The following is a 72,089-nucleotide window of genomic DNA, read 5'->3' on the forward strand; positions in this document are numbered from 1 at the left end:
CTGAATCCTGAAAGTATTATCAAATGACATTTACTCAAACTGCCATGCCTTGTGTGATACAATTAACTAAGAGCCTGATCTTCCAAGGTGTTGAGCACCCTCAAGTCTTACCATGATTAGAGACTTGAGCACCTTGGCAGGACAGGGCTACAAAAATAATTCATTACACGGCATGGATCAAATCTATGTGTGACAGTAATGTGTAGCATTTCCCCATTACAATTCAGTTGGTTCTGCTACTAAAGTATTTCTACCCTAAACTATGGGAACTATGCCGTGTGCCAAGTGCCCATGTACTGCTATTTTTGATACATTATTTTACAGGAGTACCAGAAAAACAAAATGAAAACACTAAAATTGAGACGGAAAAGGAGGAGGGGTTACTTGGTATCAAAGTTTTGCCTGATAGGCTTGTTCCAGGAAGTGTCTGTGGAAAGAATAAGCTAAAGTAATAAGGGCTGTAGATGGGACCTAGGCTCTAAAAAACCCCAAGGAATCTGATATTCACACCATAATATACACTAAAGGGGTTACAGATAATACTTCTCTGCTGGAAAACAAACAGGAAGGATCAGGTATGTTTTTAATTTCTTATCTATTCGATTCAGTTTCTGCTCTACTGAATTATTAGCTTTTTAATAGAAATGCTTTGTAAAATCTAGCATATCATGTTCAGACTAAAGTTGTTCCACGTGCATAAAACACTTCAGGATAGACTTGATCTCATTTATGACAAAGCAAGTCCAAGTAACCTCTGACTAAATAAATTTGCAGTAAAGTCAAATCAGGCCTTTGGATTTGAGCTTCATGAGTGCAGACGGGAAGGTAGGAGTAGCTGGAAAAGCAAACAGGAGGATAGAAGATAAAGTGCAGTAAGGGGAGTTTGCTTTATCTGTAAAAGTTTCTGTTAGCTGTTTTTCTGTCTTCAGCTCCCTTAGTGTGCTAACAAGTGTAACTTAGTGTGCACTGTGTATACCAAATTGGTGCAAGTTGCACTACTCTGCCATGTAAACGAGCTCACTGGTCTACTTGTACTTGGTGTGTATTTTACACTGCCACTTATATGGCTGCTGAATTTGGCCTGGAGACTTACATGGAAGGAGCACCTGTTAATATTGTCTCTGAACTTGGCACATACATTTTTAGATTAGAGGTTGGCTATGAATGTTGGACAAAAGCAAGACCATAGTTAAGGATGAGTCAGGGTTTTCAGTTTCACAGAGTAAAAATTATGTTCCAATTCTTTTAAAAACGAGAATCTGAACTATAGATTATAGTTTTGAAGAAGCTCTACATTGTTATACATTTGTTTTATACCATTGACTTCTATTTTTAAGCATAAATATTAGGGCTGTCAAGCGATTAAAAAATTAATCCCTATTAAACAATAGAATACCATTTATTTAAATATTTTTGCATATTGTCCTGTAGTGCAATCTCTTTATCATGAAAGTTGAACTTACAAATGTAGAATTATGTACAAAAAAACCCTGCATTCAAAAACAAAACAGTGTAAAACTTTAGAGCCTACAAGTCCACTCAGTCCTACTTCTTGGTCAGCCAATCACTCAAACAAACAAGGCTGGTTACAATTTGCAGGAGATAATGCTGCCTGCCTCTTGTTTACAACATCACCTGAAAGTGAGAACAGGTATTTGCATGGCACTGTTGTAGCTGGCATTGCAAGATATTTACATGCCAGAGGCACTAAAGATTCATATGTCCCTTCATGCTTCAACCACCATTCCAGAGGACATGCTTCCATGCTGATCATGGTTCTGCTTGATAACAATCCAAAGCAGTGCAGACTGACACATTCATTTTCATCATCTGAGTCAGATGCCACCAGCAGACCATTGATTGTCTTTTTTGATGGTTTGGGTGCTGTAGTTTCCGCATCAGAGTGTTGCTCTCTTAAGACTTCTAAAGCATGCTCCACACCTCATGCCTCTTAGATTTTGGAAGGCACTGCACATTCTTAAACCTTGGGTCGAATGCTGTAGCTATTTTTAGAAATCTCACATCAGTACCGTCTTTGCATTTTGTCAAATCTGCTGTGAAAATGTTCTTAAAATGAACATGTGATGTGTCATTATCTGAAACTGCTATAACATTAAATGTGTGGCAGAATGCCGGTAAAACAGAGCAAGAGACATACAATTTCCCCCCGCCCCCCAAGGAGTACAATCAAATTTAATTGACACATTATTTTTTTAATAAGTATCATCAGCATGGAAGCATGTCCTCTGGAATGGTGACCAAAGCATGAAGGGGCATACGAATATTTAGCAAACCAGGCACGTAAATACCTTGCAATGCTGGCTACAAAAGTGACATGCAAATGCCTGTTCTCACTTTCAGGTGACGTTGTAAAGAAGAAGCAGGCAGCAGTATCTCCTGTCAATGTAAACAATCTTGTAAGTAGGACTGAGTGGACTTGTAGGCGCTAAAGTTTTACACAGTTTTGTTTTTGAGTGCAGTTATGTAACCAAAAAAAATCGGCATTTTTAAGTTACTTTCACGATAAAGAGACTGTACTTCAGTACTTGTATGAGGAATTGAAAAATATTAATTCTTTTGTTTATTTTTACAGTGCACATATTTGTAATAAAAAAATATAAAGTGAGCACTGTGCACTTTGTATTCTGTGTTGTAACTGAACTCAATATTGAAAATGTAGAAAAACATCCAAAAATATTTAATGAGTTTCAATTGGTATTCTATTGTAATAAGTGCGATTAATGTTTTTGAGTTAATGGTGTGAGTTAACTGCGATTAATTGACAGCCCTAATAAATACGTCACAAAACTGGTCAGAATATAGATTTGGCTCCATGGTATCCCTTTTTGGGAATCTGTGACAATTTGGGGAATTTATGTACAACTTATGAACTCTGGTTGATCTTAGGAAATTGTTCATCACTGTATGTGAAATTTGCTATCACGGCAAACTCTTCCAGACTTGGTGCAAGGGTGGGTCATTAGACCTTTAAGGGTCACCTATTCAAATAGAAGCACCTTGGAATAATAGGACTGTTAAGCTTAGGAAAACCAGTTCAACCAAGTTTGTCTGAAGAGGCTGGAGTTTAGAGAGTGAAAAATCCCAATACAGTAGAATGAAAACATCACATGTTAAGCCTGGGTCTTAGAGCCTGAGAGGAGGGTAGAACTCAGAGCAGACTCACAGAAAACTTGGGCAGGAGAGTGCAACTTGTTTTCATCATGCAGGAGACCAGTTTAACTGTGGGACCAGGCAAGGAAGAAGGAAACTGGCTGCCTAGGGAAGAAAAAGACTAGACAATTCAGAGTGGAAGCTATGTGTGGTGGGGAAAATCATGGATTCATACCTATACTGATGAGTGCTCAGGAGTGTGAGGAAACCGAGGCAGGGAAATATGTACAGTTATGCTTATTGTCTAGATCAGTATATTTCTTGTGCTAGCTAAAGTAAAGAGATTGTTTTCTGAGAACCCTTACAAAGCCTGCAAGTCTATTTGCTTTTCAACTCTCATGTCCATGAAGAGGTAACAGTAAACCCAGAGTGTCAATGAGGTTGCAGCACTGGAAAAGGGTGTGGTTAAGCTACTGGGAAATCTGGCAGGTCAGCATTGGTCCTGGGGGCCCAGGGCTGCTGAGCCATATGGTCCCATTTCCAGGAAGGGGTAACACACAGAGCCCACCTCTAGGTCAAGGAAGTGAGCCAGAGAATCCCCACAAAGAGTCAGGGCTGCACCCTACAAGTTCAAGAAGCATCAGCTTGGAACGCAAAGAGAGCAGCCTGGTGAGCAGCCAGCAGAGGAAGCCTCACGAGGGCTGTGACACAATTTATTTGTAAACATGCAATAGGGAGTTGGGCCTACCCTTAGGTACCTAATTCTCATTGAAATCAATGGCAGTTATTAGGTACCCCCAGGGCCACCCAGAGGATTCCGGGGGCCCCGGGTTTTCGGCGGCGGGGGGCCCTTCCGTTCCGGGACCTGCTGCCAAAGTGCCCTGAAGACCCGTGGCGGGGGTCCCCCCAACGCCGAATTACCGCCGAAGTGCAGCCCGGTCTTCGGCGGTAAATCAGCGGCGGGGGTCCCCGCCGCGGGTCTTCGGGGCACTTCGGTGGCGGGTCCCGGAACGGAAGGGCCCCCCACCGCCGAATTACCGCCGAAGACCGAGCTGAACTTCGGCGGCGGGTCCCACTCCGTCTTCGGCGGTAATTCACCAGCGGGGGGTCCTTCCGCCCCGGAGCGGAAGGACCCCCCGCCGGCGAAGACCGGGAGCGAAGAAGCTCCTGCGCCCGGCCCCGCAAGAGTTTTCCGGGCCCCCCGGAGCGAGTGAGGGACCCCGCTCCAGGGGCCCCGAAAAACTCTCGTGGGGGCCCCTGTGGGGCTCGGGGCCTGGGGCAAATTGCCCCTCTTGCCCCCCCCCGGGCTGCCCTGGGTACCCCCACTAGGGCTGCCAAAATTGCATTTCAAAAATATGGGAGAGAGCTCACATACTGCCAGCGACAGGGGAGTGTCTCTCAGTGGGGGGAAAGGACAGAGGGGGGGAATGGTTTGGGGTGGGGGTGCTCTTAGCCCATCTGACACCAGGACCCAGAAACCCGCCCAGCTGGCCTTTGCTCCTTCCCACTGGACAGCAGCTCCAGCACTTTGCAGCCTGATCCCATGGCTGACTCAGCCCAGGCACCATCAGCTATAGAAAGGGCGCTCCCGATTGGTTGCATCCCCTATAGCCCTGCCTCCTATGAGGACAGGGTGACCACTAAGAACTTCAAGGAATGAAGCAGCAAATGAACTCCAGCTGCTTCATCCTTCAAGATGTGTAGAGCTACCTGCAAAAGGGGAAGGAGGAGGTAGAAGAGGGGATACCAGATAAAATACAGCCATATGGATTTATAGTAATAAGGGACAGGCATTTTTTTTTATTTAAATAAGGGACATCTTATAGTACAGAACTGGTGCCTAAATACCTTTGAGGAGCTGAGCCCTGTAGCCAAATTTCATCCCCTAATGAGTATGTGTAAAGAATTAGTTCCAGTGTGTATTTGGTGATTGTATGCTTTTATGCTTGGGGGGGGGGTGTGAACAACAGAGAGATCTAAAAGATGCCTGACATGTTTTGTAACTGTGATGCCATGAAATCGTAAGGGAGAAAAATAGATGCCCTTTGAATAGATGGTGATCTAATGATTTCTAAACCATGAAGAATTTAACAGGAGAGAGAGATCAAAAACTATAATCTGTTTGGGGATTTAAGGGAGATGTCCTTTTTATTATGAAATTTAACAGATAGATGTCAGTTTCACACTGTCGCTCTACCAATGTTGGTTACAAGTGCATTTTAAGAGAGGCTGCTGTTAGAATTTAAATAACTTGTAAAACAACAAGACCACTGATTTTATTCAGAAAATATTTTGTTTCTGAATAAATTCCATTATTGGAGGTTGTGTGTTTCCCTTTTAATAACATACTAAAAAAGGGATTTGTAACACCATGTTTTTCCTGTGCACACCATAATTTCTTATGTACATTTTTATAATAATCCAGTCATGTTTTAAGAGGTGAGACACCTGTACATGCAATATCTTTAATTGGACCAACTTCTTTTAGTGAGAGAGAAGTTTTCAAGCTATACAGAGACCTGAAGAAAAACCTCTCTGTAGCTTGAAAGCTTGTCTCCCAAAGATATTACTGTGACTGTGTACCCCATAAGGCTTCATGGGAATATGCTTATGAATGTATATGATTAACTGGAATATGTTTTATGCTACATATGCTATGTAACATATCTATCTAATATCTTTTTCTTTGTATGCATGTATCATTTTTGTACTTGAAATTTGGAATATTGGCTATAAACTTGCTTGATTTCTAATTAGCCTTAGGTCAGCTTCTCGAGAAAGGAATGTGCAAATCAAGTGTCCCCAACAAGAATCACTTAAGCCAATGAACTCCAAGATGCCAATCCACATCAGAGCTTTCCCAGAAATGTTGCTTGGCTGGTAAGAAACTCAGTCATGCATGGACATGTGACTTGCCCATGTGACTCCAAAACTCCATCTTGGAGCTGGACTTTGCATAGGAGAGAGGAGGGGGTCGCCCCCCACAAGAGAAAGTCTACTTAAACCGCTGGGAGACCCCTGAATTTGGGCTTCAGCTGGCTAAAAAGATAGCCTCTCCACCCTCAAGGATACCTAAAAGAAACTGGAACAAAGGACAGTAACTACAGGGGGTGAGAGTGATTACTGGACCCAGACTAGGAGTCATCTAGTCTGTAAAAGGAAGCTTACTGGGTGAGGTTTTTATCTGTATTCAGTTTTCTTAGGGCTTGGTTACACTTACAAATTTGCAGTTGCAGCAGCAGCACACAACACAACCTCTCCAGCACTGCAGCGCAAAAGCGCGCCAAAAAGCGTGCAGTGCAAAGCCCCAGCCGGGCAGGGCCCCCCAGCTTCCCCCATCAGAGGTGGAGAGGAGGTGGAGGGAGAGGAGCTGGGAGAGTTGCTGGCGCTTTGACTACACTTAGCGCTTCGCAGCGCTGCCGCGGCAGCGCTTTAAAGTGCAAGTGTAGCCAAAGCCTTAGACAAACTTGTGTGTTCTATTTTATTTTGCTTGGTAATTTGCTTTGTTCTGTCTGTCACTACTTGGAACCACTTAAATCCTAAATTCTGTATTTAATGTCACTTTTTACTTATTAAAAAATCCAAAGTATGTATTAATAACTTGTGGGGGGGTAAACAGCTGTGCATCTCTCTATCAGTGTTAGAGAGAGTGAACAGTTTATGAGTTTACCCTGTATAAGCTTTATACAGGGTAAAATGGATTTGGGGTTTACACCCCATTGGGAGTTGGGCATCTGAGTGTTAAAGACAGGAACACTTCTGAAAGTTGCTTTCAGTTAAGTCTGCAGCTTTGGGGCACATGGTTCAGAGCATGGGTCTATGTTGGAGCAGACTGGCCTGTCTGGCTCAACAAGACAGGGTGCTGAACTCCCAAGCTGGCAGGGAAAGCAGGGGCAGAAATAGTCTTGGCACAGCAGTTCGCAGTTCCCAAGGGGGGTTCTGTGAGCCAACCCATCACAATCAACTAATAGTATAAATAGTGAGTGAGGTAATTCATTAAATTTAAATAAAACCTTTTGTCTTACTGATACCATTTTGAACCTCTTTAGTGTTACATCCTTATAAGAGGTGGATCATTTATTTATCCCTAAAGATAGGTTCCAGGTTGTCCTATATATTATGTAATTAAGGGTTTTAAGAGGTTAATGATGAAATTACTACTTTTCCTGTGTCATGCTTTGTTGTCAGTAATTATCTTCTTTACTGAATCAGCTTATTAAATTATTATTTGTAGCTTCTTTTTCCATGTCTCTCACCTCTTAAAACTTCAAAGCTGCCATGATCTCTTAGAATATTTCAAAGCCATGGATAAGGACTATTGTCTTATTGACCAAAATTTGCCTTCATTTCCTGCTGAAATGTGAACATTTCACAGAGGAAAAAAAATTGCATTTATAATGGACCCTATGATTTACACTTATATTTTCTCTCTCTGAGAACTCTGTTCCTCACCAAAACCTTGTTAACCTGTACTGTATTCTGCAGCTTCTATATCTTTTTCTGTACACATGCTGTACTGTTCTGTTTTCACTGCATGTGAAGAGTTTCTACAGCTGCTTTATGTTCCTCCTTTTGGGTCTGTGATATCGTTATATTGAGCTTTTCTTACCCTGCAAGTGAATTTTCTCCAAAAAAAAGTGTTTAAGTAAATTTGTACATAAATGCCAAGATCTCATTGTTTATTTTTAGAAGTTATAAATTCATGTTTATCCCTTATTATAAACAGTTATTGATTTAAAAATAATTGAAGCTGAACATTATTTGACAAATGAGCACATTGTTTAATGGGGATTAGCAAACAACTTGTTTCTGCTGTAGTCCAGAAGAGTTATCATCTTTTAGACCCTTACATGGTGCAGTTTCTGCCCTCTTAATCTAACCCAGAGTTGAAGATGATTAGAAAGCTTCTTTTCACTGCACACAAGAAAATGGTTTTTGAGTTGACCAGTCACAAAAAGTGTTAGGCCCTTGTGGGCCTGGCATGAGTCCAGCATGTAAATATGACTTCACTACTTTATAGTGCCTTCAACTGATAAGTTATTTACTCTGCACTTGAGCTGGAAAAAAAAAAAAAGACGCAAAGGATCAATTGTACTGAGAGCATACTCTGCTCAAATAAGGTCCAGCTGTGCTGCTTTGGGTTTGTATTGTGGCAAGTGTCATTATTTGTTCCTATATCCAAAAAAAAAAAAATTGCACAAAAAGTTACAGCTCTCATGTGTATTGTATGTGCGCACTTCTTACAAATTGGAGGAGATGACTTTCTGAATGTTTACTTTTTATTTTAAAAAAGGAAAATAGAATAGGGACTCATCTACAGTCTCCTGTTGCAAAAATATGCCATTTAGAAAGTGGAGCCAAATCTATCTATTTTGGCATTGTTGGTTTTTAAACTAATCTGAAACACCGGTTTTCATTACAATTTTTGATTCTCATGACAAACTTTTCTCCAAAATAGAAGGGTATACATTAGGGCTATTGATTAATCACAGTTAACTCATGCAATTAACTCAAAAAATAAATAGTGTATCAATTGAAATTAAATATTTGATGTTTTTCTACATTCAGTTATATCGATTTCCATTACAAACAGAATACAAAGTGTATTGTGCTCACTATTTATTACAAATATTTGTACTGTAAAAACAGATAGTATTTTTCAATTCACCTCATACAAGTAATGTAGTGCAATCTCTATCATGAGGTGCAACTTACAAATGTAGGGAGTTTCTTGGTTACATAACTGCACTCAAACAAAACAAAGTCCACTCAGTCCTACTTCTTGGTCAGCCAATTGCAAAGACCAACAAGTTTGTTTACATTTATAGGAGATGATGCTGCCCACTTCTTAACTACGTCACCTGAAAGTGAGGACAGGCATTTGCATGGTACTGTTGTAGCTGGCATTGCAAGATATTTGCATGCAAGAAGTGCTAAAGATTCATATACCTCTTCAGGTTTTGGCCATCATTTCCAGGGGACATGTTTCCATGCTGATGACTCTTGTTAAAAAACAGTGCATTAATTAAATTTGTGCCTGAGCTCCATGAGAGAGAATTGTATGTTGCCTGCTGTTTTACCCACATTCTGCCATATATTTCATGTTATAGCATCATAGTCGGATGACCCAGCACATGTTGTTCCTTTTAAAAACACTCACTGCAAATTTGACAAATGCAAAGAAGATACCAATGAGAAATTTCTAAAGATAGCTACAGAACTTGATCCAAGACTCTGAAGGAATACCTTCACAAACTTGAGAGGGATGAGGTGTGTAGCCTGCTTTTAGAAGTCTTAAAAGACCAACACACTGATGTTGAAACTACAGACCCCAAGCCACCAAAAAAGAAAATCAACCTTCTGCTGATGGCATCTGAGTCAGATGCCGAAAATGAACATGTCAGTCTACACGGCTTTGGATTGTTATCAAGCCAAACCCGTCATCAGCATGGATGCATGTCCTCTGGAATGGTGGTTGAAGCATGAAGGGACATATGAATCTTTAGTGCATCTGACATGTAAATATCTTGCAATGTCAGCTACAACAGTGCCATGTGAACACATGTTCTCACTTTCAGATGACATTGTAAACAAGAAGCAGGCAGCGTTATCTCCTGCAAATGTAAACAAACTTGTCTGTCTGAGCGATTGGCTGAACAAGACATAGGAGTGAGTGGACTTGTAGGCTCCAAAGATTTACATTGTTTTGTTTTCAAATGAAGGTTTTTTGTTTTTGTTTTTTTTTAAAAAAAAACATAATTCTACATTAAGTTAAACTTTCATGATAAAGTACTGTAGTGCAATCTCTATTAGGTGAATTGAAATATTTATTTTGTTTACAGTGCAAATATTTGTAATCAAAAATATAAAGTGAACACTGTACACTTTGTATTCGGTGTTGTAACTGAAATCAATTTGAAAACTGTAGAAAATATCCAAAAATATTTAAATGGTATATTAATAGCGCAGTTAGTCACACGATTAAAAAAATGTAATAGCAATTAAAAAGATTAATATATACTAGGGCTGTCAAGTGATTAATGTTGATTTGAACAATATTGCTGCAGTTTTAGTGTTGCATAATAAAGCCTAAATATTGTTATTATATTTTGTAACATACACCCAGTATACTTAAATAGAGCCATAACATTTCTGTTTTCCACAGTCTGAAGAACTGCTTTTCATATACCATACCTAGACAAGATGCTGCCAAGGAAAAAATTTCAGATAAAAAATATTCTCAAAATAGAGCGGGGTGGGAGGAAAGATGGAGACACATGAACAACCTGAAGGGAAGTAGGTTCAGTTATAGAAAGTTAAAGCGGTAACTGAGTACTTCTTCATACTTGGGATACCTGGCAAAGCATACTTTAAGCCTTTGGAAGTTTGGATACAAACATTTTTTTAGGCAGACTCCCAATTTAAATGATCTTGAATGTTTTCAGTTTCTATTTTGACTGGAATTAAGGACGGGGAGATGTGATTCTGTAAAGATTAAAAAAAATGAGCCACAGGGCTACAGTGGCCGTCTAACTCTCTCTGGCCCAATGAATATTTATTTATACACAATGAAACAGCTCCAACATGAGAGATTGTGTGAGCACTACTCCAGAATACCCCCATCACAGTGGGTAGGGCACTCTTCTGGGAGGTGAAGAGACCCAACTTCTAGTTCCCGCTCTATAGCGGGCAGGGTGAGGATTTGAACCCAGGTCTCACACATCCTGGGTGAGTGCTCTAACTTCTGGGTTAAGGGTTTAAGGGATGGACACACTTAAGCATCTAACTCCAGGAGAGGGTTCACATCTGTGACTGCTGAGTGGGGAGCGGTGTTTTCCTCCAGCCAGTGCCTAACTCCTTTTGCCTAACTCCTGGACAAGGCTTAGGCCACACTTCTCACCAACATTTCCTATTGGCTAGTTTAGATAGCTCCCAGTATCAATATACTGGCATCTGTAAATCCTTTTGTAGGCATTTAACTCTTCCCCATCCATTGTATAGGGAGCTCAAGATTGTTAATTCCAGTAAGTGGCAGGTTGCTTAAATCCCCTTTGTCATTTGCCCAGGGTCACACAGGACATGAGTGATGGAGCAGGAAATTAAACCTACATCTCCCAAGTCCCAGGCAAGCATCCTAACCACTACTGCATCCTTCCTCTCATTGGTGAGAAGTTCCTTTGAAAAATCTGGCTATTTGTGCCAGAAGAGCTGCTGTATACAGAGTGCTTTTGAAGATCTATAAACAAACAAAAAAAAAAGTCACAAGACTGTCCTAGAAGAGCATTTCAATAAAGCATACATTCCAGCTAATTCATTGTGGGAAATCCCTAATTTTTTTAAAAAGCATTTCCTTTCTTAGTAATTTGAGGGTCAAACCCTTCAGAATTATTGATTCTGACATTTGTTGATGGAGAGAGAAACTTGCCGGACTAATTTGCATGAAATTTCAGTTCTGCAGAACATAGTACAGTATATTAAACAAACAAACAATGCCCCTTTAGAATGCATGTATAATTTGTATGTTCTTTTCAGCCAAAAATGCAAACTTTGCCACCAGCACCTGGTCATTATTTTAGTTGATCAGCACAGAACTCCAACAAGCTAAGAAACAACAAAACAGAAGTGCTGCAATTGTAACTTAAGTTGCAGAGCGCTTTGGTATAAGAAATTCAATACAATCAAACTCAGTGGCATAAACAAGAAAATTCAGAGTGAAAGCTGGAATCTTACCCTGTATGAAGTCAGACTATATTATCTATCCATCTTGGTATTTATCACGCTACTCACTCTGGTGAGTAAATGCCTCAGTTTTTGACATGGTATACTGCATTATGGACAACTTTAATTCATCCCCTGTACAAAGGGGATGTCATTAGCACCATATTAGGCCAAGTCTGATATCAATTGGCCATTTTGATCATCTCAAGGTGAAATGCAGGGAGGGATTGGCAACACAAAATCCACTTTCCTTGATAAGAGCAGGCAACACTGAAGTCATAGAAGGTAAAACAGTAAACCCATGACCTTATATTATATTGTTGTTACTAAATCTGTGTATGTGCCTGATTTGTCACTGATATTTACTTTCTGGCCAAGAGACCGTCTGTCTCTCTCTCAGATCTTAAGCAGCCTCTGTACCAGTTGCCTGTGGGATGGATTTATAGCTTCATGGAAGATGGAGAACATTCCTGGCTTCCAGGTGGTGAAATCATTTGAGCCAGAGCTAATCATGTGACATAGGAATCACTGGATACGATATTTCCAGCATTAGAAGAAAGTGGCAAGTTTCCATGTGAAAGATTCTCCTAAGGCTTTGGTCTAGTGTCTCAGTCTCCATAAGACAGAGTTTATGTCTGTAGTTTTCTGACATAAGTTCAGTGTTAATGGTTATTCTAACAAACATCATAGTAGTATATTTTACTACAGCTGGAATTTCTCTTCTTGCATACACCTGAAAAGCATTCCTCTCATGCACGTGCACTGAAACTCATCAAGAAGTTTACTGAAAACCCTAGGAACTGAAACTCATGAGTTTCCCACCACACTAAGCAGAAGATTTCAGATGGGTATATTTAATCAGAGACAATATTGTTTTGCATTTACAGCGGAGGACGGGGAATCAGATTTCCTTAGTTCTGTTTCCACCAACCTCTGCTAGAGGCTCATGCACACCTTGGACAAGTCACCAGAAGCAAAATTTAAAAATATAAAATTAAAAAAAGGCCACACACAATTAGATGGTGCCTCATTTTTTAGGTGCCCAACCTGAGATGTATTGGACCTAATTTTCAGAGGTGCGAGTACCTGCAGCTCCCACTGACTTCAGTTGGAGCTGTGGGTGCTTAGTGTCTCTGAAAGTTAGGCCCAAAATGTCTCTGGTACCCAAACACCAGTTTTTAATATATATATATATATACACACACACCTCTATCTGTGCAGTCCCTCCTCTAGTGCAACAAATATTTTGTCCCATCCTTTCCTACAACAAAAAGAGTTAGCTGGGTATCATTGACAAATGTGTTCCTCTAACCCGAATGCTTCTCAGCACCTGTTCCCCAGCTCTAGCTTAAACAATCCCACCTCCTGGTAATGCTAAACTGTAATATCCTGCTCATCCAGTAGGTGGCAGTGTATGTAAACTCTTATTTAAAGAAACGTCAGCCACACTTGCAGCTGGAGCATTAAAAGATCTTATGACATCTGGGGTAGACAAACAAGCTCAATAGCTGTATCTGGTACAGAAGTACATGACCCCCCACTCCCCCAAACCCTGTTAGTTTTATACAACCAGCTCTCCTGACTCCCAGTCTTCTCTCAAACCATAGACCTCAATCCCTCCCTTACACCACTGCCTGTAACAACTATGGTAGCAGATCAAAGCCTGCTCCTGTGAATGCTTCCTGCAACATGCCGTGTCAGGTTTGCCTTCAACAGGATCAAATGAATCATCTGCTGCTGGGCTCACACTCCAAGGCTACCCCACAACACCTGCAGTTTTATTTAATTCCACCCACTCACACTCAGATAAAAGCAGGTATGGGACCCTGCCTTGACTGTTGACTCTGGATAACTTAATTTCAAACCATCCAGCCTTCCAGGAAATGGTACAAAGATATTGCTCCTGTAATTATCTGGTCTTGACTTGCACAGTTGGCTGTACATTTGGAAAGAGGCTACATGTTCTATGGTAATTTAGGTCTTTCTTACAAATCCATGTATTCAACCTCAGAATCTAAGTCATCTTCATGTGACTTGTGACATTACAGAGCATTGTTACCTACCAGAACACAGACAGTTCCGGGGGGGGCTGGAACAGAACTTCCTCTTCCAACATACACAGAAGAGTGTAAAATTATGCCTTTAGTTTGCTGACTGAACCAATCGTAATGCTTTTGCTCTACCTGTTGTTCAGTTGCATTTCTGCAAGGCAATGTGGTTGCAAAGTTTCAGAACCAAATAGTGAATCACAGTCTCAGTTCTGGTAACAGTGGTCACAGTATTTTTAGAGATTATCTGCTACATCTTCCACCTAGCTTACCCACTCCTCCCGCAGCAGGCATGCTGCAACCTGAAGAGCATGCAGTGGGCAGAGAGAACCACACATTAGAATAGCAGTGGCATCTGAACCTTAATTACAGTGCTGCTTAAGGGGCACCATAAAAGCTGTTGGAGCATGACAAACATCTGTCAGGCAAGCATGCTTTTTTGTTTAACTGCTTTCCATTTTACCCAGTGATCTCATGCATATTGAGCAGCCTTGTATTCAGGGCCGGCTCCAGACCCCAGCGCGCCAAGCGCGCGCATGGGGCGGCATTTTAACTGGAGGGCGGCAGGCAGGTCCGGCGGACCTTCCGCAGGCATGACTGCGGCAGGTGCGCTGGTCCCGCGGCTCGTGTGGACCTCCCGCAGGCATGCCTGCGGAAGCTCCACCGTAGGCACGGGACCAGTGGCACGTCTGCGGGAGGTCCCGCGGAGGCGCAGGACCGGCGCCCGGCAGCGTGAGCAGCGCAGCGCGCCGCCCTGCTTGGGGCAGTGGAATTCGTAGAGCCGCCCCTGCTTGTATTTGTAAGGGTTGTCCAGCACCGGCAGAGGATGGGTGTTGTTTGAGAACCCCCGATTTAAAACTTCATTGCACTGCGATCCCCTTCTGACAACAAAAATTGCTACACGACCCCAGGAGGGGACCAAAGCCTGAGACCTGCCACCATGTGGGGGCAAAGCCAAAACCCAAGCCCTGTCCCCTGGGTGGAGGGACCAAAGCCAAAAAGCTTCAGCCCCATGCAGGGGGCCTGTAACCTGAGCCCCACAACCAGACCTGGGGACCTCAGGCTTCAGCTTTGGTCCCAAGCAACAGGTCTCAGGCTTCAGCAAGTCTAACACCAACCCCTGTGACCCCATTAAAGAGGGCTCACAACCCACAGTTTGAGAACCACCATTTTAAATTAATAGCCTTTATTTTATTAACACGAGAGCACATCCATTTTAGCTCTATTAGGAGTAGGAATCTCAGCATTGTCTATTTAGAGTCAGGGGTGGGCAAACTTTTTGGCTTGAGGGCCACATTGGGTTTTGTAAATTTTATGGAGGGCCAGTTAGGGGAGATGGTTGTGGCCCAGCCCCCACCTCCTATCTGCCCCCAGGACCCCTGCCCCATCCACACACACCCACTCCCTGTCCCCAGAACTCCTGCCCCCCATCCAACCCCCCCTCCTTCCTGACTGCCCCCATCCACCCCCCAAACTCCCCTGCCTTCTATCCAACCCCCTCCACTCCCTGCCCCCTTACTGTGCTGCCTGGAGCACCACTGCCCAGTGGTGCTGGAGCCAGGCCACGCCACCACCACCACACAGCACAGAGACCAGGTCAGGCCAGGCTCTGCAGCTGCCCCAGGAGCTCACAGTCCCACCACCCAGAGCATTGTGCCGGAGCAAGCAAGTGAGCCGAGGCTGCAGGGGAGAGGGAACAGCAGGGGAGGGGACAGGGGTGAGCCTCCCAGGCCAGGAGCTCAGTGGCCGGGCAGGAGGGTCCCATGGGCCAGATGTGGCCCACGGGCTGTAGTCTGTAAACTCTTCCAGGCAGGGTCTGTGTGCTACTCTGGATCTGCACAGCCCCTAGCCCAACAGCACCCAATGCTTGGCTGATCCTTAGGCACTACTGTAATAAACATGATGAAGTCATTTCCCTGCCGTTCTGCTTGCGCCTGTGACTGGAGAGGATTTCTAAGGTAGCACTAAAGCACTGCCAGGCAGTGTGACTGTTACCCCATAAAACAATTTAAAACCTAGAGGTTTGCACTCACTAGGGCTCATGCTACTTCCCTAGAAGTGGAATCTCACTCACCTGGTGTGTATCTGATCCTTCGGAGAGCAGTTTGTTATCACCTGGTGCCAGAAAGGTGGGGAAATAAATGGCTCAAGCTCAGCTGACATGATGGGCAGGATGGCACTGGGGAAAGTGAGTGGTGGAGAGGGGGGTAATAGCATTTTTGTTATCACTAAGCACATGCCAGGGAGCAGCTTGGATCTACTGTGGCTCTTTTTATCCCGACAGAGGAGCTGCAGCATCCAGGGCCTATTCCCATTTGGGACAGGCCAGGAGGCTTCTACCATTCCTCTCCCATGTAAATATGCTGTAAGGCAGGGGTCACTGTGGCAATGTCTATACTGCAACAACAAACTATAGCACTGAGTCTCAAAGACCCAGGCAACTGCCTCAGGCTTGCAGGGCTAAAAATAGCAGCCTAGACATTCCCACTCAGGCTGGAGCCCAGGCTCTGAGACCCTCACCTAGTTTCAAAGCCTGGGCTCCAGCCTGAGTGGGAATATCTAGGCTGCTATTTTTAGCTCCACAAGCCCAAGTCAATTGGCCGAGGCTTTGAGACCCACATTGCAATTGCAGTATAGACATACCCTCAGGGACCTGCAGGCTGGGTAAGTGCAGTGCGCTCTCCTTTGAGATACTAGAAGATAGTGGCCACCTCCTGAACACCCCCTTGGGCCAGAAGTCACTCTGTAGCATGCTGCCTCTGTTCCCCCCTCCTCAGCCCTTTAAAAGCATCACAGTTAAAGGGGGTTTAGACAGCCACCATATATGGTCCCACTTATTTAGTCCTCCAATGCATACTGGCCCTCTAGGACACAAGCAGTTCAGTGTTTCCTGATTTAACCCAAGACACCACAAACTTACACAGTCTTCATCCCAATTGGCTTTTAGTCTCTCCCCTACTTTCACAGTTTCTTCCACAGGGCATCTCCCAGGCTTCCCTGCCAGAGCTTTCTCATGCTTCTTCAGCTTTTCCTCCCCTGCAGGCACCTTCTTAGCAGCTACAGTTTCCCATGCTTACCACTACCACTATACCTTCCTGCTCTTTTTTATCCTAGGAGCACCTGATTCAACCCAGGTATGACTCATCTTGTAATCAGGGCAGGCTTAGCCCCAGGCTTTCCAGTTTATGGGATTAGCCATCCTGTTACAGATACCCTCTGGCTGTTGCCGTGGGATCTTCTATGCCGTTACTCTATAGTCCCTGTACAGTTCTCTAGCAGAATAAGTTAGCCAGGGAATATTCCTAGACAGTGTAGAGGTGGCATAATGGCTGTATCGCAAAGCACCCAACAGCCCCAGCATGGGGTCATGGCCAGGGAGAAGGGGGCATTGCCAGGCCATGACTGAGGTCTGCTATTCTTGGCTGCTGGAATAGCCGCAAGGGGTTTTAGGCACCAATATGTAAGTTAGAACATCTTAGAGGAATGGGGAAGGGTACAGGGCTCTGTGGACCCTGCTCAGGGCTCCATCTTTCCCATCAGCCTCCAGCTACATGTTGGATAAATTTGAAGCCGCTCTGTCTTGCTGCTAGAAGGGACAAGGCCACTTTCTCTGTTCTGCCTCTCCCACCCTAGGGCCTCCTAGCAGCTATGATTTGGGGAGCAGCCTGCATTCTCGTCCCTCAGCTTTCTGCCTGTTTCAAGGGGGCAGTTTCCACTATCCCAGGCTTTCTGAAGTCCTGCATTTGAATCCCCTCCCCAGTGCCTCTCTCTGCTGTTGCTCAGAACTTTCACAAGCAGCAGCTAAACTGTCCTGATGCTTAGAGAGGCAAAGTGAAGCGAGCAGTTAACACCTCTCCAGTCAAACAGCCCCCTACCTCATCATCAGAAGACAGTTCCCCACAGAGCAGGACACACCAATTCAAAGTGGCACCAGACCCTGCCAGAACAACAGATGCAAAACCTGCAAACCTATCTCCACTGCTACAAAGATCAACACCACACACAACACACCTTTCAAGTTCCATGGGTCCTACATATGTTGTGTACCTCATCCAGGGCACTAAATGCCCCAATAACTATGTGTGTGAAACCGTGGTACAAATGAACTATCACAGAAAAATGATATAAGACAAAAACACCCTATCACCTGTGCGTGAACACTTCACAGAGCAAACACTCTCTGTCAGTCCTCGTCCTCCAAGGAAACCTGCACACTTTCAAACAATGAACCGGAGCTTAAATTCATAACTTTGCTTGACACTAAAATCACGGACTGGACAGAGGCACTGGATTTATGGCTTACTACAACAATCTATAACCCACTAAATCCACTCCCTGGATTTTTTTTTCTCTCTCTCTCTCTCCTTTCCCCCCTATGATTGGAGAGATGTTTACTGGTCACTTCACTGTGAATGGTCTCTTGAAATGTGTTAACTACTTATGCTAAATAAGCTGTCGCACCTTGTATTTAGCTGTGACACCCTGTTTCCCAGACCCAAAAAGCTCTGTGTAAGCAGGAAAGCTGGTCTCTCTCACCAACAGAAATCAGTCCAATAAAAGATATTACCTCACCCACCATTGTCTCTAATATCCTGGGCCCAACATGGCTACAACACCACTGCATGTCCTGATGTTTGTCAGCTACATTGCTGCCAGAGGAAACTGGGTGTGGATGGATATGGGGAAGAAACCAGCATTGAAGACTGTCAAGACACTGGTCCGTTTTCATTTTGCTGCATCTTAGGGTAGCTTTGAGCAGCAGCAGCACTGCAGCATTCTGGCTGCCGATTTGCATTTGAAGTTACCTTCACAGCCATGAGGGCTAGCTTTCATTAAAAACCCACTCCTAGTCACCCTGCTGAATGGATTTTTTTTCAGCCCTTGTTAAGAGTGGCTGCAGTCAGTTGCCCTTGCTCTGTAACCTTTTAGATCTAAAACTGGGCAGGGTCAGGCCAAGCCAGTGCTCAGATGTTCTTTCATTCTAAGTAATACAGAAAATGATGTTGTTGATGCCCCAGGAGGTGCTCTTTCCTCTAAGTCCCAATTAGTACCATGCTGTGCATTGGCTAAGGATCACTGCTTTTGGTGCCAGCTTTCAGAAGAGTTCTATCGAGTTCTTGAGCACCTGTACTCCTTAAATCCCAGGGCACCTTTCACTTGGGTAGTGGCATGACCAACCCTAACTGGACAAAAAATCATGACTCAGCATGACAATCAGGGTCCAGATACCCCAAGGGGAGAACAGACAATGAGCAGTTAGCCCAGCTGATTGCATACTGGATTATAGACTCCTAGACTTTAAGGTCAGAAGGGACCATCACGCTCATCTAGTCTGACCTCCTGCACATTGCAGGCCACCGAACCTCCCCCCAATAATAGATCCCTTGCCTCTGGCTGAGTTACTGAAGTCCTCAAATCATGGTTTAAAGACTTAGTCACAGAAAATCCACCATTTACATTCCTACTGTACAATAAACCTATATCAAGTTATTTTATGAAAGCTTGTAATCTTCTGAATTGAAGTCATTATGAGGAGTATATGGACTGTGGTTATGAATCTATGTCTAGTCTGGACAACACTTAGTCCTGCCATGAGTGCAGGGGACTGGACTGGACAACTTCTCCAGGTCCCTTCCAGTTCTATGTATATAAAAAACTATGCTCAATCTGTACAATTTTAACTACACATCACAGTAGGGAGGAATACCTCGCAAGCCAGTTTACACAAAAGCAACATGTACCTATTGATGATGCAGCCTAGGAAAAGACTATGATGGACCATTAGTTAATTGGGGGGGAGGAGAGGGGAAAAAAGGGATTTTTATCTAATATAGACGTGTAAAGCCTGAGGTTGCACTTTTGTTTATTTGCTGTGTAACTTGTATACGTGTGCTCTCCCTTACTATTTTATCTTTGAATCTGTGATTTTTGTATTAAATTTATTTTCATCCCAAGCAGGTCTCCGTTGTGCAAACTGTGTTGAGTATGTGTGCCAAAGTGAACCGATAAGTGGGGACGAGGGACCAGGTTTCACACCTCTGGGGCTGACGAACAGGAGGGAGATAAGTACCAGATGCTCAGCCTAAGACTCAAGGAGCATGGATTTGGGGAGCCTAGGAATGGAAGGGTGGTTGGTGTCACCCTTTGGAGTAACCGTGCTGGTGGAAGCCAGAGTGAGACATTGTGCTTGTAGGCAGGCTCCTGGCATCAGGGAACGGAACCAAAGCAGCACAGCATAAAGACCCTCAAGGTTACAGGCAGGCAGTTTCAGAACAGCTTCCTGGTCTGGATGATCCTCAAAACATCACAGTTAGGCCCCCCCACAAATTACAGGATTGGCTTAAAAGTCACAAGGGTTTGTGTTGTTTGTTTAAAGATGACAGACACAGCGTGAGGCTTTTCTTTGCCTTCTGGGTTTTCTACTTTAGAGTTTTATGCAGCCACCCTTCACCATGGTACTTGAGTGCCATCCATGTAAAATCAATAGCAACAGCCATGTGCCAAGCAGACCCCATGGAGTCAAACACTTCTCCAATTTGGGGCGGGAGGGGGCACTCTGCTTGGAGTAAAGAGTATTTGCAGGAGGTTGTCTCCAGCAGCCAAGGCTTTAAGTATTGTGAGACTAGAAATCACAAAAGATGGCAACACTAGGCACAAATTCTAGTTATCTACATTCCCCTAGAGTTTGAAATGGATACACACCCCTCCCCCACCCCAACTTCCCTTCATTTAAGAAGGGAAGTTGGGCAGTGCGCATGCGCTGTTTAAACGCTAGCCATGTTTTACCACAGAAGTGGCTCATCACACATCACTGAAAATGTAATGATAGGATAAGCACTTTGGCATCTTTAAATGGAAAGTGCTAGGCCCTGGTGATGATGAAGGCCAGGCCTACACCAGAGACCTTACAGTGGCACAGCTGTACTGATGCAGCTACGCTGCCATAAGATTTCCAACTTGCGAAAACCCATCGTTTTCAGATCTATGGGAAGAATAGACGAATAGGGGGAGGGGGGGGAAAGGTGAAGCCAAACCATTTTAAAGTTGCATTTCAGGTGGTTTATTGATTTTTAAAGAAAATGCCAGCTCTACAAGTAAATATTTACAAGTGTTCTCAACAGGATCACACAACAAACCACACATTTCAAACACATAAGCAAACCAACCATGCCTATGTCGCCAGCTGTGGAAATCTGTATTATTTCTGGAGCTCTGAAGCTCACTCAAGATCAAGGGAAAATGCATCTTCTAATCATGGATTGAGAAGGGTCACCAGCCTGCTTCTCATCTATCCCTTTGCTGTAAGATAACAGAGCCTGTAGATCAGGCCTCCTTCCCCATGAATGCTGGCTTCTGTCCTCAAGTACACCTCCCCTCCCCACTGTGTCCCAATAATATAGTTACAAGGGATGCCAAGAGACCTGACCACTTACCAGCACTGAAACTCCTGGCTTGGGCCTCCAATTCTGATCCCTATTGAGGGGCATTTTATAGCCCCCAGGAGAAGATGAAGGTCTCAGTCTGTTGCTCCCTGCACTGGCAATGCTGAAGAGCATGGGGACCAAACCTTGGTGAGCTGCTTTGTCATCAAATAGAGTCTCAGCCCAAACAACTGCAGTCCAACTTCCTGCTGCACTCCCACTGCCATGTGAGTTAAGAGCATTGCAAAAAACCAGTTCCATTTGAAACCATTTTTGATTTGCTCCACTCAACTGGCTGCTGAACTTATGGCTTCTGAACATTTACTCAGCACTTTCCCTCCAACCTGTCTACTTAAAGGTCAGGTGTTCCTAAGATCAGTGCTCCTTTCCCTTCTGCGTGAGAGCACGAGACACGGCTATCTAGCCCTGTCTTTGTGTTATGTGAAATGCCTGTGCAGTTTGGCTTATTTATCAGCATTCAAGCGTTACACTGTAGCTGCAGCATCTCAAGTTCCCAAAAATTCCTATGTTGCACTGCTTTGGCATTGCAGTATGGTAACCAGCTGAAAACCATGCTCTGGCCTCAGCTACACGTCTGTGAATCCCAGTGTGGTCAATGGGAGTTACATGTATATAGCGGAGAACAGCATGTGGTGCTGGTAGCCTTGGTTGCAAAACTATACTAATTATACTCTGCAAAAAATACTAGATTTCCTATATTTCTTTTCACTCCCCCCACCACATTCAGGCATCTAAGAACATCTCAAACCATACAGATGAGGGACGCCACTCCTGCTGAAGTCTGTAGTAGTGCTGCTTCATGAACATCTTTACCAGTGCTAGTGTCAGCTGTCACACCAAAGAGAAAGCCATGTTAGTGATGGGGCTCTTCAGTATGTCTCTGGAAAGCGAACGTTCACCGATCAGCAGCCAACGTACTGATGCTACTGTGGAGGAGGAGATCATTTTTGACTCAAACACCATATACAGATGAATATATACAAAAAAATCCATATACCAGGCTGTAGGTTGCTTATCAATGTCACAAGTATAGGTGATTGCATAGAGGTTCTCATCTAGTGCACAATACATTTGAGGATTAAAGTAAACTGTGACTTTGTATTTTAGAAAGAGACTTTATCTTAAAAAAAAAAAATCCCAGGAGAGACTGCCACCAGCCCCCTCTTGCTAGTGCAATATAAACAAAAAAACCCAAGAGTCCAAATGCCATTCATGTCAAGGAAAGATACCCAGCAATATGTCTGTTACAATCATCATGCTTTAGTGACACAAGCTACTACTACACTCTGAAAGTCAGAGTGCTAAAGAAGTGCAAGGATGCTCAACTCGCCAGGGGGCAGTCGTTTTCTTGAACCTATAAAAATCCAATTAAACAAGCCACTCACTGCAAACAGCTATATGTGAGATTTTTACAGGCATTGCACTCAGGGAATTCATAGCTGTTCCCTCGGCAGTCATAGCTTGGCTGCACTGAACATACAAAGGGCCAAATTCTGTCTTCGGATAGGCACATGCAATTTCCATTGAAATCAGTGGGAGCTCTGTGCATCGGAGGGCAGAATTGGGACCATTGAAAGAGTTCAGTTACTGGGATGGATTCAGATTTAAGCTACAGCAGTTTTACACCAGCGCAAGAGAAATGAGAGTAAGGCCTCAATGTGGAATTTCCTGACAAGAGTGCCTGTAAAAAAACCCAAGTTGAGGTTTTTTGGGTTTTGTTTTTAAAAAGGAAATTAAGACACCACACACTGCAGTAGGTAGTTGTGATAAGAGGTTCACGGGAACAAACTCCGAAGTAAATTTTAATGTTCTCTGCTGTTTACAGGATCACACGATGAAACAGCTGTATTTATTTCTTGGAGTGCACTGCACATACATACACTACTCACCATTACAATCTCTTCAGTATTGCTCTTGCAAGGAGCTAATTCTGGGACCAGCATGGGAATCTCGCTTGCAAAAATGTTTGTAGAGTTCAGTGGAGACCACTCTCTAGCCCTTATCTGGAGCGCCACAGAGTGGTGGAAGTGGGGAATTTCAAAGGTTTGGCTCAGGCCCTATTCAAGTCAAGTCAGTGTTATCAGTGACTTTAATGGGAATTGGATCAAGCCTGTAGATTCTGTTAAGTGCTTGAAACCTATCCAAGTTCCTGTTCTAATAGGGCTAAGTCCATGACAAGTCTGAAGTTCTATTCATGCACTAACCTCTTTGTGCTCTGTGTTTTGAGGGCTAAAGTCTGCTGAGTTACATCAGTGAAATTCCACTAGGTTTGCATGCACGTGTACATATGCCCTGAACAACCTGGCTGCAGCAGTGTCATTTCAATGGGTGGTTTTATCACAGGGTGCCCGTCTCCTCTCTGGGAGCCCCATTTCACAGATGGGAACTGAGGCACTAAGGGGACGTTTACACAGCCTGCAGAAGCAAGCTTCCCAGCCTGAGCCGACAGACTCAATCTAGCGAGGCCCACACTAGTGCTCTAACCCCTCTCCCAAGGCTTCAGGGCCCAAGCCACCCCGTCCAAGTGCTCTCTACAGAGCTATTTTTAGAGCACTAGCATGAGCCCCACAAACCTGTCTGTTGACCCAGAAGTTCGCTGCTGTGGGCTGTGTCAACGTACCCAGACAGGCTAAGTGACTTGTCCAAGGTCACACCAAAAGTCTGTGGCAGAGCAGGGAGTTGAACCTAGGTTTCCCTTGTCCCAGGCCAGTGCCCCAACCACTGGGCCATCCTTTCCCCTACACTGGTGCAACCTAGCAGAATTAAGCCCTAAAGACTAGTTTTGAAAGTAAGGCAAAGGGGGAACGATATAGAGAGGACTTCTTCCAAGCACACCACACTCCATTGTGTGGATAGCAGGATTGCACGTTTTCTGGAGCAAGAACTAGCCTTGGAAGAGTCAAGCCACAAGATATTTTTGAAGCACAAAAAAGTGAGCTGCTAGCAAAAGTGCATTCTCAAGCACAGCTGCAATAAGACGAAGAGAGAACTGCCTGTAATGTATATGCTAGTGCCACGGGCAGGCTTCTTAAAAGGACTTCCAGTAAAGAACAATCTAACTGGCACTTTACTACCAAATACATACTTTTTGCAAATTGGGAGCATTTAGTACTTGTGAAAGCGAGGGACTTCAAATGTTATTGGGAGCCAGGTGTTCTGCAGTGCAAGCTTTCCTCACAGAGCTCTGCCAATACTTCTTAATCCTGACCTGTAATATACCCTACCATATTGCTGGCTTGGGCCTTTCTTGAGCAAAGATTTGTGGCAGACTGTAACAATTTTATGTTTTCCTTACTACCGCTTAGGATGAAATCAGCCACTGCCTTTTCACCTGTAACCCACATTGGGATTTGAACTTTAGTCTCCAAAGGTGAAAGGCTGGTGTACTAACCTAACGCATAACTAGCGCTCCTAATTAATATTTAAAATTAACAAGCTCAAAGTGCAACTTAACACTCACAAAGCACTACTTATTACCACACGCACAAGGGAGTGGGGGCAGCATCCGGAAGCATTATTTCTTCTCAACAGGTTTTACTTTTCCTTGATCTTCCACTTTTCTGATGGCAGCTTGGATAGCCTCTTGATCACCTAGAAACTGGTGACGGTTAAGAGGGCGCAGATTCTCATCGAGTTCAAGGAGCACAGGCACGCCAGTAGGAAGGGTAACATTAACTATATCCTCATCAGAGATGCCTGCAAAAAGAGAGAACAAAAAATGCCACACAATTAAACCCAGCACAAGGCAACCTCCTGCCTTAAGATTGCCCCCATGTATCTCCAAAGACGTTGGTTCACAGTCTCTGCTGCAGCAACAATCTGTTCAGCTAAGCAAGGAGTTGAGACGCAGGGACCGTTATGGCTTCTTGATTATCTGCCAGGCTCAACCCTAGCCCCAGTGCAGGTTAGCACTAACCTATGAGAGCTGGCTACAGTCCCTAGGAGACTCTCAGTCAGCTGGACCAGGACAGGGAGCCAGCTATATGCACACTGGGAACTTCCCTTCTGTGACCCTGAGAGCCCTTAAATGCCAGCTGGCAAAGTGCACCCCATACCCTAACTCACATCAGGCTGGACGCACTGTGTAGGATGTCATATGCAAACTAGTAAGAAGCTGGGCATGAATTATTGTGTGATTTATGTGCAGGTAGTGTATAAGGAATTAGAGATGTGCTGGAACTATGTTCCTAAAGTGTGTTCAGCACACAGTGCGTAAGTCCAGCCTTTCCCAGACAAAAATGTTTTGCCTGCATCTCCAGTGGAAACTGAGCAAGGCGAGGCCAGAAACAATGAAAGTACACGTACATAGAAGGTAAACGAAGCCATCAAAACTAGCCAGTGCAGGAGAGATTTCCCACTAACGATCACAACAGGGGATGCTGTACCTCTAGAAAGCCTGCCTACCTCTTGAAACAGAGACAACGGCTGTTGGGAAATATAAGCGGGAACAGAAAGCCATTTTGGCATTCATCACCTGAGACACACACAAGGAGCCAGAGCTCTTGAAATGTAAGAAAGGTGGAACCTTCACTCAAAGGGACTGAAGTCTCTGGGGGCTGACTACAGGTGAGAAACCTACTTGGACAAAGACTGTAACTTGCTGAAGTAAGCTTTAAGTCACTAGAAATCACGTTTTGTTGTTTGTAACCTTTCCTCTCTTTCAGTCTTACTTGAAGTCACTGAAACCTATATTCTTTGTTAATGAACTTATTCTTGTTTTCTTACAAAGCCCTCTCACGGTGCTGTTGCACTTCACTTCAGTGTATGTCTCCAGGTCATCTGACAGGCTGATGGGCCCTCTTTGGAGGCAGCAAATGCAATACCTTCTTGTGAGTATCCAGGGAGAGGGACTAGACACTGCAGAGAGACGGCTCTGGGGAAACTTGGGAGCTGGGGTTCACTGATTGTTACCTGCAAGGCAAGGTGTGAACTGGCAGCATCCTGAAGAATTTGCTGGGCAAGGCAGACAAGCTGGTGCGTTGGGGAGCTGATACATAGCTTAGCAGCAGCAGCCGCAAAGCTCACTCATACTGAGGCAGAGCAGTAACACGGTGGTTTGCAGTTTTGGCTGACCTGAACAGGATGTTGTGACGTTGTGCAGTCTATATGGTTTTATAAAACAAGTGAATATAATGTAACTGAGATATGCTTCATGCAAAAGGTCTCTTGTAAGGTATCACTACAAAGCTTATCATCTACTGAGTGTAATCATCCTATTTGTATAAATGTACCCTCTTGTATCTGAAACTAGCAATATGAAATGTAACTCTGAGGGCAGATTGTAATTATGTAAAGTGTGGGCCATTAATGGTGGTTTGGAATCTTGATGACTCCCATTAACTAGGGCTATTGTCTGCAAATGGCGGTTTTACCTGTAAGTCTTCCTGTATACTTGTGTGCTGGCAAGTGGGTAATGAAGTCTTGCAGTGAAGTGATCATGTCACCTGAACTGAATCCATCTTTAACCTGGTGTCTTTCAATTGAGGAGAACAGAGGGAGGAGGGACCGGAACCAAAATGCAAAAAAATATATAAAAAATAAAAATAAAAAAGAGAGGAGGAGAGACATGAGGAGGAGAGAGAATAGCTGCCACCTGAGCTGAAGCTAGAGCTGGAACAGGAGCTGTACCAATAATGGACCTGGAAGGTGAAAGGTGAGAAAAAAAAAGAAACACTGCTGATCATCTCTGAGATGATTATATCTATATTTTTTTTTATTATTACATTTATTTTTTTTTTTTTTTTTTTTTTTTTGGTGACTTACTTTGTTCTGTCTGTTACTTACTGGAACACTACACTTACTGTATTTAATAAAAAAAAATCACTTTTACTTTAATTAACTCAGAGTATGTATTAATGGGGGGGAGCAAACAGCTGTGCATCTCTATCTAGTGTATAGAGACAAATTATGGAGTTTACCCTGCATAAACTTTATTATAAGTAAAAAAGTTTATTTATTTGTTTTAGATCCCATTGGGGTTGGGTTGGAATGTTAAAGAAGACAAGCACATCTGTAGCTCTGTTTTCAGGTAAACCTGCAGCTTTGGGGTAAGTAATTCAGACCCTGTGTCTTTGCTGGAGCAGACAGGCGTGTCTGGCTCAGCAAGACAGGGTGCTGGAGTCCTGAGCTGGCAGGGAAAACAGGAGCAGAGGTAGTCTTGACACATCGGTTGGCAGCTCCCAGGAGGGTTTCTGTGATCCAGCCCATCACAGATGTCAATGGGGGAATTCCCAGCAGAAGAAATGAAATCAGTTTCTGCTCCCTTTGGGCCACATAAGTGAGGCAGGGCAGAACACACATTTTTCCTGAAGGAGACTGTTTTGGGCAGGAACTTCCCTCCCCTGCCTTCCACAGCATGTCTGCACAGTGCATAGCAGGGCAGGGCGCTGAGCCTTAATTGGTGCCCAAAGGCACAACTGCAGTATGAAACAACCTCTGCTACACAACCAATTTGTCAGTCCCTTCAAAGGGACTATTCAAGATTACCCTCCCTGTTTTTAAAACCCTGAATGCTCCAGCTTCTCTCATAAACCTTGTCTATAAACGCAGACTTAATTCTCCTGCTATTAGGGCAGACCTACACTGGGACCTTACAGTGGCATAGGTCCCAGGGCTGTGAAAAATCCACACCCCGAGCAATGGAGTTAAGCCGACCCAACCACAGACACTCCACCCCACCCCACCCAGCACTATGCTGACAGAAAAATTCTGCCATCAACCTAGCTACCGCCTCTCAGGGAGATAGATTATCTATGCTGATGGGAGAACCCCTCCAGTAATTACTGCTGGTATCTAAAGTGAAGTGTGATAGCAGTGCAGCTGTAGCCATACCCTTGGCCTCCACTGATACAACTCCACCACAGTGCTACCAGTACTACTACTACTACTAATGCCAGGGCTTATCTACACTTGAAACGCTACAGCAGCATAGCTGCACCAGTGCCACTGCAGTGGTTCAGTGTAGAAACTACTGACACCAAGGGGAGGGATTCTCCCACCAGCAAAGGTAATCCACCTCCCTGAGAGGCAGTAGCTAGGCCTATGGAAGAATTCTTCTGTTGACCTAATGTTGTCTATACCTGGGGTTAGGTCAGCTTAACTACATCCATCAGGAGGGGGGGTTTCCACACCCTGAGCACTGTAGCTGGGTCATCCTAACTTTTTTAGTGTAGGCCAGGTGCAGACTTTTGTGCCAGACCTAGACAACATGGTAGTAAGAACACTTGTGCCCACCCGACATTACTGCTCCCACTGCTGCCAGATTAACAGTGAGAAAATTGCTAGAGTAAAGGGAGACTTATTTCTGTCTCCACGTGTTTGCGCTGACTGCCACAGACAATCAGTGATGGGTCTTTTCTGCAGCTGCCGCCATCTGGAGCAGTTTTCCCCCTCTTTCCACCTGGTTGACTCTACAAAAGATGGCCATTTCTCTCTCCTAATTTTATTGAAGTCCACCTGTTTTTAATTCTGAAGCATTTTGGGGATTGAGATTCTATAAGACAGACTACACAATAAAGCTGTATTGTACTGGTCACATAAATCACTAGAAAAAACCCTCAATCAGTCCTTCCCAAAACACACACGGGCCCGCACACACCAAACAGACAGCTCAAAACCAGGATTTAAATGTAGCCAGAGAGTCATTGCGGGTTGTTTCTACATAATGGGTAAAATTTTCAAGAGCATCTGAGTGATTTTGGAGCCTAAGTCCCCTTGACTTTCAGTGTCTACACTCTTGAGTTGGAAGGTGTAAATTCCAGCTCCTGGAGACATACTCACACTAGCTCTGCTCAAGCTAGCGCATTAAAAGCGGAGTGTAGCCACAGCTAGGTGAGCAGTTGAAGGGACTAGTTGTTTTACGCTATTTTTAGAGCTGGAAATTTGCACCTCCAGCTTCAAGGGTAGACATAGCCTTTGGCTCCTATATGACGAAGTAATCATGTACGTACTTGTGAAAATTTTGCCCCATGTCTACACATACATTTCTGCCCCACAAACATCTGTGCAAGAGAGAGTAAGTTGTTGATAATGTCTTGGATCCCCTTTAGGAAAGGGGGTTACAGAAGCAGATTGTAATTGGAAAGCTAGGTAGCCTGAAGTAATACAAGTTCAGAAAATAAACACCACCAACTTTCTAAACAGACTAACGTGCCAAATGGACAAAGGGACAAGAGGCAAAGTACAGGTGAGCAGCTAAGAAAACAGACAGTTCTCACAGAGCAAAGGAGTATAAATTGACAAATGATTTTCACATTAGGTGGAAGGGAATGACCAACATATAAACAATCAAGACATTCATAGCAGCACTGTTACCATGAGTCCAAGAAAAACACTGATCACAACTTGAACTATCAGTTGATTTCATAAAGAAGGTTTCACTTAATTTAAAGCTCTCCATTGTTTGAGAGACTTTCAGAGCAGTTAAACAATAAAATTCTTTTGCCCATGGGAACAGGATGGCAGATTAATCCTAACAGGATACTTATATCGCTCCACAACTGTACACTCCTTTAATTAAAAAAAAAAAAAAAAAAAGTAAAGTTCACAGATCTCATGAGCAAATCTCATTTGTGATTTCAGTGTGCACTGAAGCAAGACTATTGTTGCAAATGACTGATTTGAGTTTAAACCCCAAAATTCAGGAGGACATATGCAGCTGGAGAGATGTTCATATAAACCCTTGCAAAATGCAAGCACCAAAGTTTGACAGCTTCACTCACTATCCTATAACTGGTCAAAGTCAGTCTGTAAGACAGTACGACACTGACTGAGAACAGAAGAATTCTAAGCAACAGCTCTGAGAACCTCAAAAGAGGCTACTATATTCCGAGAGCATACTCTTAAGTCAATAAACTTTCTGCATGGGAATTCTAAAACTCTGGGCTGCTGTATTCTTCATTTAAATAAAGGCTGTAGGACATGTGTCTTGTATTCAAGGTTATGTGTTCGTAATGCTAATGATTTCAAAAATTCACATGGCACTCATCCTAAAGGATCCTTAAGCACTTTATAATCTATAAACCAAAGTCACCCCGATGTAAACATGTGCAGATTAACTGACTTCCTTACAAACATGGAAAATCTGGCCTTCTACGAGTGAGGAACTGCTGTGTCCCCCCCCCTCTAAAATTCAGCACCGATACAGCTACAGCACATCTGGTGAAGACACACTATGCTGACGGGAGCTCTTGTCGAAATAAAAACCCACCTCCAGCAAGCAGCAGAAGCTATGTCAGCAGGAGAAGCTCTCCCTGTGCACACAAGTACTTATGTCGGTGTAACTTGCAACGCTCAGGTGGGTGGAATATTCACACCCAAGTGGACACAAGTTTTGCCGACAGAAGCTATGTCTACTCCAGACCAAGAAATGCCCAGACTGTTTAGATTATGCTGCCACCCGACAAGATCACAGCCAAAGGTGAGAGGTGAAGGTTGAGGAGAGAAGGAAGAAATCCAAGAGAGGTGCTTCACACCTGTGATTACTTTTACCACAATGAGAGTGTTTGCACATGGGAGCCTTTTACTCAGAAAAAAGATATTTATTAAGCACATTGGGCACCCATTTCAGTTGCATGCTGAGAACTGCACAGATAAAATCCAAGAGCACTTCCAGCCAGCCAGCCTGGCTAAGACATTGAACAGCAATCAGGACACTGGAAATATGCCACTCTGACTAGCATAAGTGTCAGCTAAAGCTGCTATCCAGTTACTTCACACACAGTAACACAAGCCAAGTGACCTTTCACTGCACTTCTGCATCCATACCAGTCCATGTTGAGATCCCATCCTCTCTCCCCATCTAAGCAGGGTAAGATAAGGTCAGTAGTTGAACACTGGCCCTCCAAGAATACCTAGGTGCTGCAGGAAATAATACTTATGATTCAGTAGGTAGTACTCATTCCTCAGAGTTAATACCAAGCCAGTGTCCCAGCACAGTGTTAGTGGGTACAGTGTTACTAGAGATGTGGTCTTTCAGGAGTCTTAAGAGTAAGGTTTTGCCTACTCATGGTCATTTGCAAATTAGGGATGTAAAATGTTAACCAGAAAGCATTAGTCTTACCAGTTAACCCGCCTTAACCGTTAACCCCCACGCCAGCTGGCCCAAGCAGCTCCAGCCAGCCCTTTAATCGGTTAACCATTTAAAAAATATGTTATTGCTTAAATGGTTAACTTTTTTAATGGTATTTACATCCCTACTTGCAATCCGACAGTATAGCACTTGTGTCTTGGGGAGAGTCTAACCCAAATATTTTGCATTCTGCCTACCTAAAACTCCTCCTGAAGTTTCAAGTGGGCATTCTATTTTCTACTTCCTGTCCCACAGTGTTGTGTGATGTTTTTGTACACTGTTAAACAGGTACCACATTCCACCTAAGTGATGGCAGCATGGCAGCACCCATTTCAGGAGCAGGTGAAGTAAGTGATCCTTACTTTGTAAAGAGAAGGTCTAATAAGTTATTGCAATGTTGTATCAGAGCTAATTTCCAAGCACATTTATGATACCAAATTTGATCCACTGAAACCCACTGGACTGCACAAGTGTTAAAGGTTTCTTATGCCATTATCCTTCTTTAATGTACTAGAAATAAACCTTTGTTTGAGGTTGGTTCCTATAAGAGATTTACCCCTTTGCAGTACACTTCAACCTGCAGGCTTAAGGACACCCTTGGAGCCAGATTCCAGCCTCTGGTCCAGACTCTTTAGGCAACCTTGTGTTGTCAGAGTGATGGAATTGCAGCATCTGAGGATTCCCTCCGCAAGGGAACAAGGACACAGCACTTGCTGGATAAGCAGAAATCACTATTGGAACAGGAGTTTGACTAACTTTTGTTTAATGGGTAACCCATAGAAATTACTGCTCTGAAACATTTCTGTTTAGGAAAATATTGTAGATGGGCATCTGATTGCACTGGCTTTCGAAAGTGACTCATTTTCAAGAGTCAGTCCAGCTTGTCTCATGTGCTTTTAATAAGCAACCTACGTATTTCAGAACCCCTATGAGGCCATTGTCTTACTGTCTACAAGCTTTTCCTTTCCTTCCATCTCTATGGTTACAGCAAAACAAAACATAAAAGCCACACCAAATATCTCCCCCAATTAAGCAGTCCTTGCACCCAAACTGTATCTTTGGGTCATGATTCTTCAGACAGAATGTACAGTATTTTGCACAGTACTAATCAAATACCTGACAGCTTGCACACAGTTGCAACCCCATTAATGGCTAGCGCAGAATTTGGCCAAGGATGTTTAGATTATTAAATGAGGCTCCAATGTATTATTCCTGTTGGCAGTATGTGTAATTAAGATCCAAGTCTGGTCCCCTACAGAGAACTCCATTAAAAAGTCTGGATTTACATAGGTATAATAGCAGAATCTGGCTCCTAATCTTTATGGTACTCAGATTGCTTTAGTGAAACCGAGGAGGCAAAATAATGGACATATTTACATTAATGTAGCAAGTTACATAGAACACTCATGAGGGCATTCCGTGCCAAAAAAATTTTTAAAAATAAAATCTACATAAAATATTTTAAAATTCTGCAAATTGTATTTGTCAAATAAGTGCGGAGGCTCCAGCATGGCACTGGAGAGCACAGGCCACTGGCCACACAGGGGTGGGAGATCACTGGGCAGCTTTCCCTACACCGTCGGGACACAGATTCAGTGGTGAGGCTGCACCCAACTCCGACCCAGCACAAGGACTGGGCCTGCCCCAGAAACAGCCCAGGGCCCTGCCCCTCTGTGCCAGGTGCACCAGGTATCAGCAGGCAGGCTCAGCCCAGCAGGATCCAAGTGTGGAAGGGGGGATCCAGGTGTGGGGCAAGAAGGTTCTGTGTGGGGCAATCTGGGTACAGGTGGCTCCGTGGGGGACCTGGGTAGAGAGGAGATCTGGGTGCAACCATTATGGGACTTTGCAGGGGGTCCAGATGCTGGGGGAGTGGGGCTTGTGGCGGGGGGGTAGCTCTGGGTGCAGTGAGGAGATTAAGGCTCAGCAGGATAGTCTAGGTATGAGAGGGTCTGGATGCATGAAGGTTGGACAGAAGGGGGGGGCAGTTCCCTGTACAGGGATCCCTCCCCCTGCAGCTGAAGGAGCAATGGGGGCAGGAAGCTGAGGGGGGAGGGAGAGTTTGCTCTTCCTAGAGCCAGGGGAGAAATCTGGGCATGGGTCTGACACAGCCCCACATGCCGTACAGGGGAAGAGGAAGTCCTACCCTTTCCAGCCCAGCCGGGACTAGCAGCTGAGCCCAGCACAGGGTAGGAGCCACCAGGCAGGTCTTCTCCAGTCCACCTCCTGCCCCATAGTGATTTACCTCTCTGCTAGCTGCCTGGACACCTGAAACATACTGGTCATGTGACCCTCCCCAGCACTCATGGGTCTTCCCTTTGCTTCCCCGTCAGAAAGTCATTTTTCTGCAGGGAAGCAAAGAAATCTGCAGGGGACAAATTCTGTGCACGTGCAGAGGCGCAGAACTCCCTCAGGTGTATTGAAATATGGGTGATGGGAGTGAGACCTAAGATTTTTTTTTTTAAAATAGGCTTGGAGGGAAGACATGACCCATCATTGTGCTGGGATGGCAGTGCTACCTTTCAGATGGACTGTGACATTGAGGTCTTGACCATGTATGGTGGTCAAAGAACCCTTCATAGTACCAGCACATGGTGGGGTGTTAAGCCAATGTCCTGGCAACATCCTCTTTAAGGAAACTATATTTGCCTCTAAAATTTTCTCCTGCAGGCCAAACTTTAAATAGTCTCAATCTGCCATTGACCAATGACAATTATAAGCTAGCCATGGAGAGGCCCAGAGCAAGGTGTAAGAGGGCATGCTCTGTCCTCACCCTCTGATGCCCAGAAACCACTCAGACTCTCCAGTGCATGGCACCTTCACATTTATTGTCTCACCAACCTGAATACATCTTGTGCAGGAAAGTATTTGCAGTGGTTTCTCACCCTTTCCCACAGAGGTGGAGAAACAGATCTCCTCCCTTGGGATCTCAGAGCATACTGAGCTCTCCTAACCCAGTCATCTCCTTCCACCTCCCACTCAGCTGATGGTTAATTGGTTTATCAGTCTGGGGACTGATTAGCTAATTAATTAATCACATTCCCCAATCAGCCTTCTCCAGAGGAACTTATGGTGCCTAGGGGTATATCTACACAGCAAAGAAAAACCCACTACTAGCCCATGCCAGCAAATTCAGGCTCATGGCGCTCAGGCTGTGAGGCTGTTCCACTGCTGTGTAGCCTGAGCCCAGAAGTCTAAAGCCCAAGTTCTGGGACCCTCCCACTCCGTCAAGTCCTAGAGGCCAGGCTCAAGCCTGAGCCTGGAAGTCTCCACAGCAATGAAACAGGCCCCAAGTCCTGCAAGTCTGAGCTGGCTGGCATAGGCCAGCCCTGGGTTTCCCTTTGCTGTGTAGGCATACCCTAAGTGATCAGAGGGCTGGCTCACTTGTGAACCCTGGCATGACAGAGTGTTGGAGGCTAACCCACAGATCATTCCCTGCACATGTGCCCTTCCTGCACATGCGTGTCAGCCCCATTAGCATCATGTCCTGAGCACAGAAGACGACAAAGGGAGGTGCTATGCTGCCTGCATGCCAATTGAGAAGCACTGCTTCAGACTCTGGTAAGTCGTTGTCTTCTCCTGGTGACAGCCCAGCCCAAGAGCTTGATTTTCCTGGCCTAGTCTGACAGCAGGCAGATTGTTGCCTGTCCTGACAATTGCACAATACTGTTAAACAGCGACTGGGTTTTACGCCAGAGGAGGCTGCATATCAGTGGGGAGCAAAGCAGAGAACAGTGCCTCCCAGATGCATATGTGGCTCTCCCCTCTCATCCACCTGAAAGGGAAACTCAGTTGCTCCTGCAGTACCTGTATCCAGAAGGAGCACTCAGTGGGCCCACAGGGAGGAAAGTGTCGGCTGGGAAGGGATGTAGAAGGTTCCTTAGGTAAGGTTTGCACGGCAAAGCTAACAGCCTGGGGCTGCAGTCTCTTTTCCACAAGCCCCTCTGCAAGTTGTCCCCTTGAAATTATACTGTAAGACTCCTCACAGTAGTAAGCACTACACCTGGGAGCGTTTCCATGGTGGGGGCTCTTATAGAAGGTCCCCAAAGTCCTGTGTGCACCCCAGCTTCACGCTTAAGCAATGAAGGGAATCCAGCCTTTGAAGTCAGACTGCTGTACTGCTACTAAATCTTAGCATCACCATCTCTGGCCCTTAAACACATGCTGTATGTCCTTTTCATTAATTTCTATTTTTATTTCCCCCTCTTCTCAAAACCACAATGTAGATATACACAGTTACAGGCAGCCAGGGTGCTGCAAGAAGCTTCAACCAGCAAGCACAAAACAGAGAGGAAAAAAGGAACTTAAGGGGGAAGATTTTCAAAAGCATAAACAGAAGTTGGACACCCAAGACTTATTGACATTCAATGGGAGCTGACACCTAGCTGCACTGTGAGCATCAGGAAATCTCCCTTAAGTAGTTCTAAAGGCATCTACCACTGTCACAGATTACCTGAACAGGGCACAAACAGCACATGCTCTTAGGGAGGACAATTTTATATCCCACTTTGCATTAATGGGCAGGATATCACAAACCACAGAGCCATATTTATCTGTCACTGACATCAGGAGAATTGCACTGAGGATAAAACTGGGCCTGAAGGAGTTATTGAAGAGTTGATGCTGTAGAAATGAGAGCTTTTAAACAGTTTAGTTAGGGTGAAATTCACTCCTGTGCTGAGGAATTGTGTGTCACTTAAACACTAATCATCTCTCTGTGCAGGGGTTTGTTTCACCTCCAAATGCATGGGAGGAGTGGGGGGTGGGGAGAGAAAGGAGAGGGAGTGTGTCCCCCAATCTGTGTTAAATATTGTTTTCAGCAGAATTGCTTGGCTGTTTGTTTTTTAAAAGCCATCTTCCAAGGAAATCATGACAGATCTTTCAGGCATTTCAACACATCCTGCTAAGCCTTGTCAGCCAGGAAAGTCTGCAGCTCCAGAGCAGGGTTTTTTTGGTTTTTTGTAACATGGTTAGCAAGCCTGAGCCTTTCAAGCTTTGTTGTAATTAACCATAATGAGGGCAATGTTCATGTCCAAGGAACTACTTGGCCTGGATTTAGAAGCAGCTGTGCTTCAAAGATTTTTTTTTTTTTTAAATAAAAAAGAGTCAGCGAAACCTCTTTAGGAAAGTCTTTTGCTGAAAGTTTCTCTGAAATGATTAACTGTGTTATTTTACCTGTCTTAACCTAAGAAAGGAAAATCTTTTAGTACTTACTGCCGTTCAAAGCTTCTTGGCTTAAATCAAGGTATATTCAGCTGTAGTCTCAAAAGATAAAGCAGTCAATATAACCAAAACATTCAGAAGCAGCCACGGATTTTTAATTCCTAGGTTCAAACATCATGAGTCTGATTTTCAGGTGTGCCAAGAACCCACAACTCAAGCTGAGTTAATGGGAACCGCAGGTATTTGGAACCTCTGAAAAAAGAGTCAGGTCCAAGATATCCCAAGTTGGTCACCCAAAAAGACAGCGGCCACTCAAAATTGTTGGGCCACACGAATTCATCTGCGACTTAAAAGACAGCAGAATCAGGATCTACTCAGGCAGGACTCCAGCCAGTGAGAGCAAGGGGCTCAACATCTTTCAGGAAAGGGTCAGCACCTCAGAGGGTAAGGCCTCCCCCATGGCCACATTTAACTTCAATGGGAGTTTTGCTCAAGTATAGATTGAGTATTCGATCAGAAAAGAAAGTGGCATGTTGGGGTGTGACCAGAGGGGTGCAACTCTGCTCGGCTGTGTTATTTCTCTGCTGTAATACGTATGGTGCCTTAGGGACCATACACAGCTGATTTATGCTTACAGCAGTCCCTAGGCTAATCTAATTTATGCTGAGGATTGGACAGCTGTAGCTTCATAATCAGGGAGCGGTAACCAGCTCTAACTCTCCTCCCACACCTGCACCAAGATCCACTTGGTGCAGGAGAGACTCTGGTTACAAACTCATTCTATATAGTCTGTAGGGTTAGTCACTGACATAGTGGCTCTGAACATGGTTTGTGTCTGCATACAAGGTGGTTAAAAGTTATGCAGGAACTGTGCTCAACTAGCAGTATATCCCCCCCTGCCAGTGGGTTGGCTAGCACAGCTGTTTTCCTGTAACTGATTCAGTGCGCTTTGTGGGCACAAGACATCCATACCATGTGAGTATAACTGGTTTAGCAATCTTCTTCCCAGCTCTGTGAAGTACTTTTCCAGAATATACCTAGAGTGGTATCCAGAGAGCAGGGAGTGTATGTTCTCTGCACACTTTGGTGAGACAATACTTGCCCAAACTGTCCTAGAAAGAAAATGATGTTGGGTAGTGCAGTTAGGTGCAGATACACAAACATGGACTTGATGATACAAGCTAGTGTTACACAGCGCTTCTATCTACTTGCAATCAGCAGAGGTGACTACACCTCTAGCAGATTAGAAAATCATGGTTTAAAAAAAAAAAAAGTGGTCATACTGTGACCAGGACCTACATTCGTAACTGAAGAACAGGAAGGTGGATTGTGCTAGTTTCTGGAGGACCTAAACTTGGACCCATGTCTGTATAAAAAGGCCTGTCCCAAAATTGGCCCTGGTCTATCCCAGCTCACACCTCCTCAGCCCCTAAAGGAATCAGCAAACCTCTGCAAGGTCCAGGAATGCAAGTTTAGCTGTTCACTGGGAAAGGATAGTACATGTATAGATGAATGTTTTAACAAGCATCTACCCGACACAGTATGTCAATACAACACTGACTTATCAGTGATGTGTCATGAGCAATTACTCTTAAAAGATACACATCACAGTAACAGATAAGTATTCCCCTCACACACTTCTAGCCAGGCACTTTAATGATATGGTGAGTGGAAAAAAAACAAAACAAAAAAAAACAAAAAAAAACCACCACAGTATAAAATCTGTTTGTATCAATCATTGTAGTAAAATAGGGAACAGAGGGGAAACAAAACAGAACAAAAAACAGGGCCAGATTCTGATCTTGGTCACATTGGTGTCCATTAACTCCACCGAAGTTGAATTGGTTACTCTCCTTTTTTACACTGTTGTAAATCTAATCACTTAGAAGATGAAGAAATAAAGCAAACACATTGTGTTGCACTGCCTTCCTCCCATCTGATTTTTGTTCAAGAGATCAACTTATTTAGTCCTTCGACACCACAGATATTAAAGCTCTTGCACTGTTTTATAGAACTCTCTTATAGGATCAAAAGCTGCTTGCCATTTAAGCCAGTGTACTGTTGCAAGTGTGGCAAAACTGGCTCTATGTATCAAATGCAAAACCAGGGTTGGATCAGCATAGAAGACCACTTTTTAAACAAAACAGAAGCCTGGTTACTGTTACTACTAAAGCAGAAAGATTGTGAAGATCTTTACCTTCCAGATGCTTGAGCAGTGCCCTAGTGCTGTTTCCATGAGCAGATATGAGGACCATTTTGCCGCTTTTCAGCTCTGGTGCTATCTTTTCATTCCAATAGGGAAGGAGTCTCTCCAGAACTTCTTTTAAGCTTTCAGCCTTTGGGAGTTTGTCCTGTGACACATCACAGCATTTATATCTGCGATCGTTATAGATCTCTCTGTAGTAAGGATGAGATTCAGTTATGGGAGGTGGAGTAACATCATAGCTTCTTCTCCATATTTTCACTTGCTCTTCACCATGGTTCAGAGCCATTTCGGCTCTGTTGAGACCTATCAGTGCACCGTAGTGGCGTTCGTTCAGACGCCATGAACTTTGGGTGGGGACCCATTCTTGCCCCATCTCTTCTAACACCAGCCAAGCAGTCTGAATAGAACGGCTTAAGATGGATGTAAACACATGGTCAAACTGAAAACCTAGTGCTTTGAGGTGTTTCCCACAGTTCCGAGCTTCCTTCATCCCATCGCTGCTCAGCTTCTGATCCACCCAGCTGCAAAAGCGGTTCTCTTTGTTCCAGGCTCCTTCCCCATGTCTTAACAGAACAAGTTTGCACTTAGTCATTTTGATTCTGGCTTCGCTCCGCTTATAGTCTAGCATTTAATGTTGATCCATCTAGACAAGAGATGAAATGAGTATGTCACTAGAGAGTAAAGTAAAATTAAGTTGTATGTACTTTAAGTGTTGTGTCCACTGAAGGAAGTTCTTGTGTCCTCTGTGCCGATTGCTAGCCTTTGCATTTCTTTCCTCTTCACTACATAACAAGTGACCACCACCTTCCCTTAGTGTTCACTTCTTCCACCCAACCTGTAATTTTTAAACCCACTTAGGTCATGCTGCTACACTAATTAAAGCAGCAGAGATACAATCAGATCTGACATCCAGACTTCCCTCAAGTCCTCGTATAGTGCAACCTTGGTCTACAGATCTGATAGTGTTTCATCACTGTTCCCCAGACAACCTTAATTCTGACCATTTTGCCAGTCTATGTTCACTCTCCTCCCATTCCTGTAAACTTTGTCCACAACTCCCCTTAGGCCTGGTCTACACTGGGGGGGGGGGCGGGGGAGGGAATTGATTTAAGATACGCAACTTCAGCTAAGAGAAGGAGAGTAACCAATTCAACTTCGGTGGAGTTAATGGACACCAATGTGACCAAGATCAGAATCTGGCCCGGTTTTTTTTTGTTTTTGTTGTTCTGTTCCTATTTTATTTTAAATTGATGATGACAACAGATTTTATACTGTGGTGGTTTTTTTTGTTTTTTGTTTTGTTTTTTTTCCACTCACCATATCATTAAAGTGCCTGGCTAGAAGTGTGTGAGGGGAATAGCACAGCTGAAGTTGACATATCTTAGATCACCTTCCCTCCCGTCCTCACAGCACGGGATCGATGGCTGCGGCTCCCCTGTCGACTCTGCTTCCGCTTCTCGCTCTGGTGGAGTTCCGGAGTCGACAGCAGAGCATTCAGGGAATCAATTTATCACATCTAGATGAGATACGATAAATAGATCCCCAATAGATCGATTGCTATCCGCCAATCTGGCAGGTAGTGTGGACGTACACATGAAAATCATCCCCTCCCACTCATCCAGCGACATTCTTGGCAGTTGAGCACCTTATTAAGGCCATTCTAGGATGCACATAACTAGTGAGCCTATTTTTTAAAAAAATTAAATAAATAAAAAAGAGCCCACAGAAGACACTGGTTATTCCTTCCTCTTGATTTCTAAGTAAATCTCACTTCCTTTGTGTCCATGGATTAGACTGCAAGATGTTCATGCAGGGACTACAGCACTTCCACATTTTAAGCATTGGCCTGCTAAACCCAGGATTGCGAGTTCAATCCTTGAAGGAGCCATTTAGGATCTGGGGCAAAAATCTGTTTGGGGATTGGTCCTGCTTTGAGCAGGGGATTGGACTAGATGACCTCCTGAGGTCCCTTCCAACACTGATATTCTATGATTTCTTGTACAGCATCAGGCAAATTTGGAGTTATTGAATTTTAACAACATCAAAACACAGCACATTCTCTTTTTGTTTATCTGTTGCCTCATCAACAAGAGTCTTATCTTCAGTGGGAGATGGATTGTGCTGTTCAGCTAACATTTTCCAGAGTGACCACAGATTTTTGGGTGCCCAGCTTGAGATACCTGAGACCTAACTTTCAGAGGTGCTGAACATCTGCAACTTCCATAAACACTGACTGAAATTTTGGGGGCTCAGCCCCCAAGTCTCTCAGGCTGGGAACCCCAAAAGTCTCCAGCCATTTTTGATCTTACATTATGAATGGTGTGGGCCAGGGACCATGCATTCCACTGCCTTCTGAACAGCACAAAACATCAGCTTTGCAGACTAGGTCTTCATCAGCTATTTGGATGGGCTAAATTACCAAATGGAATCAGTGTTTTGATGCTGCTGACTACAACAGTGTGATCACATTGAACGGTGTGCTAGAATTCTCAACCATCCTCATGGAACAAAGTGTACAGACATAACACAGTGGTACCATGAAGCACTTCTTCCAGCTACACAGTTCAGTTTGGTTACTATTCATAGCTGCTACAGCAATACAAGCCCCAGTCATGGATCAGGACCTCACTGTGCTAGGTGCTGTACAAACAGAACAAGAAAGTCCCTGTCCTAAAGATCTTACAATTTTACCTTACATTTACAAAGCATCTGCAATGGGGTCTATCTGGCTCTCTCTGCACCTGGCTGAAGACATTAGCATCCAGACACCCCTCAGCTCAAGGAAAACCCACACAGGCCAGGTTACCAACAAAACTAGTTGCCGTGGGGGCCTAGAAGAGCCAGGAGGAGACACTGACCAACTGGGAGCCAGCAAGCCAGTGAAGGTGGCTTGCCTGCTCCCTCTCAGGAAGGGTGCTGGTGAGGCTGCCACAGGAGAGGTGCTCCTCAGTAGTAACCCACTATCTGATGTCAAGCTCATGGCATAGGCCATTCAGCTCCAGGCAGGCTTCCACAGGGTCCCAAAGCATTTTACAGGAAACCTGCAGACCTCTTCAAAGAAAGGAAATCAGATGGACAAGTGGGAGGGGAAAACAAAAGATGAAGGTCACAGAGTAAAACAGCTGCTCTACAGATCTGTGGCCCTTTCTGTAAGTCTCCATGGAGAATTAGGAGAACTTAGTTCTGAATCTCATCGACACATGTCCTACTCCACACACACCCTAAATTCATAGAAATCAGGTGTGTACTACAGAAAGTTCAAGTCAACCCTGATGGGATTGAAACGTGTGACTCCATAAATTGCAAGCAAGATGCTTATAATATTAAGCCATCTCTTTGAGAGCCCAATGTTCTAAGAAAAAAATGCCACAAAGCACTTCTCCCTCTGGAGGAAAGGGGAAAAAGAGTGCTTCCCTTTCAGTGGTCTCCTACAGAGACTTTAAAAATATGCTGCCCACAACAATATACCATGCAAGTTCCTCTAGCACTATAACCTGTATAAACCATGGGCTCTTTATGAGAAGGTTCATTTTCTAGATACTGAACGTTTATTGTTGAGATCAAAGGATTGTATCATCCACAGGAACTGGTCAACTGATTTACAAGTTGAAATTCAGACCTGATGTGATCAGAAAGGCAAGAAAGTTGCACCCCCTTATGTCAGTTCTGAATTGGGCACTGCAGGAGCCCAACACAAGTCACTTAGGGATAGAGGTGGGGTGGGTGGGGGGGAGAGAAGGATTGAACCCACCCAGAGGTAAATTAGTCTTGGGCGTAACTATGGATTTCAATAAATTATTGACACTATTATCGTTATTATATTTAGAGGGGAGGGGTGGAAATAGGTTTCCTTAAATATCAGCACAATACTGAAATAATTAACTAAAAAAATTAGAGTGACATATGGAAGTAATTCCTCACCTGAACTATTGCAAATGCATTCCACTGGCACAAACCCCCAGGCACAGAGGCTTGAGCTGCTGTCAAAAGAACATCATGGCCTCAGTATGAAGCTATCTGCAGGAAAAGAAAAGGCAGTTAGAGTCTTGCCACAGGAAGGAACTACACCGACGACTAGTCATGCCAATGCTGTCAACAAAGTGAGCCACCAACCCTGCCTCTTTGGGTGGGGTCTACATGGCAGCTGGGCACGTGCCTCCCAGACTAGGCAGACAGACTCACACTAGGTCCGCTTGAGACAGTGCGCCAAGAATAGCACTGTGGATGTTACAGCTCAGGCTAGCTACCCAAGTTCAGTCCCACACAATCTCCTGGACCCGAGTTTCGGTAATTAGCCCAAGCCTTCACCAGTGCCGCAACATCCACACTCCTCTTTTAGCATGCTTGCTTGAGCTGACCTAATGTGAATCTGTCAGCCTGGGTTGGGAATCACCTCCCAGCTGTGAGAGATACAGATCAGGCACTTCAGAAGAGAGAAGTCTGTTTGCCTCCCAGATATTCCAAGAAGCCACTAACCCCACCTCTGCAGAGACTTGTTTAAGGCAGCACAGTCTATGTCTTGAAGAGCTTACAGACAAATATGATACAGGTAGGAAACAACAACAATAAAGGAGAAACTGCCAACGTAGAAAGACTTCACTGAAGAAGTGGGTTGGACATATGGAGTCTGTCCAAGTGAAGAGGGCAGCATGGTAGAAGGCACAAAGCCCAGTGCAAGGGGAGAAGAGGCTCGCTAGGATATGTGGAGGAGTTTAGGCAGCAACTGGGGTCGGGATGAGAGTTATATTAGGGTGTAGATGCAAGGATGGAACTGCATCTTACAGATGAGATGTCTGTTGTTCCACTTTGCTACACACAGTGAAGCCAATGAAGTTACACTAGACTTAAACAGCTGTGACAAGAGTGGGGACTCAGATCTGAGAAGCTTGAACTTAGTGCTGAAGAACAGAAGCTAGTGAAGGATTGGAGAAGAGAAGTGATGTGGCTGGAGCAGTGAAAATAAATATGATCTTGGGAGTCATGTAATTGTAGCCTGGAAGGGGATGAGGGAAAAGAGGTGCATTGCAGAGCAGGAGCAGGAACAGGAGCAGGTCACAGTACTATAGATCAGAAGCAACCATGGAATGAAGCAGTTACAGCAGCAGGGATAGAATGTAGAGAAGATAACAGAGGAACAATCAACAATTCATAATTAGAAGAAACTGATATATGGGAAGTGAAGGAGAAAGAGGAACCAAAACCCAAGCCTCTGAACCCCACCTGCTGGGGCTGAGCAAGAAATTGATGACTCTAGCTCTCTAACACAAGATCCCTGACATCCTTACATGTGGGTTCAGAGAGATGGAAGTTACTGATTGGCTTCTTCTCTGGGAAACACTGACCCTATCTCCCTGGGTGAAGTAGGCAATGTCACCTGTAGGGAAGAAGACTGGGGAAATGACAGAAAGTAGAGAAAAGATCAGCTGCCTCTGTGCCCAGCTACATGCTGTTCATTTAGAAACCACTCACATGCAAAATATCCCAGATGCTATAAAGAGAATAAAAAAAGTCAACGGTTTGTGCATTGCAGAGTACTCATACTCATCAGTGGCGGAGACAAAACTCTGCACTGGTTAGAGAAAGTCAGGTAATTGCACTTGCTCAGGAAGCATTCTGCACCTGCAGTTATCTGGATTACATGAACAAATACAGGAGTTTGCCTACATAACATTTTGCCATAGGGGGAGGGATAGGTCAGTGGTTTGAGCATTGGCCTGCTAAACTCAGGGTAGGGAGCTCAATCCTTGAGGAGGCCATTTAGGGATCTGGGGCAAAAATCAGTACTTGGTCCCGCTAGTAAAGGCAGGGGGCTGGACTCAATGACCTTTCAAGGTCCCTTCCAGCTCTGAGATAGGTATATCGCCATGTTTTGTTTTTTTTATTATTTTTAATTTTGCACAGTCCTCACTGCAGAGATTTGAACACATTTGGGTCAAATGGGCTCATCACTGTTGCCGTTCTGATTTGGTAGCATTTTAGATACACGTAACACAAGGTGAAGGACAAAGGTGAATCAGGCCCTCTATTTGAAATAAAAAATTAAACTGCATTTTTAAGCTTTCGAAAACTGTGTTCTCTCCTTATTTTAAAAGGCCACTGCATTACTTCCTATGAAGAGATACCAACACAAAAACACTACACTTTTTCTATTAAGCCACAGTGGACTTTTCCAATATTTTCAGAACAGTTCTGTATTTCTGTACTCACATAGGTATATTTAGTATCTAAATACACAACACTACCATTTGTCACAAGTGAAGTTATACACCTTTTCAGAGTCAGTGAACTCGATGATCTCTTATCAGAATTAAAATTTTTTTTAAAGTAGCTGAATTTGAAAGCATCAGGATTGACTTTTTTATGACTGTCAGAGATAGGCGGTGGAGAAGGGGAGAGACTTGAAAAATTTTACCTTGGATGATTTAACAAATGTACCTAAGCGACAAAGGGAGCCCAAATCCTATTTTCAAAAGTGATTTAGGCACTTAGGCACCTTGTAAATCTCAATCAAAGGAGTTAGGTGGATTTGGGCATACAACTCACTCATGCACCTTTGAAAATTTCAGCATAAGTGAGTTAGGTGCCCAAACCTAACTAACCCCTTAGACAGAGATTTACAAGGCGCTTAAGTCACTTTTGAGACTAGGACTTTGACACTTTTGAAAATTTTATCCTTTGCCTGTCCACAGGGCCAGTGCTTTGTTCAGTTAAGTTTTAAGTGACTCAAGCCATAGGGCTTCCATCACTTTCCCTAGGAGAATATTCCCCAATATAACTGATCTCCATCTGATAAAAAAATTGTTCCTGATGTCTATGAAGGGGGGGAATTTTTGAGTAATGTCCTGCTATTGATACCTATAGTGCCACACCGAATAGATTCTTTCCTCTTTGGACATTGCACCTTTCAAGTATTCATGGATGGTTTCATGTCCCACTCCACCTTTTCAGCCTATTTTCAACATCACTTTGATTAGTTAAGAATCGTCTCATCGCAAAATGCTCAGGTTTCAATCTCAGATAGCCTTTACATGTATTCCCACTCCCCCCCCCACATATTTTTTACTGATAACTTTTGTTTATTCCCCAGACTGCACTCATTTGACCCCCAAACCTGCAGACCTGACACACACACACCAGTCCCACTGAAGTCAAAGGACTTTAGTCTTCATAAGGACAGCAGGGTCAGGCCAACTGTAGCACAGCATATTTGGCTGTGCTTCACAATGAAGCGAAAGGTAACTATTGTACATGGCAACATCTTAGACTGGCACAGCCTTGAACACAATGCTGTCTCGAGGCCCGATTTTCAGAGGTGCTGAGCACCTGCAGCTCCCACTCTAGGGTGACCAGATGTCCCAATTTTATAGGCACAGTCCCGATATTTGAGGCTCTCACACCCTTGTCATCTGGTCAGCGAGGGATAGGGTGACTAGATAGCATTATGGCTCTGAGCACCTCTGAAAAAAATTAAGTTCTGAATGGCATCTCTGTTTCTTTTGAAAACACTCCCCTTTCATAAAGGCGTTACTGAACAGCACCTCAGAGATTGCTCATTTAGCAGAGTAACTTTTAAAAAAATATATGCTATTTTCCCCAAGCACCAATCCCCCTGCCCCATCATTTACACTGCACAGCTCACATTTCTTATTTGTAAAACACACACCACAGGGTAGTAACAGCCCTAGAGGAAATTCAGTTGTCCCAAGTGGCTTTCATGCGGCTGGAGAGAGAGATCAGGAGCGCTAAGAATTACCACTTCTGTTCGGCGAGCCGGCGTGCCTCAGTATAGCTGACCTCAAATCCTGACTCACATCACAAATCGAGAGAACCTACAAAGCATCCTCCCTCCCCGCAGGCTGGCGTCACCAGCGCACGCTCCGCCCGCGCTCCGCATGGCCAGCCGGCTCGGGGCAAGCCGCTCGGACCCCGAAGAGCCCAGGAATACGGAGGTGCATTGGCAGAGCTGGATTGCGAGGGGGGAGGCGACATTGCATTTGCACCAGCCTCGATTGTGCCAGCAAATCCCTCCTCTGCACGAGCAATTCACCCCTCTGGGTTTACCAATGCAACCCCCCTCTCGCTGGCTGTGTTAATTAACCTTTCCCCCAATCACAACAATGTTACCTGGCCGAGAGCAGAAGAGTTAAACCACCCAGCAATAATAGCAGCAGCAGCAGCCGCCGCCGCCTCACACGCTAACAGGTTCAAACCGGCTCCTAGAGCGCTCCCGTGTGAGCGGGGTGTTGAGCTGTCACTCATTAAATAGCCGGGCCGCTCCCTATCAGAGCCGGGCCTAGGGCAGGACGAGGTGACCTAATCGGTCTTTTCCGGCTCTAATGTCTGTGACGCTGTGGGCGGAAGAGCGTTTGATTGGCTGGTGGACCAGATAAACGTAATCGAAAGCCAATCGGGTTTGGTTTACTGGCTGCTATGGGATCAAGCAGGGTTTTGTTTTCCGGGACGTGCTGCTGGCGGGAGCTCTGGGATCCCATTGTGAAAACGCTGCTCTGGTGTGACGTGGGGAGTTGGGGTGATTGCCCGCTCTGCCATGGAACCACTGCCACCCCCTCTCTCTGGACGCGGGGACACCAGCTGCCTGCCACATCCTGTCCCTCGGGCTGGCACAAAAGCGATTTCTGTAAAACACATTCTTTACTTTTGGAATATGCCAAATTGCACCAGGTAAACTCTTTCCAAGATGAGGATAGCTCCAGGGTCCCTGCCAAGGTGTCTGTACGCCCACCTGCAACGTTTGAAAGTACACAAATTCAGCACAGTACACTCCCCATATTTTTCAAGAACCAAATGCAAAATCGCTTCATCTCTCTTTGTGTTGCCTCCGTCCTTGGTTAGGAGAAAGAGCTTTTGTTTACAGAGGAAGCCCAAGTAAGATTCCCCAGTTTCTTACCCCTCCTCCCTGCAAGCATACTCACCCCAGTACAAGGGGTTTATCACAGGCAAAGGGGGGATTTTTGTGGGGAATCCTTGGTAAAATATTGGCAACAAGTCACAGGTTTAAAAACACACACACACATCCCTACTAAAGAGAAAGGAAGGATCAGCAGCAAAAAATATCCTCCTAGAACTCCTGATGCAGAAAAGCAGAGGGCAAAGAAGGGCATAGCATCAATAAATTACAGACATTACGTAGACCAGTGGTTTCGGCCTGAGAGCCAAAATATTATTTCAAAAGGATGAGGAGGCCACACTGAATATTTTAACTAATTATCCCATAGCCCCAATACAAAACTTGTCTTGCCTTATTAGCCTCTTAATATGACTTTTGGAGTTGTTTACTCCTCTACTCACCAATTTGTTAATTTCCAGTTGAATCTGCAATACTGCCAATCCCAAGAGTTCAAAAGCCATGAGTCAGACCCCCCCAAAATACATGAGATTGGCCCCAAAATGATATTGTTTTCTGGTCTGTCTTTTGGTTTTTGAACCCCGCCGCCCACTCCTAATGTGTGTGGGGGAAGTCAGAGTTTTGACATCTCTCCCACATGGCCCCTGCTGCAGAAGCCCCAGCTAAAATCAACATGGGTTTGTATGAAATGCTGTTTGATGATGTCAAGCTTCCAGCTTCCATGCAAACCCCAAAATGCAAAGTCATTCATTCTGTACCCCTCAGACTAGTAATTAATTGTGCATCCCACATCTGCCCCTACCACTGCCCCTCCTACAGCTCCAGAGATTATCCCAACCAACCCCAGGGCTGGAGTTGCAGGGATGGATTGGAGAGGGAGGGAGGAGATCTACCCATTTTTCACAGGAGATGGGGAAAATGGAGCCAACTATCCTGAGCTGCTGGGATCTTTTTTGCATGTATTGGATAACACACACACACACCCCTGCCATGGGAACAAGGACAGAGTGAAAGCTCTGAGGGCTTCCTTGCAGCATCTCTAGTTGGCTGTTCTTGCCCAGGAAGCTCAGGCTAGGAATTGGGGAAGGCAGCGGAATAGAGGGCATTTTCCTGAAGCAGAGCTCACATTTGCTTGAGGGCTGGAGCTTCTTGTCATGGGAGACTGGCTCCAGCAGAGACCAAAATCTCCAGAATTGGCAACAGTGGTTTGGAATGTTACCAGTTACACCATCTTAGCTCCGTTCGTATCCATGAGGCACTGTTGATTCAGAATCAAACAAACAAACAAATGGAGCAGCTGCCTGGAGCAAGGAAGGAACAGCAGGGACGCTGGGAGGCTGTCAGGAAGATGGTGCCTCCTTCCTCGTCTCCATAGCAATAGTAGGCCTGATTCAAACACTGCCCATTAAAACCTGCAGGACACATTTTCCATTTGGAAACAAATGCACATTTTCTTCTTAAGACAGAAGCCTTTGAATGGCCACATTTTAAAGCCTCAAGAGCTGTAGGTTGGCTGTGCCTGTTGTAAACTAAGGACATAGAGGCACAACAGAGAGAAAAATGATGCTGGATTTGTCCCAGGCTAAATAAAAATGTGTGAAACTGAAAAAGAGAAAGTTCAGAGTCCTAATGGTCAAAGCAGGGCAAGAAGCTGCAGAAAAAGATCTGGGGCCAGCCAAATAAAGGGGGTGTGGGGACTAATGTGGGCTCAGAAGAAAAGATGGGGTTGTTTTTTGACATTTTTAAAGGCTAGATCCCTCACTGGTCCTTATATGTCTGTGCAGCCGGGGAGGGGTAGAAGAGGAAGGGAGTAAAGAGCCTCTCCCCATTTTGGGTAGTCTGCCTCAGGACAGGGCAGAAATGCAGTCTCAGGAAAGCACATGAATCATCCCCTAACTACTCCCTGGGGGTGCACAGCATTCCAAAGAGACGGCGCCATAACCCCACCCTCCGCTTTCACGCCAGCCAGTGGAGCTGGCCAGCCTCCTTAAGATGGGGAGCATCCTACGCCTCCTAAAGGGATTTTTGCAGTGTGTTCGTTCCCACTGGACACTGGGGAGCTCTGGGAGGCATTCTGTCTTTCTTGGGGAGAATGTTTCCAGTACTGCCAGTGGGGCAGGGCTACTTCGCACAACCCCTAATGCAGGGTCATGTCTAAATGGCACAATCATACCTTACCTTGCAACAAACAAACAACCTGAAAGGAGAAAAGAAATCATAACCCTTCCAGGGAACAACCCAGTGAATGCAAATCAACACCAGCCTCTTCCCTCCTTCCATCTGGATGCTGATGAGTGTGATTTACATCCCATAATTGCAATAAGAATGTTAAAAAAAAAAAAGACATTACACCTCCCAAATAAAAGCAACAGAATGTAGGCGTGGTGAGCAGACCCATTTATGCACATATCTAGGCCCTGATTTCAGTCAGTTCTACACGGGCTGACCTTGGGCCTGGCCGTGGTGCTCTATGGGGAACCCAAGTTTGCTCACACAGATCCCTCTGCTGTATCAAAGCGTTAATACATGTCCTACTGCCAGTTAAAGATAGCGAGGGATGCATGCCAAGGGAACATCCCTGAGTATGAGCAGAGAAGTGATAGAAAGAGAACAGATCCAACTCCTGGGTCCCAATCATCCCATCCTGTGCAAAAACCCATGAGTCACAAATCAGGGGGAGGAAACCTCCACTGGAATCCTCACTGAGATCACCTCCATATTTTCACATCACAAGCATGGTTTTATACAAACCTTTCCTTGGAAAAGACATTGGGGCCCCATCCCCAAATCTGGCAAATGCCAGGGCATCTGTACAAATCCCTGGGAGACGAGGGCCATCTGCCTGGAGTCCCTGTGCCTCAGCACCAACTCTGGCCTCCAGCAATCCCTTACCCCCTTGGCTCCATGGCAGCATGACTCCAATGAAGCCATTGTACCAGGTACTCCCCCTTGTTTGGCTGGTTCCAAGAGTGAGAACTGTTGGGAAAAGACAATAAAGCTTGCTGCTGTTGTACCTTTTCTGACTAATTTCCACACAACTGGAGGTAGTAAGATGTGCATTCTCCATACACCTCTTCAGCTACCCCACTTGAATCTCCATTAACCATGGAGAATAATAGGGCCTATGACAAAAGCCAAGCAGTTCTGAATCCATCTCAGGGTTTGGCTACACTTGCAGCTGTACAGCGCTGGGAGTTAAAGCTGTCTTCGTACAGCTGTGTAGGGAAAGCGCTGCAGTGTGACCACACTGACAGCTACCAGCGCTGCAGTGTGGCCACATTTGCGGCATTTGCAGCGGTGTTGGGAGTGGTGCATTATGGGCAGCTATCCCAGCGTTCAAGTGGCTGCAATGTGCTTTTCCAAAGAGGGGGCTGGGGTGGAGTGTGACAAGGAGTGTGGGGGAGACAGAGAGAGTGGATTTTTGGAGCTGACACTGTGTCAGCTCCCTGCCTTGCAAGTTCCGACCCCTTCCCCAACCCCTCTCTCATTCAAATAGTCCTCTTTGGTTTTTTCCTCACAGACCAGATAAGCAGCTGCTCCAAAACAGACCCCCCCGCCGCACGCCGTGCTGCTTCTCTCCTCAAGCAAACATTCCAAAGGGATCCCTCTGCCTGCCTCTGCTCGAGCAAACAGGAGCTGTGTTTGTTTTTTAGATAAGCAGCTCCGGGAGCCCTGAGTTCACAACAAAACAAAGAGAGGCATCACAACAAAACAAAGAGTGTTATCTTTACTTTAAAGCATTATGGGAAGGTTCCGGAGTCAGTTACAGCATAGTAAGATTAATCACTGTTTACACTGGCACTCCAGCGCTGCAGCACCAGCGCTGTTCTCTTTATTCCTCTCGTCGAGGTGGAGTACAACCAGCGCTGTAGCCAGGGAGATACAGCGCTGTATGTGCCTTGCCAGTGTGGACGGGGAGTAAGTTACAGCGCTGTAAAGCCACCACCAGCACTGTAACTCTCAAGTGTAGCCAAGCCCTCAGAGAGGACAGTGGTGCACATACATATTAGCACTTTGATTTTTACTATGGCAGTGCACCTTTCAAGTTGCTCAGTTCACTTTGCAAGAAGAAATACACTAGAGGCTGGATATATACAAGAGGTTGTGTTTATACTCTGTATGGGATATACTGCCACCACTGACTACATAAACAATTGAAAGCAACCATTATATGCCAAATACAATCATAATCTCAACTAGACAGACATTAACTCATTCCATTATTCAGGACCTATTCACCCATTAAATATAAAACTGTTATCAGTGCATATTACCAGCCTTTTTACCAGATAATTTCATTAACATAATAAAAATAATCAATTTACTTCAATTTGAGTTTTACCTGCACAAGGATCTGGCCCGTATTGCCATTCTTTACTCTTGCTCCACCCGGTTTCACTCAGTTGGTGGCCATTATCTCTCAGAACAGCTAGACTGTTCCGCCCCCAGGTCTCCAAACTGGAACTTTTCCAGGACATAATAGCTTCTCTCACTTGGAATTTCTAGGGTACAAATGATTTAGGAAAGTCCTTTTCTCATCAGAGCATATTTCATGCAGATACCGATGCAATCATATTATAAATAAGAGTAGTAAGAGAAGAATAAAGCAGAGTAGAAATAGAAGGAAATAAAATTAGGAGGAAAATAATAGAATAAGTGGTATATTGTTCACATTTGTCAAAATATTCATCATTCTCTGCTGACTAAGCTCTACTCCCTTGATATTTTCTCAGTTATTTTTGGAACGCACTGTACCTAGATACCAAACTATTTTTGACACATGAACAGTCATCATTAACGAGTTTCCGATTTAAAAGGGGCTTTCTTTGCCCAAATCCTGCCTCTGGGTCCTTCTCATTCTGACATCTCTTGGATTTTTTTGCCACCAAGTCCTGGTCTTCACTCCCAAACCCTCCACATCTCCCTCTTTCCTCAGACACTGTTAAACACTCCCATCCTCCCTGTCACTCAGACCCATGACCAAGGCATTCTCTTCAGGCTTGTCTAACAACACCGTACTGTGTTGCGTGCCAGAGTGTGAATCTGCAGTTACTTTCCATGCAGTAACATCCGGTGTGGACACTGGTGCAGTGCACTGAAAGTCCTGGAATATGGATTGGCATTCAAAGCTTTCAAGTAATAGTAAGCCAGCCGCACTCTGGAACTGTCACTGCTCTGTTGCAGTGTCCACACAGGACATTGCTGCATCCAATGCTGTGCACTGTAGATTCACACCCTAGCTTGCTGCGCCCCAACTCACTGTGTAGACAAGTCCTTTGACTCCATCTCTTGCTGGACTGCACTTCCAAGCAGTGTCCCACATTTGGCAGTTTTTCCTCAACAACATCTTTAAGACCTAGCCTTTTCTCTCTGCCCAAACTGCTAAAACTCTCAACCAAGCCACTGTATATCTCCTCCTTGTTACTATAATCACCTATTATCCAGACTTCCTGACACCCCCTTCACTTCCCTCACCTCCACTGAAAATACTAGTGGCTAAGATCATCTCCCTGCCCCATCATTCTGACCTTATCCCCTTCCACTGGTTCCCCTTCTCTCCCACATCCAATACAAGTTTCTTGCCCTTACCTTTAAGTCCCTGCACACCTTTGCACCTCCCTATTTATGCACTCTTGTATCTTATTACATCATCTCTCTGCCCCACTAGTGATACCAGCCTAAATCACCCATTTGTTCATTTTTCTCACAAGCACCTTCATGATTTTCTTCCAGAACGCTGTTCCCAAACTAGACTAAAACATCACTGTCTTCTTCCAAACCCACTCATCCAGCTGAGCACACAGCTGACCTATGCAAATGCACCTCCTTTCTGTGGGCACAGATCCTCAGCTGGTGTATATTGTCATAGCACCGGGATCTGCCTCAGGTCTTCTTCTGACTGTTACATCCACATATGAAATTAATTATTAATTATTATTAACTATTTTATTGCCATAGCCCCTAGGAACCCTGGTCACGGACCAAGACCCCATTGTGCTAGGTACTGTACAAACAGAACAAAAAGACAGTCCCTGCCCTGAGGGGCTTATAATCCAAATATAAAACAAGAGATGACAAGAGATAACAGATGGATGGATACCAACAGATAGGGAGGAGTATAAGGAAACAATCTGTATTATAAGATTCCAGGTTTGTCACTCTGTGTGTCACTCTGAAGCCTAAAACATCTGTTAAGTCAGCATGAAACAATGGGAGCAACTACAAACATGGCTGAAGGCTCTTTTTGTTCAGAATATCACCAGGTCAGGGCCGGTGCAAGTATGTTTCGCGCCCTCCCCCGCGCCCCCGCCCTGAGGCGCACCACCCCGCGGCAGCTCCCCCATCTGCCCTGAGGCGCCCCCTCCCCCGCGGCAGCTCCCCACCCCCCACCCTCCACCCTGAGGCACCCACCCCGCCCCAGCTCACCCCTGCTCCGTGCACGAGCACGAGCACCCTGAGCAGGCCCTTGCTGCTTCACTTCTCCCACCTCCCAGGCTTGCGGTGCCAATCAGCTTAGGCGACACAAGCCTGGGAGGCGGGAGAAGTGAATTAGCCACAGCATGCTGGGAAGGAGGCAGGGCAGGGATGAGCTGGGGCAGGGAGTTCCCCTGGTGCCGCCTCCCCCCCCTTACTTGCTGTAGGCGGCCCTCCCCATGCTCCCCTGCCCCAGTTCCCTCTGCCTAAATGCTGGCGGCGACAGGGGCGGCCAAAGATCTGGCCACCGCGGTTGCTGCCAAAGAAAATGGTGCCCCCCAAATCCCAGCGCCCTAGGCGACCGCCTAGTTTGCCTAAATGGTTGCACCGGCCCTGCACCAGGTTCAATCATAACTGGGACTTGCAGTCTATTACTGTCCAATTTTTAAGTTCTCAGCCATTTTGACTTTACAAATGACACCAGTGCAGCAGCAAGGCATCTACCTATGCCAGGCCAAGAGTCCTAGACCATTGTGATATATCAGAGGTAATGCAAACAATTGCACCCTGGCTCTACAGCTCATTTGCATGCTACAGTGTCATTGGCTGTAGAGGGAGACTGCACAGCTGGTAAATTACAGGCTCAGCTGCCACAGTTCTTTGAAACTACTCACACAACACTTTACAAATTGCACAAATTGTGACAGCACAGGCTCACAGCTACTAGTCAGACAATACCGGTCAGCAAGATAGACAGTGGTCTCCGCACACCACCGGCTTTCCCATTGTGTTGCATTAGTTAGAGGGTATGCTCTTCAGGACAAGGACCATCTTTCAGTCTGTGTTTGCAGAGTGCCTGGCATAATGGGACTCTGATTATGCTGGTGTAATAAAATAATGATAACAAATGTGGTGTCAACAACTTTAACAGACTTGCTTTATGCCTCAAACAAAACAATACAATAAATCCATTCAGAAGGCAATAAAATATGCCAGATTGGGATGGGGTGCTCAGCCCACACAAGGCCTGAAGGAGTTAAAGTGGCTAGGTGGACCCTGGCTCCTCCTTGGAGGAGGAGCCAGGGAGTAATGAAGGTTAATTAAAGAGGAAGCACAGCTGGAAAGGAATAGAGGCCTATATAAAGCCCACTGGCTAAGAGTAGAAGAGGGCTACAGAGAGAGAGACAGGCTCAGTCACTGGCAGGGTAAGATAGGAAGCAGCCCAGGGATACAGCAGGAAGGGATAGGACTATGACAACCTTGACTGCTAGCTGTAAGGTCCCTGGGCTGGAACCTAGTGTAGAGGGCAGACCTGGGTTCCCCTGGGAAAGCGGCACCATTAAGGCACAGTGAGAGAATAGCTGCCTCAGACAGTGGGTCCTGAGAGACATAGGGTATGTCTACACTATGAAATTAGGTTGATGTAATATAAGTTGATTTTTTAGAAAATCGATTTGATACAGTCGATTGTGTGTGTCCCCACTTAAGACCATTAAGTCAGCAGAGTGTGTCCACAGTGCCGAGGCTAGTGTCGACTTTCGGAGCGTTGCACTGTGGTAGCTATCCCACAGTTCCCGCAGTCTCTGCCACCCATTGGAATTCTGAGTTGAGCTCCCAGTGCCTGATGGGGCAAAAACATTGTCATGGGTAGTTCTGGGTACATGTCGTCAGGCCCTCCGCCCCGTGAAAGCAATGGCAAAAAATCATTTTTCGCCTTCTTTCCTGGGTTACCTGTGCAGATGACATACCACAGCAAGCATGGAGCCCGCTCAGCTCACTGTCACCGTATGTCTCCTGGGTGCTGCTGGCAGACGCGGAACTGCAGTGCTACACAGCAGCAGCTCCTTGCCTTTGCAAGTTGCAAAGACGGTTAGCAGCCGTATTGTACCATCTGCTGCTGTCTCCTGGTTCCTCCTGGCTGGCCTCGGTGAGGTCGGTCACGGGCGCCTGGACATAAATGGGAGTGACTCCAGGTCATTCTCTCCTTTAAGTTTCATCTAATGGAGATTCAGTCCTGCCTGGAATATCAGGCAAGCCTACCAAAGAACCAGAGAGGCAAACAGCAGCTCCAGGTCAGAGCCCCAGACATGCCGCTTCTATGATGAGCTGCATGCCATTCTAGGGGGTGCCCCTACAACTACTCCACTTCCCTCCTTCCCCACCCCTCCCGGGCCACCTTGGCAGTTATCCCCCCTTTGTGTGATGAATTAATAAAGAATGCATGAATTTGAAACAATGACTTTATTGCCTCTGCAAGCAGAGATCAAAGGGGGGGAGGGTGATTGGCTTACAGGGAAGTAGAGTGAACCAAGGGGGCAGGTTTTCATCAAGGAGAAACAAACAGAACTTCCACACCATAGCCTGGCCAGTCATGAAACTGGTTTTCAAAGCTTCTCTGATGTGCAGCGTGCCTTGCTGCACTCTTCTAACTGCCCTGGTATCTGGCTGTGCTTAATCATTTTGTCTTTTAGAATGGAGTTCTGATAGCATGGATTTGTCTCCCCATACAGTGATCAGATCCAGTACCTACCGTTCGGTCCATGTTGGAGCTCTTTTGCAATTCTGGGACTCCATGGTCACCTGTGCTGATCAGCTCGCCACGCTGGCCAAACAGGAAATGAAATTCAAAAGTTCCCGGGGCTTTTCCTGTCTACCTGGCCAGTGCATCTGAGTTGAGAGTGCTGTCCAGAGCGGTCACAATGGAGCACTCTGGGATAGTTCCTGGAGGCCAATACCGTTGTATTGCGTCCACACTACCCCACATTCAACCCAGCAGGGTTGATTTCAGCACTTATCCTCTCGTCGGGGAGGAGTACAGAAATCAATTTTAAGAGCTCTTTAAGTCAACAAAAATGGCTTCATTGTGTGTAGGGGTGCAGGGTTAAATCCATCTAATGCTGCTAAATTTGACCTAAACTCGTAGTGTAGACCAGGGCATAGATGCACACACACCCCGGAAGGGGAAAAGTACAGTGACCTGGCCAGAGGGCCAAGCCACAAAGCAGGAACGGTTGAGTCCTGAAACTCAAAGTCAGAGTGATGGAGTGCAACCACAGGAAGGGGCAGTGGTCTGGCAGAGCTAATCCCTACCCTACATGCAGCCAGTAGGAGATGTTCCAGCAGTGAGTGCAGCACCTTGTGACAACTACTTTTTAAAAATTCATCTAAGTGTGAGGTTAAAATCAGGCCAATCTCATTTGAAACAAAACAAAAAGCGAGTGAATAAACTGTCAAACCAGCCCTGCATTTGTTAGCAGGATTGCAGCTCTAATATTTGTAGGCAACAATATAAATTTCATTGCATCATCTCTTCTACCAAACAGTAGGCTAAGGAAAAAATAGAGACCCCACATCCAATCACCATTGATATTTGCATGTACATGTTAGAATTTGAACCCAAATCTGGAACTGAATTTCAGCGGTGAGCCCCCATCTCTGGGGCTAAAACCTCAGGTTCTTGCAACTCTGACCTTCAGCAGATTAATAGTCTTGACCCAGATGCTGATTCTGCCATTTGAGCTAATTTCTAAACAATACACACAGGGTGAAACCTTTTCCCTGTTGAAGTCAATGACAAAGCTCCCACTGATTTGAGTAAAGCTAGGATTCCAACCACCGCTGGCTAAATTCTTCTTTCAGTTAATCTGGTGTAAACAATTGGGAATTCCACTGATTTCAGTAAAAAGAACAGGAGTACTTGTGGCACCTTAGAGACTAACAAATTTATTTGAGCATAAGCTTTCATGGGCTACACTGATTTCAGTGTAGTATTTCCAGATTTACATCAACGTAACTAAGAGCAGAATTTGTCTGTGCAATATGAGACTAATGGTCTTATTGATTATAACAGCTAAGCCCCAGAAATACCCATATCTTAAATCAGGTATGTTCCTGAATCCAAACGTTAAAATTGAGTTCTAGTTTCACAGTTATTCCTATAAATATAATATAAATTCATTGCATCATGCATTCATGGAAGGAGGTCATCCTTCAGTCTATTTTATGCATGCCACAGGTATTTTTTGTCAGGCAGTATAAATACATTTTGGCACAAGGCATCAGTTTAACTAAAGTTAACCTTTGATTTAAAAAAAAATCCAATCATTTTTAAAACCTTAGTTAATGCAGTTGAGACATATTTCAAGTCTGAGAGCTTCCAAAAGAAAATTTCAAATAAATGGGAATCTAGCTAAATTGTTATTACCATTTAAACATGAGACTAGGGATTTTCTGATTTATTTAAAACATCCTTAATATTTACCAAGGCAGATTTCACAGCATATATTTGTAAAACTTGGACAAGTATGCAGCATTGTTGCAGCTGTGTCGGTCCCAGGATATTAGAGAAACAAGGTGGGCGAGGTAATATCTTTTATTGGGCCAACTTCTATTGGTGAGAGAGAGGTAGTTCTAAAGTTACCATGGAAACTTCATTCTGCTGTGAAAAAGTCCCCCAGAAAATATCCAAGACATCACAACATATTGTGGTAAACCGCCAATGCTATTGTGGTGAGTCCCATGCTTTTCCTTGGTCTGGTGGGTCAGGACACCGCCCCTGCCCCTATTCTTGGGCTCCACAAGTGCCCTGGTGGGGGAGAGAGAAGCAAAGGGCCCCAGGTTTGCCCCCTACTCTGGTCCCAGCACTTTCAGTTTCACAGGCTTCTTACCCTCTTTCCCCTAGAGCAGGGTTTCTCTCGGTCCTCTATGGTGGGGCAGTCCCTCTGTCCTCCCTGAGCAGGGTTTCCCTTCCCTTGGTACTCTAAACCTCTGGTCAACACTAGTACATCTCCAAGCCAGGGTCAGCTCTCCTTCCCTCCTCCTGTCTGACTGAAGCAGGGGTTTTCATTAGGTCTTGGGCAGGGCCTTAACTGGCTCCAGGTGCTCTAATTAACCTGTAGTAACCTCTCCTTAGTCCACAGGGAATAAGGCTCTGATCCTGGGGCTTGTGCCGGCCCTTTTCCCAGCACCCAGTAAGATCACTCTCCTGCTGCCCTCTGGCCCTGCTGTATCACAGTATTCATCTGAAACCTTAACTTGAAAAGGATTCTGTTTCTGCATACTCCATGCAAAAAATAGACACGTGGGGCAAAACTTACATTCCTTGTGCACAAAATTCCCAGTGTGGTGAAAGAATGCAGAATTGGAGCCATGACAAATAAATACCTGTATATAATGCAGATAACAGGGACTCAGATAGTAGGGTGATGTGTGTGGAATAAGACCCTCATTCCAGAAAGCATTTAGACACAAGCTGAACTTGAAGAATTGACCTCAATGAGATTTAACCATGTGCTTAAATGCTTTCCTGAATCAGGGCCTATATGCTTAGAGATTAGATTCCAAAGCAACTGCAAGACCGTCAATATAAAATAAGAGATACTGTAGTCCAACACTATGGAAAAGTGAACTAATTCAGGAAAACCAACATTCACCACCAATACCAAATTGTTGCCCATTTTTTTGAACCAGAAATTGAACTATTTTGAAGGGTCAAAGGTGTTAACTTTTTTTTTTTTTTACATTTGTTGTTTTGCATCTCTATATTTCCAGTGCCGCAACACTGAGAGTGAATTTATTTCAGTTGTTTTTGACAACTTTTTTTCTCTGAAAAACATCCAGACGTCAGTAAAGACTGTCAGAGGCTTGATAAGCTTAAAAGGGGCTTCTCTGAGCAAAGAAAGGGAGGAGATAGTGTTGAGTCTAGACATGATAAGTCAGCAGAAAACAGACTGGATAATACTGATATATTGTTGCTGTGCTCTAATGCTAGAATCTGGGCAAATAAAAACAAAGGCAGAAAAGAGAACTCCAATGAAATTTGGTGACAGGGGTGGCAGATGGGGAACCCACAAAGGACAAAATAGGGGCTTGTCTGCACTCATCTCTCTCCACCACAAAATAGTGATCCATTATGGAGAGGGTTATTTAAAAGGTTGCTTACTTTAATATTCCGACAAAAAGTGGAAACTGGGTTAAATATGAACTTTCTGGCAAGTACATATAGTACTGTCCATGGATTTATTACAATATTTTCCCCTGAATGTGATCAAAAGCACAGAAGGTGACCTTGCATGTCAATGAGTTTTCCTATGACAGTGCTCCGACACAACCCCTGTAGTAGAGACAGCCTGATTTCAGAAACAAAGTAGACAGCAAAGGGCTGATTACTGTGTATTTCATATGCAAATGCTTTTGTACCTGTTACAACTGTATGTTAAACACAGCATGCCTGATCCTCCTCACACTAGTTTTATACTGTTGTAGCTTCACAAGTGTCATAAATGCTAACTATTACGGTTATGAACACTTAGCTCAAGTGTGAGAGAATCCTATAGCTTCCCAGTCACAAGTCACTCACCCCAGGATACACCAGATAAGATGTTGAATTGAGATCAACCCAATGGATCTATCTGATAGCAAAATCTGTCCAGTATGTTTTTGCCATTAGTAAGAAAATATTTGCAGAAATCCCATAATCTGATTTTAAACACTCAATTCATTTCTGGAAGATGAGCTACTGTATTGTAATGTAAATGAGGACCATATAACTATATACACTAAGGTTTTCTTTAGGGAGATACCAATAAAATGTAGCCTATCCTGTCTCACTGAGGATCCTTATGTTTCAGACCCTCTGGAGAAATGGGAGATGGTGCCAATGCTTGTATGCCAACCTGTAATCAGACATGGGAAGGATACACTCTTGCATGCACAATGGCTACGTGAGTGAGAAATCTCTGCAATGTCTAAATGCCACCCCACAAGATACACTAGACAATTCACAGAAATCTGGGACTTCTTCCTCGGCCACATAAAGTCTACTGAAGATGATACAACAAGAGGCATCACCACAAAGTGGCAAATAGTTACATATCCACACACTAAAATGCTGGTTCATATGTATGCCAGTGCCAACTGTTCCCTCTAGTTTTACAGCAGACCCTTGGTCACTGTATATTATAGTTAAGGCTGCAAAACAGCTTCCATTATAACCATCTGTTTGCATAGCTTCTCAAACATTCACCTTTTGGGCTGATACTTTTCGTGTGTGCCTATGACCCAGATTATTTTTTAAGATTGAGCAAAATATTTAACTTTTTTGTGTTCAATAAGAGTGAAAATCTTTTTTCTCCTTTGTAAAGAAGTTTCTAAAAACACACTGAAGCTGGGCATGAAAATATTCTTCACTGAGGACAAGAGTCTTTGCTTTAGTGTGAAAGACATCAGTTTGTTTTTCATAGAGTGATGAGCCTTGGAAAACTGCAGCTGAGCACATGCAACAGAAAATTTTTGTTATGTTGTGTGCACATCATTAGACCTGCACTGTGCATGAATATACATCTGGGATGAACACACTTTCCATTTAGAGTCCAAGGCAGTTTGCAGGGTTGGCCAGATGTTATTGTTGCATTTCAATTTACATTGTGTTCATCAGATACCTATCACCTTGGTATCCAGCCCACCCTTCCACAGAAGCAATTAAGAAACAGGATAAGGCATTTGATGCACACATGCTAGTTCTGCAGGACCTGTTTTGCTCACAGTGCTTGGCCAGGAGACATTAAATGAAGATGTTAAGTGATCATGAGACTCCCCAATTTGCCCAGCTCTCTTGTTTATGTTCAGAATGTTTGTTTCTGGACTGATCAAAGGCCTGATAGATCCTGCCTTGCTCCCCTCTTCCAGCAACTAATCACATGCCATCTCTGCACAAGAAAGTGGAATTAATATAATTACATCTGTTTAGAAACAGATGTCGTTAAATTATTGTAACCCCTTTGTGTGGCACTCTTGTTTTGGTTTAAGGGTGCCTTACATAGCCTTAGCATAAATATGTAAGGAATAGATTTAAGCTAAATCAGTATAAAACACTCAAGCTGAAACAATTGTCTACACAAAAGAGTTGCACCAATTTAACTAAGTCTGTTTCTAAATAACAGCAATGAGGATGACAACATGAGAGTGCTTTAAAATAGTGTAACATTACAGCACTACTACTATAGTATACCACAGTGGAATCCTGATTAATCTGATGATCGTTTGTTTGGCATGTTTCAGGCTCCCTGGGAGCACAGGTGCTGGAACTAGGGGTGCTGCTGCACCCCCCGGGCTTGAAGTGGTTTCCATTATATACAGGGTTTACAGTTTGGTTCAATGGCTCTGAGCACCCCCATTATACAAATTGTTCCAGCACCCCTGCACAAGGGGTTCTATAAATGAATTCCACTGCCTTACCTGAACTAGGAAATTGCTCTCTGCAGCCTCTGGGGGCTTACGGGACTTCAAGGCTACAGAATACTCAAAAAAGCGAAACAGCAGCAACAAACCCAAAACAAAAGCCCCACTTCCATCAGCAATGGGCTTGAAGATTGTACCTCATCTTATCAGATACATTCCTGGCCACAGTGATATATGTAGCAACCTCTAATCTTGATTGTTGCAATTTATATTTAGAAATGAAACTACACTCCCAAAAAAGGCTTCTGATACCAAACACATCAGCCCATCTGTTTCGCAAAACTATCAGCATAAACACTTCATTACAGTGCTCTGCTCTCTTCACCGATTCCTCCTTGAATGCAGAATACAACACAAGATCTGTCTTACTATTCAAAGCCTTCCATGGGATTGGCCCATGAGGTAACCATCTATCATGAGCTTCCATAATAGCTATGTTCCATCAGCACAATGAAACTGGGGAGGCTTTGTGACTATAGGAGACAGAACTTTCACAGCAGATGGACCTAAACTGTAGAACTCATTCCTGGAGGAGATAATGACCATGGGCCTGACCACTTTCAGAACTAAATAACCCCCCCATTTTTTAACTTAGCCCTCTCAATCACAGGTGCAGGGATTCTGGGAGTATGGCAGCACCCTCTGGATTGAAGTCCTTTCCATCATATACAGGGTTTTCACTTTGGTTCAGTGGCTCTCAGCACCCCAACTATACAAATTGTTCCAGCATCACTACTGTCAATAAGTGCTTCAAACTCACACAAACACACACTACAAGCTGGGATAGACAGTTATATCTTTTTAAATACTTGATGTGTCTAGATTAGATCTGGTTGAGAAATTATTTTTCTCCATGGAAAATCGATGTAAACTAACATTTCACTTGAATCAAATTTCATTTAAATGTTTCCAAATTTTTACCAAAAACCCAGAAATTTTAGATGAAAGCAGATTTTTCAAAATTATCTGTTTAATCAAAAAGCTATTTTCCATTTAAAAATAAACACAACATTCTGATGTGAAAATTTTGGCCAGATTTAGTCCAGACACAACAGTGATGGGATCCATGTAAGGGGGATGAATTCAGGTACCAACAGACCTTCATTGTTAGTCAGTGAACCAGGGTAATTCTAGGGAGAAAACTTAGTAAGCAAAGATTGTTTAACCCACTAAAATGTCGAGTACATCTAAAATGCATTTTGCCCTTCTTATGTGCTAATATCTGTAGTCAGCCAAACCTCAGCTTGGGCTCAAACCATAGTGTCTTTGAGTGTCTTGCCCCAGGTTCCCTACAGGAGCCTCACTCCTGGACAATTGCACTGTTCCCAGTACAACTGTACTGTTCTGCTCAGTCCTGGGCCTTTTTAGAGCCCAGTGTACAGTCTGTAGCTCCTAGTGGTTCTTCTCAGGAAACGCCATAGGTCACTGGCTGGAAGCAGCCCTCCAGGGTTTTTGCTCATACCAAGCAAAGTAGCATCTGCCTGCCTCAGATGGGGAGCAGTTGAAGGAAAAGGTTAGCAACTGCCTCAGGCTGAGCTCCCCTTGTTACCGGAGCTCACTAGCAGCTCTCCTGTTCCTAGAAAAATTCTCTTGTACCCTTCTGCTCTGTGGCTAGTCTCATCCTTTACGTTCTCCTTCTCCAGGTGCAGGGCCGGTGCAACCATTTAGGCGACCTATCTGGTCACCTAGGGCGCTAGGATTTGGGAGGTGCCATTTTCTTCGGCAGCGACCACAGCGGCTGGACCTTCAGCTGCCCCGGTTGCTGCCGGCATTTAGGCGGAGGGAGCTGGGGCAGGGGAGCGCAGGGAGGGCCGCCTGCAGCAAGTAAGGGGGGGCGCGGCACGCAGGGAAACTCCCCACCCCAGCTCACCCCTGCCCCGCCTCCTCCCCGAGCACACTGGGGCGGGGGGGGGGGGGGCCTCCGCCCGGAGGGGGGGGGATGGGGAGCAGCTGCGGGGGGGGGCGCCTCAGGGCAGAGGGGGGAAGCTGCTGCGGGCGGGGGTTCCGGGACGGGGGAGGGCGCAAGGTGGAAGTTTCGCCTAGAGTGCGAAACATTCTTGCACCAGCCCTGACCTGGTGGAGAATGTTCTGCAAGTGCTCTTAATTGGTGCTGACTGAGTGCAGGAATGCTCATTAGTCTTTCCACCAGAGGGACGTGGGCATTTACCATCAGAATATCATACAATATTTGCAACCAAATCTGATGAAAAAATACATTAAACACCACAGGGTACCCTGAAAACAATGATGTTTGAAACACAGACTTTTGTAAACTCAGATTTATCTGAAATAAACAAAAATAATCCATCAGAATTTAACAGTGGTTTCTTGCATTTTATTTTGTCTTCTGTTTCAGATCTTTCTCTAGATGTATTCATTTCCATTTTTCAAACCTAATACACATTAGCCTCTTTGAAAAAACTTATTTCCAGGTCACACGTAATAATTGCTTACGGGGCATACTGTATTTATTTCATGTTAGCAAAATCATTCAGTAACTTGCCTCTACTGCCACTAGAGGTCAGGCAGCACCATCAACAGGAACACAGTGCTATCTGCACAAAGTGGAAATAGTCTGTAAGATCCTCAAAATTATGGGACTGATTCTTCTCACTACACAAAGTCACTTTCACCTGTGAAAAGAGAGCCAGCTCCTTGCTCCCATGCAGCTGGGTTGAACTAGTCCATCAGACGGAGGAGCCTCACAGTGGGTTTAGCCTGCCACTGGAGGATTCCTTTGGTAGGGTGACCAGATGTCTCAATTTTATAGGGACAGTCCCAATATTTGGGGCTTTGTCTTATATAGACACCTATTACCCCTACCCCATCCCGATTTTTCACACTTGCTGTCTGGTCACCCTATCGTTTGGTATGGCAGAATCCCTGGGTAGTGTAGAGCCAGCACAACAGCTCTTTGCTACCACCCCAGCACGGCACCAAGGATAGAGAACACCACTTCAGGGGGCAGTCAGGGTAGTTGAGCACAGCCAAAGCACTACTACACACTGGCAATTCCCTGCTACTGGAATAGCCCCTTGGAGTTATTGCAAAGCCCAGCACAAATTAGAGCAGCTCAGCTGGTCCCAGGATTGTGGGGAGAGTGGTGGCTGCGTCAACCATCTCTGTCCCTCTTCCCTGGGATTTGCACCAAACAGAACCTGGCCAGATCTGAGGATTGCATGCAGTGAGCAACACATTGGGGTAAAATGCTGCCATTCATATCTGATAGCATTGTACACCCATTATGAACTAACTCTGAACTGGAGAAAAATGACAAAGGGGCAGGGTAATGGAGAATCGACCCCCAAACCTGACTATATGATAATGTTGCATTTTAAAATGGTAATGCTCAAAAGTCAACTTTTATCATAAGATCATTAACTCAGACTCATTTTACCTCCTCCATTTTGGCACCAGTGCTATACCTTGCTTCCTTTGTTTCCTCCACTCTGGGGGCTGGCCAGGAATATAACCACCCCAACGGCAAGTTTTCCGAAAAATCTATAATGTTGTACAATCTTCCTATTAAAATAAATTATGAGCGCTCTCCTCAAAGAACAGCAAGTATAAGTACTTTTCAAAAAGTTCTGCCATCAGTTCTCTTTTAACAGTACCACGTAAAAGAAAATATTTAGCTACTGAAATCAAGATAGCAAAAACAATACATAAACCCCTCAACAATCCATGGTTAGAGTTAGGTTTGTTGTGCTTTGATCACATATGCAATTCTTTATACATAAGAGGACTATTTGTTGTGAGAGTAGTGCAAGATTTATGACGTCCTTAACAATTCATTTCTTTGTATTTACGTACTTTGTGTCTGTACATCCAGCGAGAGTTAACTATACTGACGTCACTTTGCTTTTAAAATAAACAGTTTTGCTTTTGTCTTGGATTTAGGATCAAAGCCGAGTACCATTAAAGTCAATGGCACAACTCTCATTAGTTTTGATAAGACCCATAGTTGGCCTGTAGGCCTTGATGAAGCAAAGCATTTAAGCATGTGCTTAACTTGAAGTCAATGGGACAACCAAGTTAAGCATCTGATCAAGTGCTTTGCTGAATCAGGATTTTAGGGCCAGATTTACAAAAGTATTTAGGCACCTAAAGTTGCAGATAAACATCTGGGGGAGGGGGTGTTTACAAATATGCCTACATGAGTTAAGTGCCTAGCCCCCAAGACTTTTGTCAAAGTTAGACTCAGGACTCAGAGTTTGTCAGACCACTCTGTTTTATTAGCACAGCGCTCTGCTAATAACAGCCAGATAATGTGAGCACCATGCAAGATACAAACTATCTTATTTATACAGATAAAAGGGAAAGGAAGCAGAATCGGATAAAAAAAACAGGAGTACTTGTGGCACCTAACTACTATAAAATTTATTTATTTTATTTTGAGCTTAGCGTGCTTCTTGCTTCTTTCTTAGGATGCATAGACACACACACACACACAGGATATACATACAGAGATACAAGAAGAAAGGTGGAAGTATGCATACCAGGCAGCAGTCTAAAAAAATGAAAGATGAGCTATCGTCGTTAGGGAGAAAAAACTTTTTGAAGTGATAATTAAGATGGCCCATAGAAGGTGTGAGGAGAACTTAACATAGGGAAATAGATTCAATTGGTGTAATGACCCAACCATAAGTTTACCTGGGCTAGGCATGCATATCTTATTTCCTTACTAACTATTACCAATCTTCTGTTAATGTTTTGCCATTAGCAACATTGTTTATGCCTAATGTTTCTTTTCCTGGCACCTGTATTTCAACATTTCTTATTTCTGCTTAAAGGTACATACAACATTTCTTTAATCCATTCTTATTTTTACAATATAATTCATTCTACTTTCACACTTTCAATAGGAGTTAGGTGCCTAAACTGCTTAGGTGCTTTTGGAAATACGTTTAGGTGCCTATCCGCATCTTTAGATGCTTAAATACCTGTGTGAATCTAGCCCTTAGTCCATAAAAATGTAGGTTTTTCTGCAAAATCTTGCCACTGCCATTGATTGTAGAGTGGAACTTTCTTCCTCGTAGTGGCAAGAGGCAGAGAGTGAAATAGCTAGAAGTGGAGAATTATGTCTTTGAGAACTGTTAGCCTAAGAAATAATGGGGACCATATCAGAGGCTCCCAATTTACATTAATCTCTGCCAAGTGATACCCTTGGGAAAATGCCTGCTGGTCTCCAGCCTCCTCAAGATGGGCCTTACAGCTTGTGAAATCTTTGCAGTAAACAACTCTGCTGCAAGCACTCCTCCTGGGGGCATTCTGCGCCAAAAAATTAACAATTCTGCGCACAATATTTTACAATTCTGCAAAATTCGGCAAATTTTATTTGTCAAAATAACACTACATAATCACACCAGTTTCAATTATTTTGCTAATATATTTCAAAATACCTGTCAGCAAGTATACCTGCAATAATACAGACACATAGAAAAATTCCCACAGGAGTAGAGAGTTAAAGAAACCCCTGTGACAACCCAGTTTCTGTTTCTCTGCCCTCTTCCCTCCCCCACCCAGAGCTCAGCCGAGGGGCCAGACACACACAATCCCTTACCCCAGAGATCAGCCACAGTGCACCCCCGGCCAATACACCCAAACCCCCTCGCCCCAGAGCAGTTGCAGGGCCCGCTGGCCCATATACCCGCACTCCCTTCCCCGCCAGAGCCTAGTTGCAGGGACCTCTAGTCCAGGTACCTGCACCCCCTCCTCCCGCCAGGGCCCAGACACCTGTCCACCTCCCCCATGAGCCCAGGGATCTAGAGGGAGAAACAGCCTGATGTTTGCATGGAGTTTCCTGTGCACCATTGTCTCATTCCCTCAGAGCGTGTAGGGAACTGCAGCTGCCAGGAACCCTCTAGCTCCCTCTCCTTCCACCTGGCAGTGTCTTCTACGTGCAAGCAGGGCTCTGCCGAATTCAGTAGCCCCTAGTGGCAGCCAGCAGCACTGCAGCCCATTTCTGTAAGGGCAAGGAAATTCTGCACGCCCACCCACTATAACCCCAGATCCTTTTCAGCTGTACGACTACCTAGCCAGTTATTCCCCATTTTGTAATTATGCATTTGATTTTTCCTTCCTAAGTAAAGTATATTTCACTTTTTTATTGAATTTCATGTTGAATTTAGACCAGTTCTCCATTGTTAGTGGTGCAGAGTAAAGGAGTAAAGCAAAACTAAGACACTGATGTTTGTTCACACTGGCGTTTGACCAGATTACCCTTCCTCTGTGCAGAGATGCCAACATTTTCTGATGGATTTAGGAGCAACATTTTAGATTCTGTATCTGGCATAAGGTATCTAGTCAGTCCTTTGTTCATCAAATTCTAAAAAAGAGGGAACTGGAGGCCTGCATCATGGATTAAAATTCAGTTAACTGTTATCATAGACTTGATATTTAGACCTAACCATTGTGATCATCTAGACTATGTCTACACTACAGACTTCTGCCAACATAGCTATTTCAATCAGGGATGTTAAGAGGTGAGATTCCTGACTGACATAGCTATGCCAGTAGAAGTCTCTAGTGGAGATGCAGATTATACCAGGAAAGCTGTGCTTTTATCAGTATAGCTTGTTTTGCTCATGGAGGGTGGTTTTACTCTCTTGATATAAAGTACAGCTTTGCCGTTATAGCTGCATCCACACTAAGAGTGCTTTGCTGGTAGTATACCACCAGTATTCTAATACCAAAAGTGCTCCTTGTGTAGACACAGCTATAAGTCTGTCCTCCTGCATACTGCAGGGCAGAGATTTCATGCTGTCTATTGCTGAACTTAGCCCATCATGCTCTAGTTCAATTACTAGATCTCTTTTTGAAAGTCATCCTGTTCTGATTTAAAGACTTTAAGTGATGGAGAATCCACCAAATCCCTTGGTAAGTTTTGATTAGCTACACTTCCAGTTAAAAATATACTTAGTTCCAGTGTGAACTTTACAGATTCCAACTTCCAGCAACTGGATCTTGTTATGCCTTTGTCTGCTAAAGAGTCTTCTAGTATCAGATGTCTTCTCCCCATTGTTGTAGGTAATAAGACTCTGATCATGTTGCCTTTTAACCTATGTATTTTTCCCCTATTACTTCATCTGGCCTAGCAGGTTTTAGTAGCTGAGAAGTTTCCTACTGTATTACCAGTTTGATCATTTTAAAATCCAGGTATACTCAGAGACCAAACTGTCAATACTTCAGTGTGTATTATAATTGTTTAATCTAGAGTCACTGAGACAAACATGGAACCCCATGACACCACTTTTACAGTGACTTTAACATTAAACAGCTACATGAGCATTGCTCCTCATCTGTCTTGTACTACATTATAAAAGAACCTTGGAGCTTTTCTGAAGGACACAATTTATGTATGTTAGTGGTTGATGATGTTACCAACTTTTCCTCACAAGTTGTCTGGATTTAAGCCAGTTACGTAAACAGTAATTTTTCTTGTTCCAAGGACCAGCTGAATAACAAGCACAGCTAGTCCTTACCGACAGACAAATGGCTGATAGACAGTTTGTTCTCAGGGAGCAGGGGGATTTTTCACTCTAGAAAGTGTGAAATCAAACTCCCAGATTTTCTGCATGAAAAGGAAGCCCTTTTAAAATGATGGAGATATCTTTCCTAAGAGAAAACTCATAATGGAAAGGTCACTTGGTTCTATGAATGGTGACGTGAGAGAATGAGCAGGCTGCAGAGGAAAATATTGAAAAACTGGAAGAAAAACAAAAGGGCCAGACAGCATTTATCCTCGTGCGAGGGCGTAAGGAGACAGCCTGCCTGCACAGCCTCTACAAAGCCCTGCTTTGTAGGCAGATGTAATCCCTGTTCTTATGCTCAGGGAGCACAAAGACTGCTTGAGGCTATCACCAACAGCAATGTGAGGCTCCACACAGGGAAAGGAAAGAGGAAGGATGACTTTTCTCTAATAAAGGAATCTCATCTTTCTAGCCCTAGTGATTAGCAAGATATTGGACCTTAAAGTCACATCATTCTGACGTCCAAATCCTGTCTTTTAGACTCTGCTGCAAATCTGACTTGACTTTAGCAGTTGCTGTTCCAAAAATCAGAAATGTCAGGCTGGAAGGGCCATTGAGAGATCATCCTGTCCAGCCCTTTTGCTGTGGCAGGACCAAGTAACCCTAGAGCATCCCCGACGGGTGTTTATCCAATCTGTTCTTACAAACTCCCAGTGATGGAATTCCACAACCTCCTTTGGAAGCCTATTCCAGCGCTTAACCACCCTTATAGTTAGAAAAATTTTCCTAATATCAAACCTAAATCTCCCCTGCTGCAGATTAAGCCCATTACTTCTTCTCCAACCTCCAGTGGCCATGGAGAACAATTGGTCAACATCCTCTTTATAACAGCCTTTAACACATTTGAAGACTTATCAGGTCCCCTCTCGGTCTTCTCTTCTCAACACTAACAATGCCCAGTTTTTGAATCTTTTGTCATAGGTCAGGTTTTCTAACCCTTTTATCATTTTAGTTGCTCTCCTCTGGACTCTCCAGTTTGTCCACATCTTTCCTACAGTGTGGAGCCCAGAATTGGACATAGAACTCCAGGTGAGGCTGCACGAGTGCCTAGTAGAATGTGCCAATTACCTCCCATGTCTTACATACAACACTCCTGTTAATACACCCCAGATTGATATTAGCCTTTTTCACAGCTGCATCAGTGTTCACTTGTTCAATTTGTGACACACTATAACCCCAGATCCGTTTCAGCTGTACGACTACCTAGCCAGTTATTCCCCATTTTGTAATTATGCATTTGATTTTTCCTTCCTAAGTAAAGTATATTGCACTTTTTTCAATTGAATTACATGTTGAATTTAGACCAGTTCTCCAATTTGTCAAAGTTATTTTGAATTATAATCCTGTCCTCCAAAGTGCTTGCAACCCTTCCAGTTTTGTGCCATCAGCAAATTTTATAGGCATACTCTACACTCCATTGTCCAACTAATTAATGAAAATATTGAATAGTACTGGGCTCAGGACTGACTCCTGTGAGGCCCCTCTAAATAAGCCCTCCCACTTTAATAGAAAACCATTAATAACTATGCTTTGAATACGGTCTTTCAACCAGTTGTGCACCCATCTCATAGTAATTCCATCTAGACCACATTTCCCCAGCTTGCTTATGAGAATGTCATCTGGGACTGTGTCAAAAGCCTTACTAAAATTACACACTAGGCCAGTAACCCTGTCAAAGAAGGAAATTAGGTTGGTTTGGCATGATTTTTCTTCTTGACAAATCCATGCTGGCTATTCCTTATAACCCCATTATCCTCCAAGTTCATACAAACTGATTGTTTAATTTGTTCCAATATATTTCCAGGTATCAAAGTTAGACTGACTGGTCTATAATTCCCCAGGTCCTTTTTGTTCCTCTTTTTAAACATTGCCCTTTTCCAGTCTTCTGGGACTTCACCAATCCCCCAGTAGCTCTCAAAGATAATTGCTAACAGTTTTGAGATTGCTTTAGCTAGTTCCTTAAGTACCATAGGATTAATTTAATCAGGCCCTGCCAATTTGAATACATCTAAATATTCTTTCACCTATTCTTTCCCTATTTTAGCTTGTGTTCCTTCCCACTTGTTAATATTAACTGTGTTGAGTATCTGGTCACCATTAACCTTTTTAGTATCAGAGGGGTAGCCGTGTTAGTCTGGATCTGTAAAAAGCGACAAAGAGTCCTGTGGCACCTTATGGACTAACAGACGTATTGGAGCATAAGCTTTCGTGGGTGAATACCCACTTTGTCAGATGCATGTGGTGGAAATTTCCAGAGGCAGGTATAAATATGCAGGCAAGAATCA

At 44.4% G+C, this 72,089-nt stretch overlaps 1 protein-coding gene and 1 long non-coding RNA gene across 8 annotated transcripts; both read right to left on the bottom strand.

Moving 5' to 3' along the window:
* Positions 1-7,841: 7,841 nt before the first annotated feature.
* On the bottom strand, positions 7,842-16,939 carry LOC120387280. Its single transcript, XR_005590096.1, has 3 exons — positions 16,798-16,939; positions 15,952-16,056; positions 7,842-8,168 (listed from the first exon to the last, which is right to left on the bottom strand). It is a non-coding gene; the product is annotated as an uncharacterized LOC120387280 (long non-coding RNA).
* Positions 16,940-20,921: 3,982 nt separating this feature from the next.
* On the bottom strand, positions 20,922-58,842 carry BPGM (bisphosphoglycerate mutase). Of its 7 annotated transcripts, none has more exons than XM_039498446.1 (5): positions 46,879-47,183; positions 42,676-42,771; positions 38,746-39,397; positions 24,806-25,015; positions 20,922-22,147 (listed from the first exon to the last, which is right to left on the bottom strand). In XM_039498446.1, exons 3-4 carry the CDS (start codon positions 39,380-39,382, stop codon positions 24,834-24,836), a joined length of 819 nt encoding a protein of 272 aa, XP_039354380.1. In that variant the 5' UTR covers positions 39,383-39,397; positions 42,676-42,771; positions 46,879-47,183; the 3' UTR covers positions 20,922-22,147; positions 24,806-24,833. The 7 variants fall into 7 exon arrangements, with proteins under 7 accessions (XP_039354380.1, XP_039354373.1, XP_039354365.1 ...); XM_039498439.1 differs by having other exon boundaries at positions 20,922-22,242; XM_039498431.1 differs by having other exon boundaries at positions 20,922-22,245; positions 46,879-47,182.
* Positions 58,843-72,089: the final 13,247 nt, after the last annotated feature.

This window comes from Mauremys reevesii, linkage group 1 (genome assembly GCF_016161935.1).
Source record: "Mauremys reevesii isolate NIE-2019 linkage group 1, ASM1616193v1, whole genome shotgun sequence".
NCBI classification, from domain to species: Eukaryota; Metazoa; Chordata; order Testudines; family Geoemydidae; genus Mauremys; species Mauremys reevesii.

Excerpts from the sequence above, each read along its gene's own strand:
- BPGM (XM_039498446.1), bottom strand. The coding sequence starts at position 39,382 with ATGCTAGACTATAAGCGGAGCGAAGCCAGAATCAAAATGACTAAGTGC. Across the intron at positions 25,016-38,745 it reads ACTGCTCAAGCATCTGGAAG|GCATCTCTGATGAGGATATA; the intron begins GTAAAGATCTTC and ends CTCTTTTTGCAG.